The 72089-nt window shown below is 44.4% G+C and overlaps 1 protein-coding gene across 1 annotated transcript; it reads left to right on the forward strand.

The window, feature by feature from the left end:
• Positions 1 to 12125: 12125 nt before the first annotated feature.
• On the forward strand, positions 12126 to 25070 carry LOC137376708 (chitin synthase chs-1-like). Its single transcript, XM_068045683.1, is given in 4 exon segments — positions 12126 to 12267; positions 12270 to 12320; positions 24519 to 24803; positions 24952 to 25070. Coding segments are annotated over 4 exon segments (597 nt in total).
• The last annotated feature ends 47019 nt before the right edge of the window (positions 25071 to 72089 follow it).

Raw genomic sequence — 72089 nt, forward strand, 5'->3', positions numbered from 1 at the left:
CTGCTTCCCCCCATAACCCTTGACCCCTTTGTAGATCAAAAATCTGTCTAACAGCCTTGAATATATACAATGACTTCACTACTCGCAGGAGAAGAGAATTCCAAACACTAATGACCCTCTGAGAGAAGAAATTCCTTCTCATCTCAATCTTAAAAGGGAGACACCTTAATTTAAAATTGTGCCCCCCAGTTCCAGATTCCCCTCTGAAGGGAAACATCCTCTCAGCATCTTTTATTTTATCTTAGTTTGTTCAGTTTGTCTACCCACTGCTTTTTTTCATGTTTGTGCTGTGGCTGTTCAGTCTTCAGTCCATTAACACCCTATCTGTATGAATGCTTTGTCTTTCAACATACCATTAACATATCGTTTCCCTTTGCTCCATGACCTTCTGGTCGGTTATTCTCTATGACCTTGTCCTATCTACACCTTCTCCTTTGTTATCTCTTGTCCCACCCCCGCTTTACTTACTTAAAACCTTCCACATTTCTAATATCTACTCGTTCTGAAGAAGGGTCACTGACCTGAAATGTTAACTCTGCTTCTCTCTCTACAGATGCTGCCAGACCTGCTGAGTATTTCCAGCATTTCTTGTTTTTATTTCAGATTTCCAGCATCTGCAGCATTTTGCTTTTATCTCAGCATCTACCCTGTCAAGCCCCCTCAGATTCATATATGTTTCAATAAGATCACCGCTCAATCTTCTAAACTCCAATGAGTATAAGTCCAACCTGTTCAACCTATCCTCATAAAATAACCCCTTCATCCCAGGAATCAGCCTAGTGTACCTTCTCTGAACTGCTTGCAATACAAGTATGTCCCTCCTTAAATAAGGTGACCAAAACTGTACACGATATTCTCGATGTAGTCTCACCAATGCCCTGTACAGTTGTAGCAAGACTTCTCTACTTTTATATTCCATACCCCTTGCAATAAAGGTCAACATGCCATTTGCCTTCCTACTTACTTGCTGTACCTGCATGCTGAATTTTTGTGATTCACATACAAGGACACCCAGATCCCTCTGTAATGCAGCATTGTGCAATCTCTCTCCATTTAAATAATATTCTGCTTTTTAATTCTTCCTGCCAAAGTGGACAACCTCACATTTTCTCATGTTGTACTCCATCTGCCAAATGTTTGCCCACACACTTAACCTTCCTTCACTCTCCCTTTTTACAGACTTTGTATTCTCCTCACAAATCATCAGTTTAAAATGGAACAAATCATAAAATCATTTGCACAGCAATATCATTAAAAAACTGACCATTTCAAATTGAAATCTAGAGTGAATGAAGTATTACAGTGAGCACCAGTTTTAGCTATTTCGTTTTGAAAATACAGAATGCCGTATATTTTCTTCAAAATCAATTATCTCCCAGGTTTTCTTGTCACATTCATACATTGTATTTTATACTTTGTTTTAACTTGAGCAGTAAACCCTCATGAAACACATAAAACATGGTAATTAACGTTAACACATAATCGCTTAGTGCATTCATGTGACATCACCTGAATGGTGGTGTTAAACTTTGCTATGAAGCAGAACAGCAGAAAAGCTGCAATGTTGCTGCAACTTTTGTGATGGTGTTTTAGGTTTTGTTACAGAGGAAAATGTTTAAAATAACACAGGAAAACACAAGAGCACATTGGTAAAAGTTTGGCCAGGGGTTGAGACTTGCCTTTATCAGTCGAGGCATAGGATATAAGAGCAGGGAGGTTATGACTGAGCTGTATAAAATGCTAGTTAGGCCAAAGCTGGAGTACTGTGTACAGATCTGAGCACCACACTATAGGAAGGATGTGATTGCTTTGGAGGGGTGCAGTGGAGATTCACCAGAATGTTGCCTGGACTGGAGCATTTCAGCTATGAAGAGAAGCTGAAAAGGCTAGCATTGTTTTCTTTAGAGCAGAGAAGGCTGAAGGGAGACGAGATTGAGGTATGCAAAATTTTGAGGGGCATTGATGGGTTTGATAGGAAGAAACTTTTTCCCTTAGCAGAGGGGTCAATAACCAGGGGGCATAGATTTAAGGTAAGGGGCAGGAGGTTTAGAGGGGATTTGAAAAAAACATTTTCACCCAGAGGGTGGTTGGAATCTGGAACACACTGCCTGAAGGGATGGTAGAAGCAGAAACCCTCACAACATTTAAGAAGTATTTAGATGAGCACTTGAAATGCCATACCATACAAGGCTATGGGCCAAGTGCTGAAAAATGGGATTAGAATAGTTCGGTGCTTGATGGCCGGCACAGACACAATGAGTCGAAGGCCCTGTTTCTGTGCTGTATAACTCTATTACTCTCTATTACTCCATGAGACCTTGTTACAAAAGGGCTTGAATTCAGTTTCAGTGATAGACATTATAGATACTGCTATATACCTTGGGGAGACAGTGGTGCAGTGGTAATTTCACTGAACTTAGAATCCAGAGCTCCAGTCTAATGTCCTGGGGTCAGGAATTTAAATCCCATAATGACAGCTAGTGGAACTTTAAATACAAAAATATCTGGAATTGAAAGGTAGTCCTAGTAATGGTGCCATGAAACTGTCATTGATTTTTGTAAAGACACACCTGGTACACTAATGTCTTTTGAGGAAGTAAATCTGCTGCCCTAACTACATGTGACTCCAGACCAACAGCAATGTTGTTCTGATGAGGCGTCGCAAACCCGAAGCACTAACTCTATTTCTCTCTCCAGAGATACTGTCAGACCTGCTGAGTATTTCCGGCACTTTCTGTTCTCATTTCATAGCAATGTGGTTGATTCTTAACTGTTCTCTGAAATGGCCTAGAAGGCCATTCTGTTTTGAATGGCAATTAAGGATGAGTGACAAATGCTGGCCTTGCCAGCGATGCCCACATCCTATGAAAGAATAATAAAAAATGCTCAAATAGGAACATGTTTACTTGTTTACAACCATGTCCCTCATTTTAACTGACACATTTTCTATTTAGGTGATGTATATGTATTATCTTCTGGGTTGGAAACTATACAGGAAGCACTTTATCTCCAAACAACTGCATCCAGAGATCAGGAACAAACTTGATACATATTTAGAGGTGAGGAAAGTGTTTGATTAAGCTATAATTTTACATAAAATCTGAAAAGGTGACGCTCACTCTCATCTCCAGGCACATCAATGTTCTGTGTGAAGGCAAGGAGCTGGACAGGTCTGGAGGGCAGTCTGAGACTTAATCACTAGTATGATTTCTGTCTGATCTCCTGATCCCCAAAGGTAATAAGGAAAATCCCAGCATAATTGATCCAGCACCGCCCACCCCCCCAACTCTACTATTCAAACCTCCCTGTTCACAAGTGAAATTCCCTTTTTATTTGTCAACTAAGGATCTGTTGCAACAGCATAGAAAGAAAAAAGACTTTTAAAGACATTTATACCGTGCCTTTCACAACCACAGGACATCACAAAGCAATTTACAGTCAACAAAGTGATTTTCAAGTATAGTCACTGTTGTAAATGGAGGAAACACAGCAGCCAACTTGCACACAACAAGCTCTCAGAAACAGCAATGTTGTAATGACAAAGTAATTTGTTTTTTTGATGTTGATTGAAGGACAAAGATTGGCCGGGACACCAGGGATGAATTGCCCACTCTTCTTCAAAATGTTGCCATGGAATCTTTCACATCCACCTGAGAAGACAGACAGCACCTCAGTTTAATGACTCACCTGAAAGGCTTCTTCAGTTCTGTATTGAAGTGTTAACCTTGATTTTTCTGCTTAGCCCTAGCATGAGATTTCAACCTACAATCTTCTGAGTCATAAGCAATTATGCCACCAAATTAGCCATGGCTGACACATCTTACATGTCAGCATGTTCCATGAACTATTATTAAATCCATTTGTACTTAGCCCCAAGCTTTCAGTGACATTTCTGACTAAATATTTCCCATCCTATATTCTCTCGATTGAGACTGGTTAATCCTGTATTTGTTTTTTTCAAAACTACACTCACATTTCAAGTCAGCTGCTTATATCTCAGTATCTACAAATCCCAACAATTCAAGGAGCTGAATCTTGACCTCCCTCAATTACCTTATTTCAAAAGGTTATATATTTAATGCTGCGAGCAGTTCTTCATGGTTTGGTCTTTGATCAGACCTCAGCTCATCAATCATCATCTGTGGCAATTAAAATACTGTAATTTGTCTTAGCATCTGCAGGCTAAGAAGAGAAAGAAGCAGGGAGTACCTGTACCTGAGTGCTGTTTAGTTACCCTGGTTGTAAGTATGCATGATTCATGGGCTATTGATAGAATTGGGTTCAATGGTGATACTTTTCTTGTTGGAATAGAAAAGAAAGAACTTGCATTCATATTGTGCCTCTAAAGACCCTCAATCTGCCCTAAAGTGTAGTTACTCTTGTAATGTAGAAAATACAATAGCTACTTGGTGTACAGTAAAGTCCCACAAATAACAATGAGATAAATGACCGGATAATTTATTTTGATGGGATCTGCATAAATGATATCCAGGATCCTGGGCGACCTCCACTGCTCTTCTACACGTAGTATCATAAAATCATTTATAAACACCCGAGAGGGCAGATGTGACCTCGGTTTAATATTTCATCTGAAAGGTGCCACCTTCAATGGTGCAGCGCTCCCTCAGCACTGCACTGAACTGAGCTGATTATGTGCTGAAGTGTATGGAGTAGGGCTGAACTTTCTGACTCAGAGGTGTGAGTGTTACCAATGAGCCCAGGTTGACACCCAGAATGTAAATTTCAGTATAAGCACAGCCTTCAGGAAAGGGAGGAGAAAAAGAAAGAACATTTTAATTTATTAATGCTGTTCCCTTTTGTATTTTACAGTCAGAGAAAATGAACACGTACATTTTAGCACTGGGTGGAGACATTGAATTCCAACCATCTGCTGTAACTCTGCTGATTGATAGACTTAGAAGATAGGAGCTGCATATGGTCGAATACACCCAACTTGATTTGGGAGGTCAAAAAAATCAGCACAGGCTGTGCATTGAACTTTGGACTTTCCTGGTCTATAAGTCTTGACTATTCATTTGCACATCCATATATGAAGCCATGCATGTTTTTAAAATTTCTTTATAGCAGATGATCCACTGGTTAATTATTTAAAATAGAAACTGTCAAATGGAAGGATCTGGACCTACATATTAAACAATGCCTAACAGTGTAAACAGCATGCAATAGACAGAGCTAAGTGATCCCACAGCCAACGGATTAGCTCTAAGCTCTACAGTCCTGCCGCATCTAGTCATGAATGGTGTGGACAATTAAACAACGAGCTGGAGGAGGTGGCTCTGCAAATATCCCCATCCTCAATGATGGGGGAGCCCAGCACATCAGTGCAAAAGATAAGGCTGAAGCATTTGCAACAATCTTCAGGCAGAAGTGCTGAGTGGATGATCCATCTTGGTCTCCACCTGACGTCCCCAGCATCACAGATGCCAGTATTCAGCCAATTTGATTAACTCCACGTGATATCAAGAAATGACTGAAGGCACTAGATACTGCAAAGGCTATGGGCCCTGACAACTTTCCGGCAATAGTACTGAAGACCTGTGCTCCAGAACTTGCTGCGCCTCTAGCCAAGATGTTCCAGTACAGCTACAACACTGACATCTACCCGGCAATGTGCAAAATTGCCCAGGTATGCCCTGTACACAAAAAACAGGACAAATCCAACTTGGCCAATTACCACCCCATCAGTCTACCCTCGATCAACAATAAAGTGATGGAAGTTGTCATCGACAGTGCTATCGAGTGGCATTTGCTTTGCAATAACCTGCTCAGTGATACTCAGTTTGGGTTCCACCTGGGCCACTCAGCTCCTGACCTCTTTACAGCCTTGTTTCAAACATGGACAAAAGAGCTGAACTCAAGAGATGAGATGAAAGTGACTGCCCTTGACATCAAGACAGCATTTGCCCGAGTAGGGCATCAAGGAGCTCTCGCAAAAATGGGAGTCGGGGGAAAACTCTCAGCTGGTTGGAGTTATACCTAACACAGAGGAAGATGGTTGTGGTTGTTGGATGTTAATCATCTGAGCTCCAGGACATCACTGCAGGAGTTCCTCAGGGTAGTGGCCTTGGCCCAACCATCTTCAGCTGCTTCATCAATGATCTTCCATCAATCATAAGGGCAAAAGTGGGGATGTTCACTGATGATTGCACAATGTTCAGCACTATTCGCGACTCCTCAGATACTGAAGCAGTCCGTGCAGAAATGCGTCAAAACCTGGACAATATCCAGGCTTGGGCCGATAAGTGAGAAGCAGCATTTGCACCACACAAGTGCGAGGCAAACAAGTGCCAAGCAACAACTCAAACAAGAGAGAATCTCCCCTTGACATTCGATGAAATTACGATCATTGAATCCCCCACTATCAACATCCTGAGGGTTACCATTGACCAGAAACTGAACTGGAGTAGCCATATAAATACCTTCGCTACAAGAGCAGATCAGAGGCTGGGAATCCTGAAGTGCGTAACTCACCTCCTGACTTCCCAAAGCCTGTCCACCATCTACAAGGCATAAGTCAGGAGTGAAATGGAATATTCTCCACTTGCCTGGATGGGTGCAGCTCCAACAACACTCAAGAAGCTCGACACCATTCAGGACAAAGCAGCCCGCTTGATTGTTACCCCATCCACAACATGCAATCCCTCCACCGCTGACGCACAGTGGCAGCAGTGTGTACCATCTGCCTGATGCACTGCAGCAACGCACCAAGGCTCCTCAGACAGCACCTTCCAAACCTGCGATCTCTACCACCTCGAGGGACAAGGGCAGCAGATGCATAGGAACACCACCATATGCAAGTTTCCCTCCAAGCCACACAACATCCTGACTTGGAACTATAATCACCATTCCATCACTGTCACTGGGTCAAAATCCTTGAACTCCCTTTCTAACAGCACAGTGGGTGTACCTACCCCATTAAAAATAAGAAAATCCAAATATTGCTGAAATATTGTAGTTACCCTCAACAAATGTTCTTCATTCATCCTTTCAACACGTGCCATTACTCTCACTCATAAGTCTCTTCTTTCCCTCCTTATAGGCAGAGCACAATATTTGAAAGAGAGGCAGAGAACTGGAGATGCCCCTTCAGCCATCTCACAACTAACAAGTACAGAGGGAGAGGTGTTGAACATCTGTGGAGTCTTGGAATGCTTGGCTGTCAGAGAAATGGGGGCCTTATCCACACTGAGTGAAATATGATGGTGTGCATAATGATGACGTCAAGCACTCTTACCTTGACCTGCTCATTCATGTCTTTAATCTCCCACAGGCTTTCACGCATTCCACAGGAGTTGGTCCAGTTGGATGCCTTTGACGTTGATGACGACACCTCAGAGGAGATCACTCCCTCTGAAGGTGCACCATCACAAAACTCATGTAGACCATGCGCCAACTCAGATACTCACACTTTGTGGAACTCATAAGGCAGATAGTTGGGATTTCACCTGGTGACTCACACATCACAAGTGAGCATGAACAAATGTTGGAGACAGGGACAGCAGTGAAGTGTCTGCGTCAGAGGGAACAGGTTGCTTAAAGCTCTGCTCAGCTGAATGCAGATGCACACCTGCATAAAGATCTTTCTGTGGTTGCACACAATTGCACATTGATGGAGTGGAAGCTCTTGCAGTTCACGAACTCCCCGGATGATCTGGGAGTACCATAATTGCTACATGTGTGGAGTTGATGATGCCCTGTAGCTGTGGGAAGCCAGCCAGGGCTGCAAGTCTGAGCACTGTCTCACTCTAGCATCATCACAAGCGAAATTGACATTATTGCCGATCCTGACAAAGAAGCTATCAGCCTTATGTATTTGTGTGTTGCTGACTATGAGATCCTGCAAATGTCTCTGACAGAACCCTAGAAGGACCCAGAGGCAAAAAGGTTGAGGGAAGTAGTAACTTTGACACTACTGGTAAATCGTGGCCACCAGGTCCAGTTGGCAGTCGGTCATGTTCCAGCATGCTGTAAGTGTCTACCACCACCTGGTGTGACACTCTGAGCCTCCTGAGGAACTGGTGTTCAGACATTTTGGGGAAGCTTTTTCTCTGCCAGTAGACCCTGTGTACCAGGTATGGCCTCCTGCAAGCTGCAGCTCTGTGCTGACCCCCCTCGCTGCTGAGGAACTGAAGGTCCATGAGCAGCAGGCTGCTTCTAGTGCAGGTCCTGCTGCTCCTGTTGATGCTGATCTTGTTGCTCATCTAAAGTCCAAAGTAACACAGTCTAAGTGGCATCCATGCTGATATGACAGATCAAAGATCCAAAGTGCAGATCAGACCTCTGAATCTTCAAAGTGTAGATGACACCTCCAAAGTATGTAAAGTTACAGCCAGAGTTTGGAAAATTAACCAGTCAGAAGAAATACTGTGAACAAACCCTTTCACACAAGGAGGTTCAAAAAGCACTAAAATGAAAGAAAAGTACAGCAGATGCTGGAACACAAACAAGAAATGCTGAAAATACTCAACAGGTCTGGCAGCATCTGTAGAGAGAGAAAAGCTTCTCTCTCCAAAAATGCTGCCAGACCTGCTGAGCATTTCCAGCATCTCTTGTTATTGGTTAAAAAAGCAGCTGTGAGTGTTGAGTACCTATTGGCGTATTTCTCTGCAAAGCTTCAGCCCCCTCACTTACTGCTTTCTTCTCTTCTTGCTTTCACTGGCAATTTTCAGAAAGCCCAGAAAACCCGTGGCAAAAAAGTTAAACTGCAAAATCCATGTTAATATCGCTCTAATTGAGCAATTACTGTATTGATATTGACAACCCACCTCTCTGAATGGGATTGTGCACATGAAGTCTAATACGCTGCAGTTAAAGAAGAGGTTGGTGGGTTAAAGTCGGCTTCTCGATGCACTCGCATTTTCTGTATTGCAACCCCACCTGCACTCAAACCCACGCACTCATCCTCAATAAATTCCACACATCATGTCCAATTCTGGGAATCACACTTTACAAAGGCTAACGAAACCTTCGAGAGAGTACAGAGGAGATTTCCTAGAATGGATTTGTCAGGAATTAGGGAGTTCCGTTATGTGGAGAGGCTGGAGATGCTGGGATTGTTCTCGTTAAGGGAGCTTTAATTGAGGTCTTCAAAATTATGAGGGTTTTGATATAGATAGGGAGAAATAGTTCCCATGGCCAGGATAGTCAGTAATGCAGAGGACACAGATTTACGATAATTGCCAAAAAGTCCAGGGTGGAAATGAGGAGAATTTTGTTTATGAAGCAAATTGTTATGATTTAGAATGCACTACCTGAAAGGGTGGTGGAAGCAAATTCGATAGTAGCTTTCAAAAGGGAATCGGATATATACATGTAAAGGAAAAGTTGCAGGGCTATCGGAAAAGAGAGGAGACTGAGAATAATTGCATTGCTGTTACAAAGAGGCACGTTGGGCTGAATGGCCTGCTTTTGTGACATATGATTCTGTGATTCTCTGCTACTACAGAAGCTGGTGTGCTGTGTCCTGAGCATGTAACTATTGTATTCTTCATGTGTATATTGGAAGATAGTACTGCTGTCGCCACTTTCCTGAGCTGGATCAGTGAATTACATTCAGTGGTGACTAAGTCAACCTACCTTTTACTTAGCTTAAGGAAACAGCAACTTCTGAATGTATGTCAGACGTTACTGCCTAAAGTTGGATATGACTCAGAAAATTAAGGTATCGCTAATGCTACATGAATAGTAGTGAATACTGCATGCATTCAGATACATCGCCTTCAGTTCTGTCTTTTTCCTGTTTTTGCAGCTTCTGGTCTTTTCTGCGAGCTCACTCATAAGTTTGTATACTCTGTCCTTCCTGCCACACTCTGATTATCATTATCCTTATTGCTGCTTTGATCTATTACCTTGTCCCTTCCCTTATTATAGCTCATCTTTTCTCACGTGATCCCCCGTCCCAACTACTTCGTATAAAGCCCTCTTATAACCCGAGTTATATGACTTGCCAGAACACTGGTCCCAGCATGGTTCAGATGAAGACCATCCCTACGATACAACTCCCACTTTCCCCAGTACGGCTGCCAGCACCCCATGAATCAAAACCCCATTCTGCCCACACCAATCTTTGAGCCACGCATTCAACTCCCTAATCTAATTTACCTGCACCAATTTGCTTGTGGCTCAGGTATTAATCCAGAGATTATTATCTTTGATTTCCTGATTTTTAATTTAGTCCCTAGCTGCTTATACTCCCTTAGCCACACTTGGTACTACCTATGTCATTGGTATGTACGTTGACCATAACAACTGGATCTACCCTTCCTACTACAAGTTCCTCTCCAGCCCTGAGCAGATATCCCGAAACCTGGCACCAGGGAAGGCTTCACAGCCTTCTGGATTCTCGCTCTTGGTTACAGAGAACTCTGTCTATTCCCCTGACTATACTGTCTACTATTCCCATTACGCTCCTATATACTCCCCCCTCTTGAATGGCTTCCTGTACCATGTGCCATGGTCAGTTTTCTCATCCACCCTGCAACCCTCACTCTCATACATACAAGCTGAACGAACCTCAAACCTGTTGGACAATTGCAAGGAGGCAGTGGCGTAGTGGTATTGTCACTGGACTAGTAACCCAGAGACCCAGGGTATTGCTCTGGGGACATGGGTTTGAATCCCACCACAGCAGAAGGTGGAATTTGAATTCAATTAATAAATCTGGAATTAAAAGCTGGTCTAATGATGGCCATGAAACCATTGTCGATTGTTGTAAAAACCCATCTGGTTCACTAATGTCCTTTAGGGAAGGAAATCTGCTGTCCTTACCTGGTCTGGCCTACATGTGACTCCAGACCCACAACAATGTGGTTGACTCTTACATGCTGTAGCAAGGGCAATTAGGGATGGGCAATAAATGCTGGCCTGGCCTGCGATGCCCACATCCCATGAATGAATAATTTTTAAAAAAGGACTGAGGCTCCTCCACTTCTGCCTTCTTGATCCCCATACCTGCCTCACTTGCAGTCAAACTCCCTCTGTCCCTAACCATTGACCAAAGCAGAAGATCCTATCCTAAGTGGTGTGACTGCCTTCTGGAACAAAGTGTCCAGGTAGCTTTCACCCTCCCTGATTCATTGTAGTGTCTGTAGCTTGGCCTGCAGCTCATTAACTCTGAACTGAAGCTCCTCGAACAGTAGACACTGCAGGCGTGGTTGCCATGGATTGCACTGGCATCCACCAACTCCCACATACCTCAGCCACAACACAACCCCTGCCCTGCCATCTTTATTATATTTTAATTAACTAATTAATTATTTTCTTTTTTTTTAATTAATGCGTCTCCTCACCACAACTTACTGTACTAACTTAAACCTTGGTAATACAATAAACCTCACTGCTTGAAACAAAATAGAATAAAATAAAGCAGTAGACTCACCAGCTTCTTACTTCCCTTCTGCTTGTATCTCTTAATTAATGATAAGGTTAATAATTAAACGTTTCTTTTATTTTTATTTTATGTTTTCTAATTTCAGTTATTAACACATGCACCCTAACAGCAGTGTATGAACCAAGCTATTTACAGACACTCTCTAATAACAATTACTCACTGACAAATCACCTTATAACTTTCCTGTGATGTCACTGTTTGATTTTTTTTTCAAATTCAGATGATTAGTAGTTCCTATTTAAAATAATGGAAAATTTTCTTGGGGGTGAATGGTCAGTCATGGGTACATCGGAACAGGCATAGGCCATTCAGCCCCTCAAGTCTGCTCCACCATTCAAATAGATCAGAGCTAATCTGTATCTTAATTCCATCTACCTACATTGGTCTACTCAACAGAACAATAAGGAACATGAACCATTCCCCTAGTTTTATCTTTGGAGTCTCACTAGAGAATTACTGTTACAAAGTATGCTTTGTTTATTTACAGTTTGGTGGCCTATATCTTCACCACCAAGAATAGGTTCTGAATAAAATTATCACAATAATATTCAACTTCTAATACTTTCACTCTTATTTAACTACAGCAGTGCTCACTGTAATTGTGTTTTACAATCACTGGCAATTACTTGCCCCTATAAAATGGATGGCACCATAAATGTAAAATCAGACCGGATGTAGAACACTAGCTCTTTTCTTTTTATACGTTTTAGGTCCTATGGTCTGGTACCAGAGGTTTGAATATGCTGTTGGTCATTGGTTACAGAAGTCAGCTGAACACATGTTCGGGTGCGTACTGTGTAGTCCAGGATGCTTCAGTTTGTTCAGAGCAGCAGCTCTAATGGATGATAATGTTTTGAAAGGTATACAATGAAGCCCATTAGTGCACTGGACCACTTTCAGTATGATCAAGGTAAGATAAATGTTCCCATCTATAGTCTGTTTTTGATAAACAGCTCATAGCAGTATTTTTTAATCTCCTACGTCTCTTGCCTCAGAGGCACATGTGCTTCTACCCAGCTTATTCTAGAGTCTCCCGTCAAACTGGCTGAGTCACCATGAAACTCTTAAATTGTTGTTAATTAAAGAAAATGTCAACCAAGAGTGCTGGGAGCACCGTCTTCCTCCCACAAGAGTGTCATATTACTTCTTTTAAGGCTTTTAAAAAGTTTAATGAGTTTTGAGCGCATGGGCGAAAAGTTATGCAACCTTGATTTGCTCCTTGCTGTCACTGCCCTTGGTATTGTTACGCTCGTGTGGTGTGACATGGGTTGTTCCAACTGTTCAACTCCCTACCTGACCAGAGCAAGTGTATTTGTATTAAGAGTTTAACCCCTTGGTGTTTTCAAATAAACAGACAGCGACAGGTTTTCTTGTAGGTTTGAAAAAAAAGAAAGTCAATTGTTTATTGATCAATACGCCTTATCCTGAAATTGTCGCAAACTCAATCACTCATGCATTCGCTCACGCATGCACGCACACACACACAAACACACACAGACAGAAACACACACACACAAACAGAGAGACACACACAGACAGAAACACACACACACACAAACACACACAGACAGAAACACACACACACAAACAGAGAGACACACACAGACAGAAACACACACACACAAACAGAGAGACACACACAGACAGAAACACACACACACACAAACACATACAGACAGAGACACACACGCACACAAGAAGAAACATGGGAGGGAAAGAGGTAGGTTGGTTTTTGGCGGGCATGGGGGTTATGATAAAACTGTTCAATTCTCTTGAAACTTAAGTTCCAGATAGTTGCAGGCCTGAGATGATTGTAGATTTCTCTCTTGACTGAAGGGTCTATTGAAGATGGTGGGTCTCTTCCCACTCTCTCTGCTGTAGATGTTGGATTATTTCAGCAGGGAAGGTGCTTTCTGGCTTTCTGGAATGCCAACTGTTACAAGTAACAGCTCCTTCTGTGTCAGTTTCTCTTGCTCTGTCTCTCTGGCTGTCTTTGTTTCAAGATAAAACTGTGGCACCTCTCACCTCCTGTAAGGAGACATTTTGGTTTCGTATCCATGGTGACCACACAATGGCCCAGGACGGGGCTACTTCACACCTACTTTATTTAGAAGAAGACATTTATTTCTGGAATGTTTTTAGGGTAGGTGTAATATGGGTTTCATTAATGCCTTTTGGCTTTGAAGATTTGTCCGTTGTCTTTGTCAGACTATTTGAATACATAAAAGGCTAATCCCCTTTCCTTCAGTTGCCATTTTGGACCATTGTTCACTTTTTAAAATAAAGGTTTCTTTTTCTTAAAAGACAAAGGTTCAGGGTTAGTCTGTGAATGTTCTATCATCACACATCTGATGTGTGTGACACCTCCCTTAAAATGGAAAAAATTAAATTCCTTGGATTTCATTTTTATGTTTTTGGGGTTTGGAAAAGTGGGAAAAGGAAACAATTAGATAGTTTAGGATCACACCACTTTACACATTCATTCCATTCACTTCTTAGGCTTCCAGCATGTGTTTGTTCATCATCCTTCCTATGCATGAGGTACCATCAAAAAATTACATTTCTTTTGGTTACAGTGTTGCCAAATGTGGTTGTAGTTTCTCTCACACCAGTTTGTACTACTTTAGGGATATTAATCTTCAGGACCAGGCGATTGTTAATGAGGCTTGTAATATGCAAATTTCTGTTACACTTGTAGCAAGATTTTCTGTATAAGCTTTAACCTCTTGAGTACTGCTTCCACAATTGATAGCATTAACCATTCTGCTCGTGTGGGCTGCACACCAAAGAGCTGCCGTAATCTCAAGCACGGTGGCTCAATTAAACAGTGGGGGCGACCTGACCCCCGAATCTCGTGGAGGGGGTGGGCTTTCCATCTCCAGCTTTGGCATCAGCTACCTGTGCACAGGCACTGATGCCATTTTTAAAGAGTAGCCAGCCAGCCGGCCGGCATACTTAAATATTTAAAGACAGACACCACCTCCCCCCACCAAAGTTAAATAAATAAAGTTCCAACTCCCCTTTCCCACCCCCAATAACAATTACATTACCAATTTGCCCTTTCCCCCACAAACCACTTACCTTTAACATTTGACCTCCCTCCCCACACCCAGCAAACTGCACAAAGTTTAAAGTACAACGTTTCCCACCATCCCATAAACGCATGACGTTTATTTGACCCTGTTCCCATCACCCTGCACACTGACCAATTTACCTCCTCCCCCCTCCCCACCAGTGTTGTGCCTCGCTTCCCTGGATGGGAATCTGAAGATGCGGGATTGCCAGCTGTCGTGCCAAACATCACGGCGGGCCCACAAGATCTGAAGTATGGATATGTAAATATATTAATGTAATTAATTCGAATATGTTTATTGTGGTCCCGTCGCCCAGCGGCAGAGGGGCCGACACAGAGCCTCGCCGCCGCTGGGAAGATCAGGTCGGCCCTGCCGGTATCGAGGTCCATGGCGGGCATCATCCGGAGCTATCTTCAGGTCCCCCTCACCACCCCCATCACGGATCATGATGTTGAGGGCTTCTTATAATCCAGCCCATTGTTTTTTAGCCTCTGCAAGATATCTGGGATTTCTTCCTGCCCCTTGTTCTGGCTGAGTTCTGACTCTAAATTGTTGGGTTTGAGTAGTTTTGGATTTGGAAACTGATTGTGTGATTCTTCAATGGGTAGATCCATGCTGACCTCATTTTTCGTTCTCTTGTGATTTCACAAGTGTGGTTCACTTCAGGGTATGTTACCTTCCCTTTTTCTTTTACTTCAGAGATAAGTGTTTCCCTAATCTTCCCCATGTCTTCTGGAGACGACTGCTCGCAGATGATTGTCCAGCTTCCACTGCGTGCCCCTTTGGCACTTCAACTAGGTTAGGCATCTTCCTCAAGCTTGGCTTTCCTGTTTGGAAACTTTCCTCGTCCCTATTTAAATCTTTAAAAAAGCTTTCAGCTAACCATATCTGGACCCTCTGGTACAATACTGTGCTTCCTGCTAAGTCATTGCCCAGCAAAAGGTCTTCCCCCTGCATGGGCAAGCTCAGAATGATTCCGACTGTCAATACCTCAGTGACCAACTTACTCTGTAGGTAAATTATAACTAAGGGAACTTTCAAGCATTTGCCAGTAAGCCCTTTTCAAAATACCCTGGTGTTTGTTCTACTTTTCAGTGGCATTTCTGTCCGTTTGGTTGCCAGTGGGGTCTGAAAACAACCAGTATCCCTGAAGAGGATTATCTCCTTGTGTGGTGCCTGGGACACAAAAGGAGTAATTTTTCCTTTGTGCAAAAAGTTGTGATATGTGCTCTGCTCTTGTGTTATATTAGAACCCAGACTTATCACTTTCAAAGCCACAGATACAGGTTTGACTGCAGCACCTCCTGCTGTTTTTTTGCCATACCAAAAATTGGCCTGGACATGCCCAAATTTGCCACAATGGAAACATGTCAGGCAGACCCTTACTACTTTATCCCCAGGTTCCTTCTTTTAAAAGTTGGAAACTAGTCGCGTTATTTTTCCCTGCTCTCCTTTTTTCTCAGGGCCATTTCTGCTTCCTCTGCATCCTTGCCATCTCTTCCTAGCTTATGTGTGTTAAAAGAACCAAATTAATTCAGAATTAGGAATTTATGTATTAATTCATAGTCCTTGGGCATTTTTGCAGTTTCCCTTACTCTTGTGACTCTTTGTTCTTCGCTGTGGGTTCTCATGCTACTTGGGATGCTATTTTTAAACTCTTTCAGCAACATCACTTCTCTGAAATTTTCATATGAGGATTCTAGCTTGAGAGACCGGGCTGAATGTCATTCACGCGCCTCACTTTGCGCAGGTGGCGGCATCATTTTTAAAGGGCTTCAAGCCCTGAGATGCAATTGTAATATTTAAAGAGGAATTTGTTATGAAAATGTTATTACAACCTGGGGCCCTTTCAAGTCCCCTCAAATGTCTGTTTTCGGGCCGCTAACCCCGAATAAACTCGATTGCCATCGCGACAACCACCCGCTCCCCCGTCCCAGCCTCATAACATTTGCCCTTCAACCCCTTCCCACCATACCGACAGCCAAGAGAAAGTGTTTTCCCTGCTCCCCCATCCCTCCCGCCCTGAAATCTACACTCCTCCGCACCTCCCCATCAGTTTCTCGCCTCAGAAGGCACGTGAGTTGCGGCCAGTGCTGTAATATTGCCATGCGACAGTCATCCAGTCCAGGTAAGTTCATTAACATTTATTTTAATGCATTTTAATATTGAAATGAAGGCCCCACTGCTTGGTGACTGGAGGGGGGGGGCCGGGCACACCAAGGCCTCGTTACCGCCAGTAATATGCGGCAGGGCCACTCATGCAAATATTTAATGGGGCCCCATGCCACGGCCCCTGACATTGAGGAGCTTGTAAAATTCAGCCCACCGTATCCAACAATCAAAAGCCATATGTTTGATTCTTTCAAATTCAATGCAAGTCTGTATGGGTCTTTTCTGGGTATGTCAGAATTTCTGTCTATATGCTTCTGGTACCAGCTCATATGCATTTAGAATTGTAGTTTCAGTTTGTTCCTTATCAGAGGAACTTTCTTCTGATAACAGGGAAAAAGCTTCACAGGCCCGACCCATAAACTCGCCTTGTAAGAGAGAGTCCAAAATTCTCTTGGTTCTTTTAGCCAGGTAACTATTTTTTCAAATGAGATAAAATATGACTCAACCTCGTCCTCATTAAATTTTGACACCAGTCTTGAGTGTCTCAGCATGTCAAAATTTTGCTCTGACTTTGGGATAATGTTTGAGTGACTAGCAGCATTTTCATTTTGGGTTTGTAGTCTCTGTAACTCAAACCTTCTTTCCACTTCCTCTCTTTGCATCTCCCTTTCTTCTTTTTCCTTTTGAAACTCTTTCCTCTTTTACCTTTTGAAGCTGAAACTCCATTTCTACCTTTTCCCTTTTGAAATTGCAGCTCTTTCCTTTTCAGCTGTATCTGAATTCTAGCGAGAATTATTTTTTCAGACGTTGATTCTAGGCTTTCTTCTAGTTCAGGGTTAAGTTTTAAATTGTTGGCTAGACTTTTCACCAGTTCAGGTTTCTTTGCCTTTTGTCCGAAAGTGATTTCTACCTCTGTAGTTAAGCTTTTTAAATCTTCAACAATTAATTTGTTTAACTTATCATGGGATCTCTCTCCCTGCTCTACAAACTCCTTAGCATTAAATGTGGCCATCACTTTTGTTTCTAACACCAGAGAGAAAAAAAACAGAAGAATAAAAGAAAAGCAGTTAGTTTATTTTCCCAAAACTTTACAGGTTAAATTTCCTCCCGTTTTCCAAATCTCTCATTTGTCTGATGGTTCCGATCGTGGTTTCGAGCCCCCAGTTTGTTGCGACCATTTGGTGTGACATGGCTGGTTCCCACTGTTCAACTCCCACCTCACATCAGCAAGTGTATTTGTATTAAGGGCTCAGACCCTTTGTGTTTTATTTTTCAAATAAACAGACAGTGACAGGTTTTCTTGTAGGTTTTAAGAAACAGAAAGTCAATTGTTTATTGATCAATCCGCCTAATCCCGAAATTATCACTACTTCATTCACTCATGCATTAACTTGCACACAGACACCCAAGAAGAAACAGATAGAGAAGGGGAAGAGGTAGGGGGGTATTGTCGGGGAGAAAGGTTATGATAAACCTGTTGAATTGTGTAGGGGATGATGGGAAGAGGTAAAGTGTAAAGTTTATGAACTTTGGGGGGAGGGGAGGTCAGGTGCACAAGGTAAGCATTTTGGGGGGCAGAGGGTAGGTAATTAATTCTATGATTATTGGGGGTAGGAGAGGGGCAAGAAACATTTATTTAATTTTTAAAATCAATTTTGCATCAATATATCTTTTAATTTTTAAATTGAAATGTCGGGCTCAAAGCCCTTTAAAAATGTTGTTCGTGCCTGCACAGAGGTTGCTGATGCCACTGCTTGGGATGGACAGCCCAGCCCCTCCATGTCATCGGGGTGGGCGGTCCGCCCCAGCCGTTTAAATGAGTCATTGCACTTAATATTGTGACTGTTCTGCAATGTGCGGCCTACACAGTCAAGCCGCCATTGTCTTCGTAGCCACCGATTACGGCGGCGCGAATATACATTTCGGCCCTTTGTTTTAAGGTAAAACTGTGTTACCTCTCACCTCCTGTTAGGAAACATTCTGGTTTCTCACCTTTGGTGATCACACAATGGCCCAGGATGTGGCTTTTTCACAGCTCCTTTGTTTCAGAAGAAGACAATCAAGTCTGGAATGTTTTTAGGATAGATGTAAGATGGGTTCCATTAATGCCTTTTGGCTTTGAAGATTTGTCCATTGTCTTTGTCAGACTGTTTGAATACACAAAACGGTAATCCCCTTTCTTCATTGGCCATTTTGGATCATTGTTCACTTTTTAAAATAAAGGTTAATTTTTAAAAGACGAAGTTCATTTTTCATAACTCCTCAGGGTTAGTCCATGAATGTTGTATCATCGCACTTCTGATGTGCTTGACAGTATCTTATGATTGTTTTGGTCTTTCAGGGCGTTGTCTGTAACATTCCAGACATTGCAACCCTCCACATCTTGGCCTGGAGTTCCCCATAGGGTGCACTGATACTTCCAGCACAATTTGCCTAAAATCGGCAAAACCAGTGCCATTAGCAAGATATTTCAAGCACAAATTATGTCCAGCACAAATAGAGATTCTGGATTCTTTTGCACTGTTTTAAAAAACATCACACCAGGTATGCCCATAAAGCTGGCCCCACCACAAATCGAATCACTATAGAGAGTTTCCGTTAATTGCACATAGTTGTGGGCCTTCTGAGAAACATCTAAAGTTAATATTATTTTAACTACAACGAAGGCACAAATAAGTACTGTCATGTAGGCCCCCATCTTCCAAGAATGAGGCATACTAATTTTGTCATATGAACATTGATTTTAAACTGTTACTGGAGTGAAAGAAGGACTTGTTAAAAAAAAATCACCAGATGCTTGGCTGGAAAAACATTTTTTGCATACGAACTGACAGTGCTTGGAGGGACAAAGGGGCTATTCCCTGCTCCAATTTAACCCACAATGGACTTTGAGCACCAGGTATTGTGTGTGAAAGAAGAGACATTCCAGAGTCAGCTAAGACAAGAGAATCCAAAAACAGACATGGTCAGACCAGCTAGTCACATGACTAACCTGCTTGGCAACCTGTTTTTTTTCTGAATTGTACAAAGAGTTTGAACTGAAAGACTGTTTGCTCCTCGAGTGAGAAGACCTCTCCTGTCTTCTCCCATCTTTTTCTCACGAGCCTCTGGACCCACTGAGGACACATGAACTTCAAGAGAGAAAAGTTTCCCACATTGAACAAGGTTTAAGAAGAATACTGGGCTCCAACGAAAAGCAAGACCGACCTACAATCAAGGACTTTACAGTGAGTTGGAAGAACAGTAACCAAAACGATCTTCAGCTGTTAGCTCAAACTTTTCCACTTTATTTCTTCTGCTCTTTTCTGTCTCTGTCTGCATGTATGTCTGTACAGCATATGCATGCTAGCATGGGTGTGTCCCTTATCCATAAGCATCTGGCGGATTGGAGCTTTAAGTTTAATAAAGTTCAACCTTATTTGTTTAAACCTAAGAAAACCTGTTTGGCTGGTTTCTTTGCCTTATAATTGGAAGTTAGTGAACAAGAATTCACCAAGCGGGAGCTAAAAACACAGTGTGTTTAAAATTAAACCCTGTTACGGTAAGACCAGCTGAAGGCTGAGAGGGAACCCGAGACCCTTTTTCACTAGGTCGTAACAGTACCCTTTGAAAGCATTTAAGCTTTTTTAAAATTTACAATGAAACTGACTGCTGTACATTAATATTGGTAAATAGTTCTGTATAGTTTTTAAAAATGATTTTTAGTTATTTAATCTCAGGTTACTCACAGGTGGTGGACTGGGCACTGATTAAAAATGCTTATTTTTTGTGATAAATCCATTTTCAGCTGTATTAATCAAACTGCACCAAGTTATCGCTCATAAATGTATCAAGGGATGTTTTTAATGGACAAAAAATAAAAATTATGTTCTCAAGTGCTGCCAGATTGCGTTGATTCATGACAGATTTAACTTGCAGTGGTTATCAAATAATTTGAACAGTAACTTGAGCAAAATAGCGCTTCTGAAAACTAGCGCAATTTGTGCCTGGGCCACCGATTGCGCCCAAAGCAGAAACTCGTGGCCTCAGTAACCTTCCACATATGGGCTGGGCTTTTGCTGTAATAATAATGCTTGGTTATCAGTGCCCACCGTTATTATACAGTAAATCTGATAACAACCTCTGGCATCCACACATCTCCCTAAACTTTAGCTTCAACAAACCCTTCCTAGATGTAAGAATGCATTGTTTTTATCATCAATCCTGACAGTACATATGTTACTAAGTATTTTACTAAGTTACTAAGGAATGCCTACCTTGAAGAAGTTCTGCTCTTCTCTCCGACGGGATTTTCGTTTGTCTCTTTTACCTTGTTCCTTCATTGCTTTCTATTTCCCTCCTGGTGTTTGATAAGGTATCTACCAAAACTCATTTTCACAGCCACATCTCCTTCCTCAGTGACTGTCTCCAGCTCCGACTTATTCCACGTGGATTCCAACTGCAGTTTCACCCATCATGCTTTGAAACCACCCAGGATCACAGGTATCTCCGAGAAATACAACGTTCCTCGGACTGCTACTCTCGCCGCATCCTGAGATCCACACAGTGCTATGCGTCGCCACATCACACACTGGAACTCTCTCTCCAGCAGCACCATCTCACCTTATCTCAAAGCTGTTCTACTCCGCAGTTTCATTTCATCTTTCGTCTCATCCGACGCATTAACAAAAAACTTTTTTTCTTCCTTTCAGGTGTTAAGGAACGCAAGCTCCAGCAGCTGATGGGGACTAATGCCCCTCCAGATCCTCCCTCCGCTTCACTTCCCTCTGACCCCACCCCTTCTGATCTGACCCCTTGCCGTGTATTCACTATACCCTCTGACCTCACCCTCTCTGATGCTGAGCGTTCTGTACTCAGCAAAGGTCTCAGTTTTATCCCCTTACGCCCCCACCTCAATGAATTTCGCGCTCGGCATGACGTTGAGCTCTTCTTCCGTCGCCTCCGAGCTCACTTTCTTTGACCAGGAGTCCTCCCCCCGACCAGCAGACCCATTCACCCGCCTCCAGCATTCTCCCTCTACCTGGACCCCTCACCCTGGCCTCTTACCCGCTCTTGATCTCTTCATTGAAAACTGTCGGCGAGGCATTGGTCGTCTCAATTTCTCTGCCCCCCTCACTCACTCTAACCTGTCCCCCTCTGAACTTGAGGCACTCCGTTCTCTCAGGTCTAACCTCGACATGGTCATCAAACCTGCAGACAAGGGTGGTGCTGTTGTCGTATAGCGTACCGACCTCTACCTTGCAGAAGCTCAACGCCAACTCACGGACACTTCTTCCTACCTCCCTCTGGACCATGACCCCACCACCGAACATCAAGCCACTGTCCAAAGGACTGTCACTGACCTCATCTCCTCTGGAGATCTTCCCTCTATAGCTTCCAACCTCATAGTCCCACAACCCCGGACAGCCCGCTTCTACCTCCTTCCCAAAATCCACAAACGGGACTGTCCCGGCAGACCCATTGTGTCAGCCTGCTCCTGCCCAACTGAACTTATTTCTTCCTATCTAGACGCTATCTTTTCTCCGCTGGTCCAGTCTCTTCCCACCTACATCCGTGACTCTTCTGACGCCCTACGTCATTTTGACAATTTCCAGTTTCCCGGTCCCAACCGCCTCCTCTTCACTATGGACGTCCAATCTCTCTACACCTCCATCCCCCACCAGGATGGTTTGAGTGCTCTCCGCTTCTTCCTGGAACAGAGGCCCAACCAGTCCCCACCCACCACCACCCTCGTCCACCTCGCTGAACTTGTTCTCACATTGAACAACTTCTCCTTACTTCCACGCACTTCCTTCAAGTAAAAGGTGTCGCTATGGGTACCCGCATGGGTCCTAGTTATGCCTGTCTTTTTGTTGGATATGTCGAGCATTCTTTGTTCCAGTCCTATTCAGGCCCCCTCCCCCAACTCTTTTTCCGGTACATTGATGACTGTATCGGTGCCGTTAGCTGCTCCCACCCCGAACTGGAAAACTTTATCAACTTTGCTTCCAATTTCCACCCTTTTCCCACCTTTACATGGTCCATCTCTGACACTTCCCTTCCCTTTCTTGATTTCTCTGTCTCCATCTCTGGGGATAGGTTGTCTACTAATATCCATTATAAGCCCACCGACTCCCACAGCTACCTCGACTACACTTCTTCACACCCTACCTCCTGTAAGGACTCCATTCCATTCTCCCAGTTTCTCCTTCTCCAATGCATCTGCTCTGATGATGCTACCTTCCATGACGGTGCTTCTGATATGACCTCCTTTTTCCTCAACCGAGGATTTCCCCCCACTGTGGTTGACAGGGCCCTCAACCGTGTCCGACCCATTCTCCGCACCTCTGCCCTCACCCCTTCCCCTCCCTCCCAGAACCGTGACAGGGTTCCCCTTGTCCTCACTTTTCACCCCACCAGCCTCCATATCCAAAGGATCATCCTCCGCCATTTCTGCCACCTCCAGCGTGATGCCACTACCAGTCTCTTCTTCCCCTCCCTTCCCCTGTCAGCATTCCGAAGGGAACTCCTCCATTACCCCGACTATCTCGTCCCCATCCCAGGGCACCTTCCCCTGCAATCGCAGGAGGTGTAATACCTGCCCATTTACCTCCTCTCTCCTCACTATCCCAGGCCCCAAACACTCCTTTCAGGTGAAGCAGCGATTTACTTGTACTTCTTTCAATGCAGTATACTGTATTCGCTGCTCACAGTGTGGTCTCCTCTACATTGGGGAGACCAAGCGCAGACTGGGTGACCGCTTTGCGAAACATCTCCGCTCAGTCCGCAAGCAGGACCCTGAGCTTCCGGTTGCTTGCCATTTCAACACTCCCCCCTGCTCTCATGCTCACATCTCTGTCCTGGGATTGCTGCAGCATTGCAGTGAACATCAACGCAAGCTCGAGGAACAGCATCTCATTTACCGATTAGGCACACTACAGCCTGCCGGACTGAACATTGAGTTCAGTCATTTCAGAGCATGACAGCCCCCCATTTTACTTTCATTTTTAGTTATTTTTTCTTCCTTTTTTTTTACAATCCTTTTTTTTGCATTTATTTCATTTTATCTTAGTTTGTTCAGTCTGCTTACCCACTGTTTTTTTTTCAGGTTTGCACTTGCTGCTGTTCAATATTCAGTGTATTTACACCTAATCTGTACTAATGCTTTGTCTTTCAACACACCATTAACATATTGTTTGCCTTTGTTCCGTGACCTTTTGGTCAGCTATGTGGCCTGGTCCAATCTAGACCTCCTTTGTTGTCTCTTGCCTCACCCCCACCTCACTTGCTTATAACCTGTGACTTTTCTAATATTTGTCAGTTCCGAAGAAGGGTCACTGACCCGAAACGTTAACTCTGCTTCTCTTTCCACAGATGCTGCCAGACCTGCTGAGTGGTTCCAGCATTTCTTGTTTTTATTTCAGATTTCCAGCATCTGCAGTATTTTGCTTTTACTAAGTATTGCCCTTGGCTCACTGGTAACACTCTCACCTCTGAGGCAAAAGGTCATGTTTCAAGTCCCCTCCACATAATCCAGGCTGACACTTCAGTGCAGCCCTGAGGGACTGTTGCACTGCTGGAGGTGCCGTCTTCCGAGTGCAATGTTAAGCCAAGGCCTCGTCTGCTCTCTCACAGCATTATTTTAACATGTGCAGGGCAGTTTTCCCAGTGCCTTGGCCAATCGTTATCCCTCAACCAATACCAAAAACAAGCGATCCAGTCATAATCGCATTGTTCTTGTGGAATCTTGCTGTGCACAAATTGGCTGTCACTTTCCCACATTACAACAGTGACTACAATTTAAAAGTACTTTCTTGGCTGTTAAGAACCTTGAGATGTCCTGAGATTGTGAAATGCACTGTATAAATGACAATTCTTTCTTTCTTATCAGCTCTAGTTCATTTTTTAATGTTATTATCATGTGACTTGAATATACCTTACAGGTGAAGACAGGTGGCTTTGCCTCTTGCTGCTGCAGCAAGGTTGGCGTATTGAATACTGTGCAGGATCAGACTCATACACCAATGCCCCTCAGGAATTCAAGGAGTTCTTCAATCAACGCCGACGCTGGGATCCATCAAAAATAGCAAATACCATTGATCTGCTCGGAATCGGATTGCAGACATCAAAAAGAAACCCATGTATTTCAAGACCATTTCTCCTCTACCAAATCATATATATGATAGCAACTCTTGTCGGGCCATCCACAATTTGTTTGATGGTAGCAGGTCAGTGTTATCCATTTAATTTGTAGCGTACGCAATTTTGTTGAAGTAGATTTTTTTTAGCATGTTGGCACCAATATGCTCTGGAATAAACCATTATGCTTGAATGTGGAAGAGTCTTAATGACCTATTGTATTGGCCAAACCCCCAGCTGAAGCTTGGCTTGTGATCTGTCGCTCTCCACCACCCCACCCTCCCCACCCCCATCCAGCCGCCCTGCAACTGATGTCTTCCCTGCGACTTGCCAACCTGCCCCCACCTGAAGCCTGACCCGTGATCATGATTTCCGGCGTCTCTCCCTGAGGGTGCCTGACTGCAGCCTCCTGCCGCTATTTTTCCCGCCTCGCAGTAGTCTATCAATTAGGCTGGCTGGGAAACAGAAGGAAAATATGATATTGAGGTCTTGCTGTTAAATACAGCCACTTTCCTGTGTCTTTTCCCTCATCTGTTTTGATCAGCAGTGAGGGACAGTAGGATATGACCATGAGTGAGGCAAGTAAAGGGACTGAGAAGACAGTAGTGGAGGAGCCTCAGATTTTGCAATTGTCAAACAGGTTTGAGATGCTCTCAACCTGAGTGGATGAAAGCAGGGTCTACAAGGTAGATGAGCAGACTGGCCATGACACGGTGGAACAGGAAGACATTCAAATGGGGGGAGCAAAAAGGAATGTAGTGATAGTAGGGGATAGTATAATGAGGGGGATTGACACTGTACTGTGCAGCCAAGAACGTGAGTTGAGAAGGCTATGTTGCCTGCCCAGTGTCAGGGTTCGGGACATCTGCTCAGGGCTGGACAGGAACTTGGAGTGGGAGGTGGAGGATCCAGTTGTCGTGGTCCGTGTAGATACCGACGACATAGGCAGGACTAGGAAAGAGGTTCTGCTGAGACAGTATGAGGAGCAAGGCACCAAATTGAAGAGCATAACCTCAAGGGTAATAATCTCTGGATTATTACTTGAGCCACGTGTCAGTTGGCAAAGGACACATATATTAGCAAAACGAATACATGGCTCAAAGACTGGTGTTGGAGAAGTGGGTTTTGATTCCTGGGGCACTGGCACCAGTACTGGAGAAAGTGGGGCCTGCACTATTGGGACAGTCTGCACTGAACCGTGCTGAGACCAGTGTTCTAACAAAGTAGGGAAGTAGAGAGGGCTTTAAACTAAACAAGGGAGGGTGAGGAATTAGGATTGGGTAGATGTAGCAAATCAGGGAGTAGAGTCAGAATAATATTATGGGAAATGAATGTCAGAGAATGGCAGGAAGGGACAGAGAGAAAAATCGAAGAACACAGCAACAGTCAATACTCGATGTTACAAAGATAACAAAGACAAAATTAAAGACTCTTTCTGAAAGCACGTAGCATTCATAACAAAGTAGATGAAATGATAGCGCACATTGAAGTAACTAAATATGATCTGATAGCCAATACAGAGACGTGGCTGCAGGATGACAAGGATTGAGGGGTGTATGACATTCAAGAAGAATAGGAAGCTAGGTAAATGTGGAGGGGCAGCACTGTTAATCAAGGATGGCATTGGTGCCATAGTTAGAGATGACCTTGGTTCAGATCTGGATGTAGAAATGGATTGGGTGGCGATGAGGAATAGTAGGGGAAAGAAGTCGCTAGTGGGAGTGGTCTACAGGCCCCCTAACAGTAACCACAATGTAAGACAAATAATACAAGAGTGCTTGTGATCAAGGAATGTCAATAATCATGGGTGATTTTAATCTACATATAAACTGGAAAAATCAATTTAGCAGTCGCAGCCTGCACGAGAAGTTTGTAGAATGCTTTCAAGATAGTTTCTTAGAGCAGTACATTGTGGAACCAACTAGAGAGTAGGTTATATTAGACTTGGTATTGTGTAATGTGGCAGGATTAATTAATGACCTCAGAGTAAAGGCACCTTTAAGTAGCAGTGACCACAATAATATTGAATTTTGCATCCAGTTTGAAAGAGAGAAGTGAGTCTCGGACTAGTATTTTAAACTTAAATAAGGGAAACTTGTGCATATGAAAGCTGAGCTAGCTAAAGTGAACTGGGTTACTAGACTTAAATTAAAACTAAAATTAAAACGTGGGATTAGAGAGACCGTGAGTATGAAATTGGCCAATGGACAAAAAGCCGAGAGTAGTGTTGAATTGTGAACAGAAAGTGCTGGAAGTACTCAGTCTGCCTGGCAGCATCTGATGAAGGGTTGCAGACTTGAAAGGTTAATTCTGTTTCTCTCTCCACAGATGCTCCCAGACCTGCTGAGTATTTCCGGCACTTTCTGTTCTCATTTCAGAGTTCCAGCATCTGCAGTATTTTGTTCTTATATGCGAGTAATGTTGAATGGTTGCTTTTCAGATGGCAGGGGCATATACACTGATATTTCTCAGGGGTTGGTATTCAGACCACTGGTCTTTTTGATATACATTATTGATTTGGATATACAGGGCATAATTGCAAGGTGTGCAGATAACACAAAACTTAGAAATATAGCAAACAATGAGGAGGATAGTAATAGACTTCAGGAGGACATTGACTGGTGAAATGGGCAGACACATGACAGAAGAAATTAACACAAAGAAAAGTGAAGTGATGCATTTTGGTAGGAAGAATAAGGAGAGGCAAGGTAACTTAAATTATACAATTTTAAAGGGAGTGCAGGAACAAACCTGGGGGTGAATGTACACAAATATTTAAAGGTGGCAGGACAAAGTCAATACTCTCCATTACTTTCAGGTATGTGACCTTTCATCAGAACTGATCTGCCTACTCTGCATACTTCAGCGCATACCCCTAATGCCCACATTAATGCCCTCACCAAGATGGCATCGGGCACAGGCCATGCCAGAAGTGTGCACATGCAGCACACCATCATTTTGAGTGTTAGAAAAGTACAGCAGATCCTTGAGTTTATTCTTGGAGGAATACAATTCAAGAGCAAAAAAGTTGTGCTAAGCCTTTATTAAACACAGGCTAGGCCCCAGCTATTGTGTTGTCTTCAATTCTGGATACCGCAATTTAGGAAGGATGTCAAAGCCTTGGAGAGAATGCAGAAGAGATTTAGTGGAATGATACCAGTGATGAAGGTCCTCAGTTTACGTGGAGCGGTTGGAGAAGCTGGGGTTGTTTTTTTTTGGAGCAGAGGAGGTTAAGAGGAGATTTGGTATTGGGATTTGAAATCAGAATTGGCTTTGGTAAAATAAGTAAAGAGAAATTGTTTCCAGTGGCAGAAAAGTCAATAACCAGAGGACACAGATTTACAGTGATTGGCAAAAGAACTGGAGCCAAAATAACGAAACATTTTTTTTGCACATTGAGTTGTTATCTGGAATGCACTGCCTGAAAGAGTGGTGGATATAGATTCAATAGTAACATTCAAAGGGGAATTGGATAACTACTTGAAGGTAAACAATTTACAGTTTATGAAGAATGAGCAGGGGAGTGGGACTAATTAGATAGCTCAACCAAAGAGCTGACACAGACACAATGAGCCGAATGGCCTCCTTCTGTGCTGTATCAATCTGTGATTCCATGATTTATTTGTTGTTCTTCCTCCTGTGTACTGAAGGCCCTTCAGCCCTACCAAGAGGGTTCCAAATCACCCATATTTATGGAAAAGGACGAGGATAGAACAGGAGTAGAGTTCTCAATTGGGGCAAGGCCAATTTAACTAAGTTGAAGGTGATTTCGTGAAAATGGACTGGAAACAGCTACTTGAAGGTAAATCAGTGTCAGATCAGTAGGAGGCATTCAAAGGAGAGATTCAATGAGTTCAGAGTAAACACTTTCCTACAAAGAAAAAGGGTGGGATAGCCAAATTTAGAGCTTCGTGGATGTCAAGGAGCTCACGAGGTAAGATAAGGCAGAAAAAGAAAGCTTATGTCCGACACCAAGAACTCAATACTACAGAAAGCTGAGAGGAGTATAGAAAGTGGAGGGGTGAAATCAAAAAGGAAATTAGGAAAGCTAAGAGAGGGCACAAAAGAATATTAGCAACTAAAGATGTTTTATCATACATTAAGTTTAAGAGGATAACTAAGGAGAGAGTAGGCCCCATAAAAGACCAAAAAAGTAACCTATGTGTAGGGGCGGAAGATGTTGGTATAGTTCTTAATGAATGCTTTGAGTCTGTCTTCACAAAAGGGGATGATGCAGATATTGTCCTCAAGGCAGAAGGCTGTGAAGTATTGGATGTGATAAACATAGGGAGGGAGGAAGTATTAATGGGATTAGCATCCTTGAAAGTTGATAAATCACCAGGGCCTGATGACATGTACCCCAGGCTGTTAAAAGAAGCAAGGGAGGAAACAATGGAAGGTCTGTCCATTTTCCAGTCCTCACCAGATACTGATCTGGTGCCAGAGGATTGGAGAGCTGCTAACGTTGTACCTCTGTTTAAAAAGGGAGCAAGGGATAGACTGAATAATTACAGGCCAGTCAGTCTAATCTCAGTAGTGGGAAAATTATTGGAATCTGTTCTGAGAGACAGGATAAATTTGCCTGAATAAACTTCAGAAACTCTTCTTCCTCTTTGCCCTTTATGCTGTTATTATTACAGCTTATATTAGGATAATTAAAGTCCCCTATTATCACTACTCCATAGTTCTTATAGCTCTTTGTAATTTCCCAGCAAATTTGCTCCTCTATATCTTTCCTACTAGTTGGTGATCTATAGAATATATCCAGTCATGTAATGACACCTCCTTTCTTAAGTCTAACCAAATAGATTCTGTCCTTTACCCCTCTAGGAGATCCTCTCTCTCCAGCACTGTAATATCCATGCTTATTTCCAGAGTTTTCTTTTGATGTCAGGCATGTGGTATTTGCAGCTTTTTTCTTTTTATTTCTCCAGTTATGAATTGTAAAAAAAATAATTTTTACCATAATTTCTCGAGGCCACGGGCAATTATTTATCTCAATAGCAGCGTCTTATGGAAGAAACAAAGTACTGCTAGAATTATGTAGAATATACTGCACAGAAGCAGGTCATTCGGTCTAACCGGTCCATGCTGGTGTTTGTGTTCCATTCAAGCCTCCCATCTTACTCATCTAACTCTATCAGCATAACCCTCTATTCCCTTCTACCTCATATACTTAACTAGCCTCCCCTTAAAGGCATCTATACTATTTCTCCTCAACCATTTCCTGTGGTATCAAGTTTCCCATTCTCTTCTTTCTGGATAACTATTTGATTTTTTGGTGACTATCTTATATTGATGGTCTCTAGTTTTGCTCATCCCCACAAGTGGAAACACTCGATCAAAACTTTTCATAATTTTAAAAACCTCCATTTAGTCACCCCTCAGCTGCCTTTTTTCAAGAGAAAGGAGACACAGCCTGTTCATCCTCTCCTGGTGGGTATAATCTCACATCATCCTTGTAAATCTTGTTTGCAGTCTCTCCAGTGCCTCTATATCCTTTTTATAATATGGGAACCAGAACCGTACACAGTGCTTCAAGTATGGTCTAACTGTAAGCCTGTCACCCATTTATCCCAAATATTGTAGAATCTTGCCTTACTCTTGATATCAATGGCACATAACAAGGGCACAAAACAAGTATTGATTCTCACAAACTACTTTATTTACTTATTGTCCAAACTACAGATATATTCACACTACCAGTAGTTGGTAATCCTGCCTGCAAGAATTCGTCCCCGGGTGGTCAGTTAGCTGAACGAGTTCTCTTCACATCTTCAGTGATTGACCAGGTGACTCTTCCTGACTGTAGTAACTATGTCCTTGTGAGCTGTGGCTTTATAAACCCCTTTCTGACCCTGGGCCCTTGACGCATAAGGTAATGTCTCGAATTGCGTCATCTGATTGAGTTTCAGTGCCTTATATGAATCCCACCATGGCTATGCAAGACCACCTGCATGTGATTATATCCTGGTCTCAGCAGGGTGGGGGGGGTGGGTGGTCTTAGGTGCATACCAGTAATGGATGTGATATCTGCATCTTGCAAACACAGGAAGAAAACCAGTCACACATATTCCGAGAGGCCATTGTCTACGAGAGCTGTTGTAGAAGAGTGTCTGATGTTGCGATAGTCTGGGGTTAGCACCTTTATGGCATGTCGTGCCTCATCTGTCTCTCTGTGTGTATGTGTGTGTGTGTGTGTGTCTGTCCTTGTTCCATTAAAACTGCCTTTATTTTTACGAAGTCCAACATGAGCCCCAGCGATGATGTCTTCAGTCAGAATTCTTCTTGATTCATCCCAAATTCTTCTCCCTTCATCCCGATGTCCTCCGCACTCAATGTTCCTACCATCCTTTGTGAAATTCTGCACAGGAAATCAGTTTACATCTGTAGCAAACACATTTTGCAATTTGATAGCGGTTAAAATACAAACTGAAATCCAGCAAGAACTGTTACAAGCAGATAGCTGAATAAAAACATGATGTAAAAAAATAGAAGCAAAATACTGCGGATGCTGGAAATCTGAAACAAAAACAAGAAATGCTGGATTCACTCAGCAGGTCTGGCAGCATCTGTGGAAAGAGAAGCAGAGTTAACGTTTCGGGTCAGTGACCCTTCTTCGGAACTGACAAATATTAGAAAAGTCACAGATTATAAACAAGTGAGGTGGGGGTTGGGCAAGAGATAACAAAGGAGAAGGTGCAGATTGGACCAGGCCACATAGCTGACCAAAAGGTCACGGAGCAAAGGCAAACAATATGTTAATGGTGTGTTGAAAGACAAAGCATTAGTACAGATTAGGTGTGAATATACTGAATATTGAACATCAGCAAGTGCAAACCTGAAGAAAAACAACCTGAAAAAAACAGTGGGTAAGCAAACTGAACAAACTAAGATGAAATGAAATAAATGCAAAAAAAGATTGTAAAAAATGTAAAAAGGAATGCAAAAAAAAGGGAAGAAAAAATAACTAAAAATGACTAAAAATGAAAGTAAAGTGGGGGGCTGTCATGCTCTGAAATTATTGAACTCAATGTTCAGTCCAGCAGGCTGTAGTGTGCCTAATCGGTAGATGAGATGCTGTTCCTCGAGCTTGCGTTGATGTTCACTGGAACACGGCAGCAATCCCAGGACAGAGATGTGAGCATGAGAGCAGGGGGGAGTGTTGAAATGGCAAGCAACCGGAAGCTCAGGGTCCTGCTTGCGGACTGAGCGGAGATGTTCCGCAAAGCGGTCACCCAGTCTGCGCTTGGTCTCCCCAATGTAGAGGAGACCACACTGTGAGCAGCGAATACAGTATACTACATTGAAAGAAGTACAAGTAAATCGCTGCTTCACCTGAAAGGAGTGTTTGGGGCCTGGGATAGTGAGGAGAGAGGAGGTAAATGGGCAGGTATTACACCTCCTGCGATTGCAAGGGAAGGTGCCCTGGGACGGGGACGAGGTGGTGGGGGTAATGGAGGAGTGGACCAGGGTGTCGCGGAGGGAACGATCCCTTCGGAATGCTGACAGGGGAAGGGAGGGGAAGATGCGACTGGTAGTGGCATCACGCTGGAGGTGGCGAAAATGGCGGAGGATGATCCTTTGGATATGGAGGCTGGTGGGATGAAAAGTGAGGACAAGGGGAACCCTATCACGGTTCTGGGAGGGAGGGGAAGGGGTGAGGGTAGAGGTGCGGGGAATGGGTCGGACACGGTTGAGGGCCCTGTCAACCACAGTGGGGGGAAATCCTCGGTTGAGGAAAAAGGAGGTCATATCAGAAGCACCGTCATGGAAGGTAGCATCATCAGAGCAGATGCGTCGGAGACGGAGAAACTGGGAGAATGGAATGGAGTCCTTACAGGAGGTAGGGTGTGAAGAAGTGTAGTCGAGGTAGCTGTGGGAGTCAGTGGGCTTATAATGGATATTGGTAGACAACCTATCCCCAGAGATGGAGACAGAGAAGTCGAGGAAGGGAAGGGAAGTGTCAGAGATGGACCATGTAAAGGTGAGAGAAGGGTGGAAATTGGAAGCAAAGTTGATAAAGTTTTCTAGTTCGGGGCGGGAGCAGGAAACGGCACCGATACAGTCATCAATGTACCGGAAAAAGAGTTGGGGGAGGGGGCCTGAGTAGGACTGGAACAAAGAATGCTCGACATATCCCACAAAAAGACAGGCATAACTAGGATCCATGCGGGTACCCATAGCGACACCTTTTACTTGAAGGAAATGCATGGAGTTGAAGGAGAAGTTGTTCAATGTGAAAACAAGTTCAGCCAGGCGGAGGAGGGTGTTGGTGGATGGGGACTGGTTGGGCCTCTGTTCCAGGAAGAAGCGGAGAGCCCTCAAACTGTAGGGATGGAGGTGTAGAGCGATTGGACGTCCATAGTGAAGAGGAGGCGGTTGGGACCGGGAAACTGGAAATTGTCAAAATGACGTAGGGCGTCAGAAGAGTCACGGATGTAGGTGGGAAGAGACTGGACCAGCGGAGAAAAGATAGAGTCTAGATAGGAAGAAATGAGTTCAGTTGGGCAGGAGCAGGCTGACACAATGGGTCTGCCGGGACAGTCCCGTTTGTGGATTTTGGGAAGGAGGTAGAAGCGGGCTGTCCGGGGTTGCGGGACTATGAGGTTGGAAGCTGTAGAGGGAAGATCTCCAGAGGAGATGACGTCAGTGACAGTCCTTTGGACGGTGGCTTGATGTTCGGTGGTGGGGTCATGGTCCAGAGGGAGGTAGGAAGAGGTGTCTGTGAGTTGGCGTTGAGCTTCTGCAAGGTAGAGGTCGGTATGCCATACAACAACAGCACCACCCTTGTCTGCAGGTTTGATGACCATGTCGGGGTTAGACCTGAGAGAACGGAGTGCCTCAAGTTCAGAGGGGGACAGGTTAGAGTGAGTGAGGGGGGCAGAGAAATTGAGACGACCAATGTCTCGCCGACAGTTTTCAATGAAGAGATCAAGAGCGGGTAAGAGGCCAGGGTGAGGGGTCCAGGTAGAGGGAGAATGCTGGAGGCGGGTGAATGGGTCTGCTGGTCGGGGGGTAAAAAAATAGATTCCCCTTGCATAACCAAGGTTCAATACAAGTTTAACATAACTTCTCTACTTTTCACCACTAACCTGTGAGAAATAAACCCAAGTGCCTTGTTTGCTTTTGTTCTGGCCTTAGTAACCTGCATTTCTACTTTTAGTGATGTGTGTATTTGCATTCCCAGATGCCTTTCCTCCTCTACCCACTTTAGATTCTTACTTTCTAAGTAATATGCAACCTCCTTATTTTTCTTACCAAAATGTAATACCTCATATTTATCTATTCTGAAATTCATCTGCCAATTATATGTCCATTCTTCAAGTGTATTAGTATCATTTATTTTGTTGTAGTCCTCCTCAATATTGACTATCCCTTCCTTCCAATTTGGAATTGTCTGCAAATTTAGAAAATGTGCTTTTGATTCCAAGGTCTAAATTGTTGATATAAATTGTGAACAACAGTGTTTGTCATAATGATCCTTATGGGACCTCACTTCCCACTTTCTGTCATTCTGAATAGCCACCCTTTATGCCTACTCTTTGCTTTCTGTCTTTCAGCCAACTAGCTATCCATTCTACTCTAGTCCCTTGACTCTGCATACTCTGACCTTTGTTAGTCTATTGTGCATAAATAGTCTATTCATAGTCACAAAAAAGACTATTATATCACTTGTTTAAGTAATATTGTAGCCCTGATGCATTATATACCCAATTTATTACACTCCTGCTACCATATTTGCTATTCTGTTTTCTCCAGGTTTCTCTTCTATTGCTAATTTCTGCAACAGATGATGATTCAATCCATTTTACCAACAAACCCTTCAGTCAGCTTTTACTGGGTTGCACGCTGTTAATTCCCAACATTCTGACCATTGCAAAGTGCCTGTGGAAACTTTCATTCCGTTCTGAATCTATGGTCTCCACATACAACCTGATAACAGTAAGTCATTCTGAGTATTTATTTTTTAGTGTACAGTCTGTGGAAAAAATGGTACACTTAGAAAGTAGATAAATTCTAAAGAATCACCTGAATTTACAACATTTGGTGATTTTGGTTAATGGAACATGGCTCCATAACCCTCATACAAAAGGATGCTGGAAGCCTGACGCTTAAACAGAAGATGCTGGAAATGCTCAGCAGGCCAGGCAGCAACTTTGTTCTCACCACAGATGCTGCCTGACTTGCTGAGTATTTCCAGTATTTTCTGCTAATATGGCTCTATAATTTTCCATTGTTCTGAGTATGCCAGAAATTTAATAGTTTTATTAAATATTTTGCACCCTCAGTAGCTTTAAGTTTTGAGTTCTGAAATAAAGATGTTCCTGTTTTGAATTTAAATTGAACAGTTTTTCTTTCCCTGCCCCACACACTTCAGTTGGTCAATTGAGGCATCACTATATTGCAGCTGTGGACACAGTGAAAAATATTAGGAAGAGGACAAGTAATGTTAAAAAGACAAGCCTTAAGGCGTTGTGCCTTAATGCACGGAGCATTCGCAATAGAGTGGATGAATTAATCGCACAAATAGATATAAATGGGTATGATATAGTCGGGATTACGGAGTCGTGGCTGCAAGGCGACCAGGGATGGGAAATGAACATCCAGGGATATTCAGTATTTAGGAAGGACAGACAAAAAGCAAAAGGTTGTGGAGTTGCATTGCTGATTAAAGAGGAAATTAATGCAATAGTGAGGAAAGATATTAGCTCTGACGATGTGGAATCTGTATGGGTAGAGCTGAGAAATGCTAAGGGGCAAAAGACGTTAGTGGGGGTTGTATATAGATCCCCAAACTGTAGTGGCGATGTTGGGAATGGCATTAAACAGGAAATTAGAGATGCATGCGATAAAGGAACAGCTGTAATTATAGGTGACTTTCATTTGCATATAGATTGGGCAAATCAAATTAGTCACAATACCGTAGAGGATTTTCTAGACCAATATGTTGAGGGACCAACTAGAGAACAGGCGATCCTTGCACTGGGTATTGTGTAATGAGAGAGGAATAATTGACAATCTAGTGGTGCGAGACCACTTGGGGACGAGCAACTTTAATATGATAGAATTCTTCATCAAGATGGAGAGTGACGTAGTTGATTCTGAGACAAGGGTCCTGAATCTTAGGAAAGAAAACTACGAAGGTATGAGGCACAAGTTGGCCATGATGGATTGAGAAATGTTATTTAAAGGGATGACGGGGATAGACAATGCAAACATTTAAAGAGCGCATGGATGAACTGCAAAAATTGTTTATCCCTGTCTGGTGCAAAAGTAAAACGGGAAAGGTAGCCAAACCATGGCATACAAGTGAAATTAGAGATAGCATTACATCCAAGGAAGAAGCATATAAATTTTCCAGGAAAAACAACAGACCTGAGGATTGGGAGCAGTTTAGAAATCAGCAAAGGAGGACCAAGGGATTGATTAAGAAGGGGAAAATTGAGTACGAGAGCAAGCTTGCGGGGAACACAAAAACTGACTGTAAAAGTTTCTATAGGTATGTGAAGAGAAAAAGATTGGTGAAGACAAATGCCGGTCCCTTACAGTCAGAAACAGGGGAATTTATTTTGGGGAATAAAGAAATGGCTGACCAACTAAATGCTTACTTTGGTTCTGTCTTCACAAAGGAGGACACAATATCATACCAGAAATGTTGGGAACACAGGGTTTAGTGAGAGAGAGGAACTGAAGGAAATCAGTATTCATAGAGAAATGGTGTTGGGGAAATTGATGGGATTGAAGGCCGATAAATCACCAGGGCCTGATGGTATGCATCCCAGAGTGCTTAGGAAAGTGGCCCGAGAAATAGTGGATGCATTGGTGATCACCTTCCAGGATTCTATAGACTCTGGAACAGTTCCTACAGATTGGAGAGTAGCTAATGTAACCCCACTATTTAAAAACGGAGGTAGAGAGAAAGCAGAGAATTATAGACCAGTCAGCCTGACATCAGTAATTGGGAAAATTCTGGAGTCCATTATCAAAGATTTTATAGCAGAGCAATTGGAGAACAGAGTCAGCATGGATTTACGAAATGGAAATCATGCTTGACAAATCAACTAGAATTCTTCGAGGATGTAACTAGTAGAGTTGATGAGGGGGAGCCAGTGGATGTGAGGTATTTGGACTTTCAGAAGGCTTTCGACAAAGTCCCACATAAGAGATTAGCATGTAAAATTAAAGCGCATGGGATTGGGGGTAGTGTTTTGCGATGGATAGAAATTGGTTGGGGGACAGGAAACGAAGAGTAGGGACAAATGGGTCTTTTTCTGAATGGCAGGCAGTGACTAGTGGGGTACCGCAGGGATTGGTGCTTGGACCCCAGCTATTCACAATATACATTAATGATTTAGATGAGGGAACTAAATGTAATATCTCCAAATTTGCAGATGACACAAAACTGGGTGGGAGGGTGAGTTGGGAAGAGGACGTAGAGAGGCTTCAGGGTGATTTGGACAAGTTGAGTGAGTGGGCTAATGCACGGCAGATGCAGTATAACGTGGATAAATGTGAGGTTATCCACTTTGGTAGCAAAAACACGAAGGCAGATTATTATCTGGCTATAAACTGAGAGGGGAATATGCAGCGAGACCTGGGTGTTCTCGTACACCAGTCGCTGAAGGTCAGCATGCAGGTGCAACAGGCAGTAAAAAAAGGCAAATGGTATGTTGACCTTCATAGCGAGAGGATTCGAGTACAGGAGCAGGGATGTCTTGCTGCAATTATACAGGGCCTTGGTGAAGCCACACCTGGAATATTGTGTGCAGTTTTGGTCTCCTTATCTGAGGAAGGATGTTCTTGCTATAGAGGGAGTGCAGCGAAGGTTTACCAGACTGATTCCTGGGATGGCGGGACTGATGTATGAGGAGAGATTGAGTCGGTTAGGATTATATTCGCTGGAGTTCAGGAGAGTGAGGGGGGGATCTCATAGAAACCTATAAAATTCTAACAGGACTTGACAGGATAGATGCAGGAAGGATGTTCCCGATGGTGGGAGAGTCCAGAACCAGGGGTCATAGTCTAAGGATACGGAGTAAACCTTTCTGGACTGAGATGAGGAGAAGTTTCTTCACCCAGAGAGTGGTGAGCCTGTAGAATTCACTACCACAGAAAGCAGTTGAGGCCAAAACGTTGAATGTTTTCAAAAAGGAGTTAGATATAGTTCTTGGGTCTAAAGGGATCAAAGGGTATGGGGCAAAAACCAGAACAGGCTACTGAGTTGGATGATCAGCCATGATTATAATGAATGGCAGAGCAGGCTCGAAGGGCCAAATGGCCTACTCCTGCTCCTATTTTTTATGTTTTTCTGTATCAAGTGCATTACTGCAACAAAAGAACTGAACACTGGCTGCAGTGCTTTGTTACAAACAATAGAAAGTTTGTTCTTCAGGAGCCACATGAAAGGAGGGTCCTCTGAGTGCATTAAGTTTTTCATATGTTCATCTTAGGCCATCAGAGCAAGCAGAACTGTAGACCTGCTTCTGCCTCTTTGGCTGTGTCAGCATCGCAGACTAACATCTGTATTCCACCAACAGGGGCAGTGCGAAGAGGCAGGTCCCCAAGTCTTCCTCAGCCAGAACAGGAATTGAATCCGCACTGTAGGAGAGATGGTGGCGTAGTGGTAATGTCACTGAACTAGTAATCCAGAGGCCCAAGCTAATTCCATGGGGACATGGATTCAAATCCTCAAATCCCACCATGGCAGCTGGTGGAATTTCAATTCAATTAATGAAAAAAATCTGGAATTGAAAGCTAGTATCAGTAATGGTGCCATGAAACCATCATTGATTTGTCGTAAAAACTCATCTGGTTCACTAATGCCCTTGAGGGAAGGAAATCTACTGTCCTTACATGGTCTGGCCTGCATGTGACTGTAAACCCACAGCAATGTTGTTGACTCTTAACTGCCCTCTGAAATGGCCTAGCAAGCCACTCAGTTGTCAAGGGCAATTGGGGATGGGCAAGAAATGCTGGCCTTAGCAGCGATGCCCTCATCCCATGAAAGAATTAAAAAAAAACTCTTGACATTATTCTGAACCACACACTAGCCATCTAGCCAAATGAGCTGCACACGGCAGGATCATTAACAAAGCTTTAGCAACTTGGGAATTGCCAGATGAAAAATGAGCATGCTCAATCCAATTCACCTTGTATCATCTTAATAGTTGCCTGATACGATAATAACGGATTGGAGACTAATCATGATTATCAAACTCCATCAATTAGTCTACAACAGAAGTAAAAATGAAACCAGGAAAACCTCACTGGTGGAGAGCTTTGCAAAACACGGACAGACTTTAATGTGGCAGTTTAAAGCAGGAATGGTGGCATGGGGGACAGAGAATCGTGTTGGAACACTCTGCCCAGAAATCTGGCATTGTGATGTCGGTTCGCGATTTTTCAGTGGCGGAAAAGCAGCAAGGTAGCATTGCCACCCCAACGAGATTGGAGGCTATTTTAAATTTCTGAGCAGTTGTTTATAATGTGTTTACATGTAATTATCCCCAATTTAATGGTTAGCTCTCGATTTAGCTCAGTGCCTTTGCGTTCATGCCCGTTAAAAGCTGCAGCACAGAGGTGAGAGGCTTCAGTGCCATGACAGGGAGGCTGCCATGAGCATTTCTGCATAGGGGAAGAGGGGGGCTCTGCAAGGGAGTGTTAGGATCTTCGAGGCTCTGCAAGGGGGTTTTGGGCATCAGGGTCTCTGCAAGGGGTTTGGGGGGCTGCATTGAGTAACCAAACTGCTGGATGAGAGGGTTGGATATCAGCAAGGGTCAGCACTGAGGGCCATCAGGAACTCTGCCTGATGCGTGGAGCTCCAACAACACTCGAAGCTCAACACCATCCAGGAGAAAGCGGCCCACTTGATCAGCACCCCATTTACCTTCAACATTCACTCCCACCACCACTGTCACACAGTAGCAGCAGTTTGTACCATCTACAAGATGCACTGCAGCAACTTGCCAAGCCTCCTTTGACACTACCACCTGGAAGAACAAGGGCAGCAGACACATGGGAACACCACCACTTGCAAGTTCCCCTTCAAGCCACACACCATCCTGACTTGGAACTATATCACCGTTCCTTCATTGTTGCTGGTTCAGAAACCTGGAACTACCTTCCTACTAGCACTGTTTGTGTACTTATACCACATGCACTACAGCGGTTCAAGAAGGTGGCTCACCACCACCTTCTCCAGGGCAATTAGTGATGGGCAACAAATGCTGGCCTTACATCCCATGAAAGAATTTTGAAGAAGCCCCTCGGAGGCATGCGGAACCCTACGTGGAGATGCCGGGTCGGTCATTTAAACATGGTAAGAACTAAATAATTCATAATTTAACCCAGCATTCTGGCTTTAACATCAGCGGAAAGGTTTCCCGAGCTGTGTGAAACTTGCTAGAGTCAACAAGTCAAGCGGACAGTGAAGTTTGACGGTTCTGTGAAATTAAATCTGATGAGGAACAAGAGGCGGTTCTGTCAGTGGTACCAGGAGCAGTGGGAACAAAACCAATAGCAACAGTTGCTGCCTTTTCCTCAGCCAGATGCTGCTCCACAGGACAGAGGGGATGGCCACAGAGCTCCAGCTTGAAGTAGGCGCTAACCCAAAACGGGATATGCAGGAAGAGGATGCAACATGAAGGAGAAATTGTCTTTCTTTTCCCTTTCTGATTGTCTTTTTGCAGAGCTAGAGGCAGACTTCTCCTTCCCCTACTCTGACAGCTGAGATGCCCTTGGCGGACATCCTCCGGGATTTGGGACACATGGGAATCAAGCCAAAGACTGCCCCACCTGCACCTTTTGCAGGGGCAGGGTTGGCCATTTGGAAAGGAGCCAGCATGTGGTGGGGTGGAGGAATTGATGGTAAAGGATGAGTAGAATCCCCACTTCCGGGGTGCCCTTTCGCTGTTGGCTCTCAAGGTCCACCTGCACTTCCCTGCTAGCCAAGATCTGCAGACAACTTTGCTGCACTTCAGTGAGACATTGAGCAGTCAAGGTGAGGCTTTCCTTCAATAATAAATAAAAATAAAGTGCTGGAAATGCTCAGCAGGTCAGGCAGCATCTGTGGAGAGAGAAACAAAGTTAACGTTTCAGGTTTGTGACCTTTCATCAGAACTGGCAAAGGTAAGGAAAGTAATAGGTTTTGAGCAAGTGAAGGGGGTGGTGGGGTTGGAAGTGGGGAAGAAAACAAAAGGGAAGGTGTGTGATGGGGTGGAGGGAAAGACAGATCAACAAAATAACAAAGATGTCATGGGACAGAGGCAAAGAGTGTGTTAATGGTTCTGGTGAAAGACAAAGCATTAGTTCAAAGAGTGTTAATGGCAGAATAATGAGCAGCTCTGTCCAAAAGTACATATGAATAACAACACATGGTTTAAAAATAAAATAATTTTAAAAAGGAAATAAAAAATAAAAAGGCCAGTCATGCTCTGAAATTGTTGAACTCTGCTGTCGTGTGCCTAAGCGAAACATGAGGTGCTGTTCCTCGAGTTTGCGTTGATGTTCACTGGAACACTGCAGCAGGCCAAGGACAGAAATGTCAGCATGAGAGCAAGGGGGTGTGTTGAAATTGCAAATAACCAGAAGTTCGGGGTCATGTTTTCGGACTGAGCAGAGGTGTTCTGCAAAGCGGTCACCCATTCGAAGTTTGGTCTCTCCAAAGTAGAGTCAATCGCATTGTGAGAAGTGAATACAGTATACTAAATTGAAGGAAGTGCAAGCAAATTGCTGCTTCACCTGGAAGGTGTATTTGGTGCCTTGGATGGTGTGGAGAGTGGAGTTAAAAGGGCAGGTATTACAACTCCTGCGATTGCATGGGAAGATGCCATGGGAAGGGGAAGAGATGTCGGGGTGATGGAGGAGTTGACCATGGTGTCGTGGAGGAAACAATCCCTACGGCCAATGCTAAGAGGAGAGGGGGAACGGAAGATGAGTTTGGTGGTGGAAATGGCGGAGGATGTTGCTTTGGATGTGGAGGCTGGTGGGTGGAAAGTGAGGACAAGGAGAACCCTGCCGTAGATCTGGGAGGGAGGGGAAGAGGTGAGGGCAGAAGCGTGGGAAATGGGTCGGGCATGGTTGAAGGCCCTGTCAACCACAGTGGAAGGAATCCTCTGTTGAGGAAAAAGGAAGACATTGTCAGAAACACTGTTGTGGAAGGTTGCATCAGAAAAGATGGAGAAAACGGGAGAATAGGATGGCGTCCTTACAGGAAGCAGGGTGTGAGGAAGTGTAGTGAAGGTAACCTTGGGAGTTGGTGGGCTTATGATGAATATTAGTGGACAGCCTATCCCCAGAGATGGAGACAAATGTCAAGGAAGGGAAGTGTCAGAGAAAGACCATGTAAAGGTGAAAGGAGGGTAGAAATTGGAAGCAAAGTTGAGGAAATTTTCCAGTTCGGGGCAAGAGCAGGAAGCGGCACTGATGCAGTCATCAATGCACCAGAGAAATATGTGAGGGAGGGGGCCTGAGTGGGACTGGAACAAGGAATGTTCGACCTATCCCACAAAAGGACAGGCATAACTAGGACCCATGCTGGTACGCATAGCAACACTTTTTTTATTTGAAGGAAGTGAGTGGAGTTGAAGGAGAAGTTGTTCAATGTGAGAACAAATTCAGCCAGTCGGAGGAGGGTGGTGAGAGGCTTTCCTTCATCCTGGTTAAAATGGCAGACTGAGTGTGCAGGTATTCCTGCTGTGCCTGATTCTTCATGGAGGTGGACATCATTGCAAAGGCCTGAGAAGCATGGCATTCATGTTTGAGATGGACTCCTCCAATCTCTCTCCAGTCATGCCCAATGCCTCTGGAAATGCTGAGAGAACCTGCAAAAGTGCAGGTGGTGCAGTCTTTGGTGTGGATCCCATGGGCCCCAAATTTTTGTTTTTGCTCTAGAATTGTCCTCTTTGTGATAGGCCCCCATGTTTTGGCATCCGCTTCTAGCTGAGCAGAAATTGGAGGGTCCTGAGCCCTCCAATGGGGACACTCTAATGCAGTCCCTGTTGTGGGGTGACCTTGAGAGGAGCACCTTAAGAGCTGTAAGTGAAAATCATCAAGAGAAGTGATGTCGCATCACACATGACCAGGGAGTTGTGGTTATGACCTGGCAGACTGAGATTTGTTTAGATGTAGCTAAGCCCACATTTGCTTTGGATATTACTTGTAATCCTGTGAGTCTTACAATAGATCACACACCAAAGGAACAAGTAATATTACAGTCCCTGTATCCAACACCTGCTCCTGCTCACATGTGATGTGTGCCTCATGACTTAACCACCTAGCCATATCCCTTAGAGGCCAACCAAGGTGTATCTGCACTGGTGGAGGGTGTGCATGAGTCATGTGATGGTGCATTCTCAGAGTGCATGACCTCCTCCGAGGACTGCTGCCTCCTCCCACTCCAGCACCTGTGTAACGCATGAAGGACCAGCGTGGAAAATAAAATGAAATGAAAGACATGAATTAGAACTGACGAGGAAAGGGTACAAAGTAATTATTGTGCAAATAAACAAATGCATTGGTAGCTCAAATAGAAATACATATGTATGATCTGATAGCCATTACAGAGACATGGCTGCAAGATGACAAAGGCTGGGACCTGAATATTCAACAGTACATGTCATTTCGGAAGCACAGGAAACTAGAAAAAGATGGAGGGATAGCTCTGTTAATTACGGATGATATTAGTACAATTGAGAGAGGTGAACTTCGTTCTAAAAAGCAAGATGAAAAATCAATTTGGGTAGAGATCAAAAATAGTAAAGGTAGGAAGTCACTTGTGGGAGTAGTTTATTGGCCCCCTAACAGTAACCACACTGTAGGACGGGGTATACAGGAAGAAATAATGGGGGCTTGTGAGAAAGGTATGGCGATAATCATGGGTGATTTTAATCTACAGATAGATTGGGAAAATCAGATTGGCAAAGGTAGCCTGGAAGATGAGTTCATGGAGTGCTTTTGGGACAGTTTCTTAGAGCAGCATATTCTAGAGCCAACCAAAAAGTAGGCTACTCTAGATCTGGTACTGTGTAATGAGATAGGATTAGTAATAACCTCATAGTAAAGGCACCCCTAGGTAACAGTGATCACAACATGATTGAATTTCACATTCAGATTGAGGATGAGAATAGTGGATCTAAGACTAATGTTTTTAACTTAAATAAGGGTAATTATGAGGTTTTGAAGGCAGAGCTGGCTAAAGTAAACTGGGAAATTAGGTTAAGGGATAGGGCAGTTGAAATGCAGTGGCAGACATTTAAGGAGATATTTCATAACACTTAGCAAAGATACATTCCAGTGAGAAACAAAGACTCTAGGGGAAGGACGCACCATCCATGGCTAACTAAGGAAGTTAACAACAGCATCAAATTGAAAGAAAAAGCATACACTTCAGAGAAGAGTAGTGGCAGCTCAGAAGATTAGACCGACTATAAAAACAGCTGTTGTGAAAGTGCTTTTATTTTTTTGGGGCGGGGGACTCGTGTTTTGGAGTTGTGTGGATTGAGGTGATTCAATAGATACTGGAATTTATTTTGGGGGGGGTCATTGTAGGGACTTAAGCTTTCTGTTTGAGGGAGCATTTGCTGGGTGTCGCATGTCTTTGGCTGGGTGGACAACGAGTGTCTTCTGACTATGGGAGTTGTTTACAAGAGAAGTGACGTGTCAAGATTTATGGTGGTCAAGAGTGGGTTTCATTTTTGAATACTATTTTGAGTCAGTTGGAGGTCAGTCTGCTAAAAGAGATCAGTTCATCTTATCTTCGCCTCTGAGAAACCCTGAGAATCAAGTGTAAGAATTAGAGAAACAGAAGCAGCATTTCTGCCAAGAAACTTCTGGAAGACTTCCTCACTACCTACTGAATGAACTACTTCTGAAAATATCCCAGTGACCTGTATTTGTATATTCTGATGCCAGACTGTATGCTATGTGGAATATAATATATCTATCTTTTTTCTTCAAGAATTACCAAATACTTTGGCCAAAGCATCTTATTCTTCCTTTAATTGGTGTTTGTGCGTGTTGGATATTTGGAAGGGAATATATATACTGTCATATTTCAAGCTTTGCATCTTTTTGACAGTCTTATTTCATAAATTTAATATTTTTGTTGTTTACTAAAGAAACATAGTTGATGTATTTAGTTCTGAAATAAAAAGAGTATATAATTCTTCCTCTTCTTCCTCCTTGTCTCGACAATGGGTAAGCACCTCGAGGTGGTCAGTGGTTTGTGGAGCAGTGCCTGGAGTGGCTATAAAGGCCAATTCTAGAGTGACAGACTCTTCCACAGGCACTGCAGATAAAATTGGTTGTCGAGGCTGTTACACAGTTGGCTCTCTCCTTGCACTTCTGTCTTTTTTTCCTGCCAACTGCTAAGTCTCTTCGACTCGTCACTCTTTAGTCCCGCTTTTACGGCTGTCCGCCATATAATTGGCCATATCCGTTACTGGGGTAAACATTTAAATAGTGTTGTGACCTGTGGAGAAGTGGAACTCGAGGACGACAGTGCACTCCTCCTGCCTCGGTAGTAGCACAGCAAAGAATGATTAAAAGCATAATGAGAGAAAGCTAGCTAGAAATATGAAAACAGATAGTAAGAGTTTCTACAGGTATTTAAAAAGGGAAAAGAGCAAGTAAATTGAATGTTGCTTCTCTCTAGAGAGAGCGGCTGGGGAGTTAATAATGGAAAATAAGGAAATAGCAGAGGAATTGAACAGATTTTTCCATCTATCTTCACTGTAGAGGATACAAATGACATCCCAGGAATTGGGAATCAAGAGTTGAAAGGGAGGGAGGAACTTAAAACAATTATCACCAGGGAAAGGGTACTGAGAAAAGTTATTAGAACTAAAAGCTGACAAGTCCCCAGGTCCTGATAGACTTCATCCCCAAGTCTTGAAAGAAGTGACTGGTGAGATAGTGGATGCATTGGTTTTAATTTTCCATAATTCTCTAGATTCTGGAAAGGTCCCATCAGATTGGAAAATAGTGAGTGTGACTCTACTATTCAAGAAAGGAGAAAGACAGAAATCAAGAAACTACAGGCCAGTTAGCTCAACATTGGTCATAGCGAAAATGTTGGAATCTGTTACTAAGGAGGTTATAGCAGATCATTTGGAAAATCTCAATGCAATCCAGCAGCGTTAATATGGTTTTGCGAAAGGGAAACAGTGCTTGACTAACTTATTAGAGTTCTTTAAGGAAGTAACAAGCAACATGGATAAAGGGGAACCTGTGGATGTGGCCTCCTTGGATTTCCAGAAGGCATTTGACAAGGTGCCACAGCAAAGGTTACTAAACAAAATAAGAACCCATGGTACGGGGGGTGCGGTGTAACATATTGGTATGGAAAGAGGATTGGTTAGGTAACAGGAAACAGTAGGCACAAATCGGTCATTTTCAGGTTGGCAAGCTGTAACTAGTGGAGTCTCACAGGGATCAGTACTGGTGTCTCAATTATTTACAATTTAAAGCAATGATTTGGATGAAAGGACAGAATGTATGATTGCTAAATTTGTTGAAGACACAAACATAGGAGAGTAAGTTGTGAAGAGGACATGAGTCTGCAAAGGAATATAGATTGGTTAAGTGAGTGGGCAAAGTTTTGGAAGATGGAGTATAATGTGGAAAAGTGTGAACATCTCCACTTGTTCAAAAATAATAGAAAAGCAGAACTCTGAAATGCAGAGGGATCTGGGTGTCCTCGTACACAAAGTTAGTATGCTGGTACAGCAAGTGATTAAGAAGGCAAATACAATGATATTTATTGCAAGGGGAATGGAATATAAAAGTAGAGATGTTTTGTTACAGTTTTACAGGGCATTGGTGAGACCACATCTCGAGTACTGAGTACAGTTTTGGTCTCTTGCTTAAAGGATATAATTGCATTGGAAGCAGTTCACAGAAGGTTCATTTGACTGATTCCTGGGATGTGAGCGTTATCTTATGAGGAATGATTGGACAGGTTGGGTCTGTATTCATTGGAGTTTAGAAGAATGCGAAGTGATCTTAATGAAACATATAAGATCCTGAAGGGACTTGACAGGGTGGATATTGTGGGAGAGACTAAAACTAGGGGGCACAGTTTCAAAATAAGGGCACAGATGAGGAGAAATATTTCTCTGAGGGTCGTGAGTCTGTGGATCTCTCTTCCCCGGAGAACAGTGGAGGTGAGGTCATTTGAACATTATTAAGGTAGAGGGAGATAAATTCTTGACAAACAAGTGAGTTAAAGGGTATCGGGGGTAAGCAGTGAAGTGGAGTTGAGTCCACAAACTGATCAGCCATGATCTTACAGAATGGCGGAGCAGGCTTGAGGGCCGAGTAGCTTATTCCTGCTCCTAGTTTGTATGTTCGTAAATGATCATATTTCAGTTAGTGCTGACAGCAGATCGACATCAGTGAGTCTTCTGTGCCTTGTGGCAGTGAGATTTCTAATTCTGTCACTGTATATCTGAGACTCACATCTCTCCATCACCAATGACCATGAACTCTGTCAACCTACTGATCTCCATATACCCTTCCTTTAGCAGTAAGGCTATCACTGGAGGGCCACCCAGGTTCTCTGTCTCTCCCTAGAGTTCTGCACTCTTCTCCTGCAAGGAGAGAAAGCAGAGAGTTAGGAGGTGTGAGAAATGGATATGGTGGAGAGGATGGAATGACAACATTTGTGGAGGGTGACTGTGAAGGATGGTTGTGACTTGGCATTAAGATGAGGGTAAGTGTGAATGGTTGTTCAGATGGGGAAATGAGGAGGTTATTAAGAACCTCTTGCAGCACTGAATCCAGGTTTGAGGGACCAATTGCTGATTTTCAAGGCTACTTCCAGGCGTTCCTGTTTGGTTTGAGAGGCTGGCCTCCTCTTCCTGTCCACAGGACACAACAGTTCTCTGCCTGGACCAGGACCTCCTGGAAGAACTGAGGAGGGAGGGTGGTGTTAGAGGGAGATGGGCACAGCAGCAGCCTTCCTACATTGTGCTTCCATTCTTTTGCTTTCGGCAGCCTCTGGAACTGATGTAGAGTGTAATCATTCTCACCTCTGCTGGGATCCCTTTGAATAGAAATTCTTTCTTTGGTAGAGTCTGAGTCATCATCATGCCTACATTCTGTGATTGGTGAGGAAATTCGGAAGCAGGATGCTAATAATGTCGCTGAGTTAAAGACTGATAACACAAGTGGGTTCGCAAGCCACTGCTCCCTGCCCACCTGCCCCCATCCCCACACTACAAGTGTTTCAATTTTGTGAAAATTCTGCCTGATGTCTCAGATCAATGAGTTTTCACCAGGGAAAATGTTAGAGGTTTTTAGAAATTACAGAGACACAGGAAAAAAATGTTTTGTTAAAGCTCCAGATGAGGCAAAGGATGAAATGGAACTTCTGAAGTATAGTCACAGATCATCTGTTCTAGTGACATTGGTCAAACCAGATCACCAGGAACAACTTTCCAGATCTTCTTCAAATATAGTTCCATGGGATCTGAGAGGTCACTCAGGGCCTCAGCTGGGTATCTCATCTAAAAAGACACCATTTTCAACAGTGCTGCACTCCCTCAGTATTGCACAAGTGTTAACCTGAAATTATGTGCTCAAATTTTCAGAGTGGGACTCGAATCAATAAGCTTTTCATTCCGAGGCAAGATTGCTACTTCTAAGACCAGGTTAACACCAAGAAGCTGCAATACGTGTTTTATTTTTAACCTCCTAAAATCCAATTGAGTTATTTAGAACCTCTAATGATTATTAAAGAATTCTTCATCAGAGGTTAACCAGCTTCTTGCTTTTCTTTCAGGTCTGCATTCTGGAAGCATTCACATCCCTCGGTACAGCATCCCTGGTTGTCATCTGCCTGCCCCACTATGACATATTGACATTTGTGTTCATTTCAACAGTATTAGTTTAATTCCATCCATTCTACAAGTGGTCTCTCAGAACACCAGCCTGCGGCTCAGTGCAGTTACATATTCTTTCTAGTTGGTTAATGTTTGGATCTAAACGAACATGATAATGTATACTTGGGACTCACCAATTTTTCTCTGTTTTAGCATCTGAGTTTGTGGGAAAATTTTATTTCAAATTGGAAATATCCAATATTTAAACTTCTAAGGTTGTGCATGATAAATCCAGGAATATGGTGAGCCTCTGGACAAGTGTAAGGAGAATTGTTATTACTGCTTCTGTTATGGGAGCTGGGATTGCGATTAAGGGATTGGAGTGGGAAACTGTCAGTGTTGCATCGCACGAAATCAGAATAATTCTGGGTCTTTTTACAGTGCAGGCTGGTGCATCAGTACTTTGTTCCTTTTTTGGGGTGTTTGCATGTAAGATCCATGCTCTGAGGGAAGTTTCAACCTTCCTCTAATTTTGGATATTCCGATGGTACTCGCTTTTTTTTCTGTGGGTTTTTAGGATTCGCTGCAATGACTTTTTACAAACCGACAAGAAGTTCAGTTTCTTCAGTTCAATTTCTGTGCTCATTGCACAAATGGTGTGACTAATACACTTCGCGTAGAGATTCTTTATTCAGAAATCATTTGCAGCCTGCAGGGAGGTACATCACATCAGGCCAGTGTTTTGTTAGTAGGGGTGGTTGGGCCATCCTGGTGGATTGGGTTCATGCTTACAATGATCTACCTGTGGACTTCGAACATCAACAGAATACAACGGACATCAGAGATCTTTGTTCGGAGGATATATGAAGCTACCTTTCTCGAACAATCCATGCTGCTTCACAAAATAATTCACATTAGTCTACATCAAACAGAGGAAACTGATCCAAGGTTTAAACATAATGGAATGTTTGTGTTTAATTAGCAGGAGATTCTGAGATTGCGGTAAATGCTTTTGTCTCTTTCTTGCGGGGGGAAGCGTTCTTTTAGTTTCTGCTTTTTATTCGAAACATTCATCAAGATATGTAGGGAAGAAAAACTATTTTAGTCACTGAACTGAAGTGTATATTTCAGTTAAACATTTGAATTAAAAATAGTTTTTCGAGGTGAAGTAAATCAACCATATTGAGATTTGAAGAATATTTATCTAGAGCTGGTGAAGTAATTGAGGAATTTTATCCAAATGCAGATGATTCCACTTAAAACCTTTAAATAGTCAAGTTCCATTACCTGGAGTCACAGATTCAATAATGTTTCTTTTCACCTTGTCCTCTACATCTTAGCTAGGGCCAAGAATCTGGTTTATTAGGCAAGAGTTTATTATATTGAAGTTTGATTTTTACCTCCCCGTCCATTCTCATCACAAACAAGTGTGAGAAGCTCATGGATTTTATTCATTACCCGGATGCTGCTTCTCCCTTTTCAATTGTCCATCAAGTCAAACTGCCCTCCAAGTACTAGCCCTGAAACCCTTTCTCTCTTTTTTTGGTTTCTTTCCCATTTCCCTCCATGTTATTGTTTTTGTACCTGGCTCCAATTTTGTACCATCGCCATTGACCCATTCTCTCCCTAACCATTGTCTTGGGCTGAAGCAGATTGTTGACAACCTTGGCGCCTTAATTGATTTCAATCTGAAATTCTGAATCCAAATCCTCTCCAGCACCAATACTGCCCACTTGCAGCTCCGTAACATTGCACGCCACTGCCCCTATTTCAGCACACCTGTGGCTGAAACCTTTAGTCATGTCTTAATCACTTCCAGATTTATTGCTTCAATCCTGTCCTAACCAGCTTCCTATCCTCCACCCTCCATAAACTTCAGCTCATTCAAAAGTATCCCATCTTGCAGAAAGTCCTGCAGCATATCACCACTGTCCTAGCCGACCTATATTGAATACTGGTCGTACAACACCTCAAATTTGGAATTTTCATTCTTGTTTTTAAATCACTCTATAGCTTCAGCCTTCCCTATCTCTACAACCTTCTCCAGTCCGACAACCTCTTCCTGCTGGACTTCCCATGACCCTGGCCTCTACTGCAACCCTTAGTTTGTTTCCTCATTACTGGCAACCCATGGCTCTGCCACCTAAATCCTAATCTCTGGAATTTCTTCCCTATTCCCCTGCCTCACAGTATTCTCCTTCTCCTTTAAGATCCTCCTTAAAACTTATCCTTGTGCCCAACTAATCCTTCTTTCTTTGGCTGAGTAAAGTGATCTCAGCCATCAGGGGAACTGAATTTCATGTTATGTTGTTGGAAACTTAAAATAAACTTGCCTGCTAGTTGGTGAGGTTTTAATCCTGTTTTTTCTTGCATAGAACAGACTAAAGCAATGAATGGTAAGAGGACACCTAGAGAAGCATAGTGGCAGTGAGTGCCCTGTTGTTGCAGCTTCACAGTTTGTCACCAATTCTGTTTGTGAATGATATTAATAACAATAGAGAAGTTATTTGGCAGCAGTACCTTGGTTTATAGGTGGTACTCAAGGCTGCTGACAGCCAGCACTGTTGTTTAATTTTATATCACTTTATGTGCCAGTGGTTTGTAGGAGTGGCATTTCAGTTAGATTCGCATAACTATCATGCGACCTTATAGTTTTGTAAGTATTTCAGTATCTGAATTAGAAAAATAATTAAAATCAAGCTTAATTACTCCAAGATACCAAGTATTTGTTCCATTGGAAACATTTTTTCTGTATTTATCATGCTGCAGATTTAATCTATTTGACACTAGGCGGCACAGTGGCGCAGTGGTTAGCACCGCAGCCTCACAGCTCCAGGGACCCGGGTTCGATTCTGGGTACTGCCTGTGTGGAGTTTGCAAGTTCTCCCTGTGTCTGCGTGGGTTTTCTCCGGGTGCTCCGGTTTCCTCCCACAAGCCAAAAGACTTGCAGGTTGGTAGGTAAATTGACCATTATAAATTGTCACTAGTATAGATAGGTGGTAGGGAAATATAGGGACAGGTGGGGATGTTTGGTAGGAATATGGGATTAGTGTAGGATTAGTATAAAAATGGGTGGTTGATGGTCGGCACAGACTCGGTGGGCCGAAGGGCCTGTTTCAGTGCTGTATCTCTAATCTAATCTAAATCTAATCTAAACCTAATGCTGTGTGTCAGCTGTGGCTCAATTGGTAGCACTCTCACCTCTGTTCTGGATTCAAATCCCACTCCAGGGCTCATGCATTAATCAAGGCTAACACTGAGGCAGTACTGCACTGTCAGTGATGCTGTTTTTCAGATGAAGTGTTAAACGGAGGTCCCACCTGCATACTCGGGCAGATACAAAAGATCCCGTAGTGCACTACTTTGAAGAAGAGCAGGAATATCCATGGAGTCCAGGCTGATATTTATCCATCAATCAGCATGACAGAAACAGATTATGTGGTCATAATCACATTGCTCTTTGTGTGAATTTACTGTGCGCAAGTTTCCTACGTTACAAAAGTGGATAAACGTGAAAAGTACTCCTTCGGCTGTAATGTGCTTTAAGATGCTTGGTGATCGTGAAAAGCACTATATAAATGCAAATCTTTTTATTCATACACTGTATTCAAGATTAACAATCATTGCTTTTTAATCTTTCCGTGCAGATCAGATGATTGACATATTTTAACAATATTTATTTGCTAACAGGTTGGACAGGTTCAAGGAAAAACATTGGAAGACTTCAGATAAAAGTGATGACAGCTTTGATTTTTGAAATTGACATTATGTTTGATGATGCATTCAGGAATGTTACAGATAAAGAGGAAGGAATCAAGAAGAGGTTTCTTAATGAATATGTTGAGTCATTTAAAGCAATAAATGAAACTTACACGTACGGAAAAGATTTTTCTCTCTGTAGTTGAGTTTTGGATAATTGAGGGCTCACAGAAACGTGAGCCGAAATTTTAAGGGACCATTGGAGAGGGAATGGAGGCTGGGGTGACATAGAATGAGGACGGACGATGTCAGACCTCTTGACGTCCCTTCTAAATTTTACTGTCAGCAGCTGACGTGGAGGGCATCCCCAAGACAGTCGGCCTCCTGTCTTGGCTTGGCTCTTGCATGTCCCTTGAGAGCGAACTTGATGGGGAGGCTTTCAGGACCCCCTCAATCAGGGGCCAAAGGGTTGTCACCGGAACAAGTGCCCTGCTGGTCTCCATGGGGAGGCTAACAATGTCCCTCTTTCTGCTCGCAGGAGGAACAACCACAACACTAGGGGAAAGAGCGAAGACTGGAAGTAAAAGCCCAGATATCCGAGAACTGACCCCGGCAGAGGAGGAGGCCCTGGAACTAATGGGCTGCCAGGGCAGCCGATCCATAGCAGACGGAGAGACTAGACTGTCCACCCAAGAGAGTGAGGAGGCATTGTGTTCATGTGCCCACCACCGTCCTTCTCAAGAACCACATCACGCATTGTTAGAACAGGCAGATTCGTCCAGCAGAACCACTAAATGTTTGTGTCTTCTCATACAGCACCTCAGAGGGAAGATCGTCTGCTGGCACCACTTGAATCCCGTTGTCCTCTGAGGACAAGGAGAAAGTACATTCTCTGAGGATTCTATCAAACTGTTCCCCTGCACCCTCCACCAGCGCAGATACTCTCACCTTGGTAGGTATATTCTTAGGCTTAGATTCAGTGTCAGAGGTAGGTGAGAGCAGAACACATGCTTCACAGCAGCTGTCAGAGGCCGTGACAGGTGAGGCCACTGACAGTCAGAGGACTGTGGGAGGCCTGGCCAGTGCTGAGCCCCAGGCTGAGTCTCTGGTGTCAGCAGCATAGAACATGCTGGAGTTTCAGAGAGAGGTAAGGAACATCTGACGGAGCTGCTAGAGGCAGTGTACAGTCATGTGTGGATGATGGAGTCCATCCACGCCATGCGTGCTGACATGTCTCAAGCATGTGAGTACATGTCTTCCTCCATTGATAGGTTGTTGACCCTCCCAGCGATATGCGTAGACCTGCACACACTCACCTTGGCAATAAGCTTAATGCAGCAGTGGCAAGGCGAGGGTGAGGTGCCTGGGGTCTTCTCCAGGTCCTCATATTTCCGTGGTCAGCAGGTAAAAGTGAGCCTCGAAAGGGAGGAGAGGCTGACCTCCACAGCTGGAGGCTCGCCTCAGGGAACTGAGAGTGTGGGCAGTGGCTTCTCAGCCCGTCCGCCAATGACCCAGCTCCAGTGGCCTCGACGACTGAGGAGACCTCCACACCTGTGCAGGAGCCCCTCAGCCAGCTGGGGCCCTGCAGGCCTCAGGCAGCCAGAGGGCACCTGCCAAAGGCATCGCAGGTCATGGGGCAGCACATTCACCTTATCTGCCAACGCAGGGGGAGCACCTCATGGAAGAGCATAAAGAAGAGCACCTAGATGAGCTTAGTCTTGTATTGGGTATTGTTAATGTTTAAATAACGAGGGGTCATTTTAATTGCTGAGAATCTCCCATGCTTTCCCTGCTGCCCTGTCAGATGCCATCTTCACCCTTGCACCCTCAATTAGCTGCCAATGCAGGGGCAGGCGATGTATGGTCACCCTCTCAGCTCTGTGCATGCGCCTGGTGAGCATGTGTGCAAGGTGTGGGAGTGTTAGGAAAGAGGCGACACATGGAATACAGTGAGCTGAATCTTTATTGAGCTCCCTTGCTCAGTGGCAGAAACCAGAAATGTATGAGATTGTCCCGAGCCTCCCTTCAATGGCCTTCGACTCCGGTACAAGGGCTTCGGCAGCCTGTGTTGCCTGCTCGACATCCTCCTCCACATCGGATGAGGAGTGGCGATCAGTTATGTCCTTCTGATACAAGGCCTTCTCTCTTTGCAGTGCAGTATCTACAATACTGCAGACCCTCAATGGGCCATACTACAGGGATCAATCGAGGCTCCAGAATCTCATCTTCAGGAGCCCAATGGCCTGTTCGATGGTCGCTCAGGTGAACCCGTGGTAGGTGTACCTCGCCTCTGCTGCACTGGATTCACCTGCAGAATGCACTTTCGGTGGTCGCAGATCAGTTTTACATTGATGGACTAGAAGCCATTCCTGTTGAAGGCTCTGTGGGAGCCTTGATCGCCACATGCGTGTAATCTTTCACACCTTGCACCTGGGGGATATCCAGCAAGGGCTCAGAGGCCGATGGCCCTTTCAACCTGACTGTTAGGGTCAGTCTGATACTGCACATAGTAGTCAGCCTTCTTGAACAAGGCATTGATCACCTCTTTGGTAAAGCGGTAGACTGCTGCTTGGGCGACCCCACACCTGTCCCCAGTGGATCCAATGCAAAGATCCGGAGGCATAAAAGTTGAGTGCTATTGTGATCTTCAGACTCACAGGCATTGGCTATCCACCAAAGCCCATGGGTCGCAGCTCATTCTACAGCATAGTGCATAAGTTGGTGTTGGCCTCCCTGGAGAGCTGCAGTCTTCTCACTGCCGCTCAGACATTTGGAATTCAGTACACTCTCTGTCATGGATAGACCATTCTTGGCACAGCCGGCTGCTGTCGCTCCCATTGTTGATCGTCACCAGCTTGCCCAGCCTTTGCTTGGCCCTGCTTTCCTCAATCTCTGCTGCTGAGTGCGGGGGTCTACAATAACTGGGTTCATGAGACCCATTCCAGCTGGTCGTTCCCCATCCTGTTCACTGTCCCTGGAGAGAGGACCTTGCCATTTCTCTCTGAACACAGCCTAATATCCTTCAGCACCCACCCCTGCCATGAGGCCTGCACCCCGCTCCCCCCTTGCCTTGAGGGCTGTCATGCTGTCAGACAATGGTTTCCAGTCTCTGTTCCCCTTCTTGCATTCATCCAACACTCCCCATGTCTGCTTTCCCTGGATAAGGCCTCATCTCTGTACCACCACCTTTAACTGGGTGGGGTTCACAAGGTACATGAACCCCGAGCGCTATTGATTAAATTCAAAACCCTAAATAAAATCGGTGTGAGGTCCATGCACATGCATATTGAGTATGTGCTCTACAATTCCAATTGCAGTCCCTCCATATCATAGAAGCAACCCTGCCTTGGGTCTTTCCCACCAGTGACAAAATCCGAAACCGATGTCACGACATCAGGTTTCCGGGTCACCGTGTCCCCTCCTGATTTTCCAGCACCCCACGCCTCTAATTCCATTCCTGCTGGCTAGGTAAAATTTTGCCCACAGTTTCTGGCTGAGGTGGAGGTAGGAGAAGTGCTCCCGAAAGATCGTTGGTTGGCTCCCGCCTTCTATTGAGTGCCCTCCTCCTCCTCCCACTGTGCACTGCTTCACCTCTCTGTTGCCTGAGCTCCATTTCCAACCAATCCCTCTAACCTCCTTGTCAAGATCTAACACCACTCCCTTGAAAATCCAAAAAATTTTCAAAACCCCTTCAATAACACAGAACATAGTACCTCCACCAGCGCGGTTAGCCCATTCAATAACACTAGCGGGTGTGGGGGAGGGGTCTCTCGTGCAGCTGAACACGTGTTTAGCTGGGAGTGATTAAGAGAAGTCATTAACTGGACCTGCACAATCCAAAATGGCAGTTTGTGCGCCAACGCAGTATTGGACGTTTTTCATATCACTATCCGCCCACTCTGCCTGCTTCTGACACATATCAATGCTAGCTGCCTGTCAGTCAGAGTGTGCTGTGCAGACCATGCCAAAAGTGGCTGAAGGCGTTGTGGCCAACATTTTATGAGTTCAAGGATGGCAGTACGGAGATAAATTTAACAGCCCCTATGACTGGAGTTCCTCCAAACTTGTCCCTCACAGGGGCTCAGTTGCATTGGAATTAGTATACTGACTAACTCAGTGGTAGTTGTCGGGCCCACCTCAGGCACAGGCTAGGATTGAAGCCTTGACCCATAGCGGGGGCAAGTACTTTATTTTTATTTTCAAAAAATATTTCAAAGCATATCCTTGCAACAGAAGCCACTGAGGGCACAACCCAAAAGTTTCTAATGCAAGTGCTGGGATCACTGGCCTGCAGATTTTCAGGGCCTAATTGTTTATTCAAAACAAACCAAAACAGTTTACATCTCACCTGTGACCATCTTTTACCGTGTCGGACAAGCTCTTTGTCTTTCAGGTGGACATAGAGGCCACTTCCACAAGGCAATATGTAAGAGTCTTCCTCCATAAGGAGTTGAGATCACTTTCTTTCCTGAATCATAGTTTTCATTTTTGTGAGAAGAATCTCTTAAAGTTTAGTTTAGTTTAGAGATACAGCACTGAAACAGGCCCTTCGACCCACCGAGTCTGTGCCGACCATCAACCACCCATCTATACTAATCCTACACTAATTCCATATTCCTACCACATCCCCACCTATCCCTATATTCCCCTACCACCTACCTATACTAGGGGCAATTTATAATGGCCAATTTACCTATCAACTTGCAAGTCTTTGGTTTTCATCTGAAATGTTCTAAAACACAAAGAACTTGTTACTGACAAGGATGTAATGAACAAAGAGCTACCTGAACTAGGAAATGACCATTGCCTCTGTGTTGAGTTGTGGAGGGTAATTCAGGTAATACATAACAGTAATTCCATTTCCCTCTATTTTTTTAACTTTCCAGCTGTAATGTTAGCTGGATCATACAAACATTCGAATGTCTTCCCCTTTTCTGTGGAAAAGTGAAGATGCAATATCTGATTGAACATAATAGGAGCAGGAGTAGACCATATGGCCCATCAAACCTGCTCCGTCATTCAAAACAATCCTGGCTGATCTTCGTATTCAATTCCACCTTCCCGCCTGCTCGCCATATCCCTTGATTCCTTGAGACACCAAAAATCTGCCTATCCCAGCCTTAAATGTATTCAATGATGGAGCATCCACAATGCTCTGGGTAGAGGATTCCAAAGATTCACAACTCTTTGGGTTGAAGTAATTTCTCCACATCTCATTCCTAAATGATCAGCCCCTTATCCTGAGACTATGCCCGTGTTTTAGATTCCCGAACAGCAGAAATAATGTGTCTACCCTGTGCAGCCCCTATAGAATTTTATACGTTTCAATTAGATCACTCTCATTCTTCTAAACTCCAGAGAATACTGGCTTGATTTACTTAGTCTCTCATCAGAGGACATCCCCCTCATCCAAGGGACCGATCTAGTGAACCTTCACTGCATTGCCTCCTATGCAAGTATATCCTTTAAAAGTATTCCAAACGTAGTCTCTTCATAACCCTGTGCAATTGTAGCAATTCTTCCTTATTCTTGTACTCCAATCCTCTTGCAATAAAGCCAAAATGCCATTTGTCTTCCTAATTGCTTGCTGTACCTGCAGGTTATCTTTCTGCATTCTTTGTACAGACACACCCACGTCTCTTTGAACATAGACACTTACAAGTTTCATACCTTTCAAAAAATATTCTGCTTTTCTAATCTTACGACCAATGTGCATAACTTCACACTTCCCTACATTATACTCCATCTGCCATCTTGTTGCCCACTCACTTAACCTGTCCATATCTCTTTGCAGCCTGTGTCCTCCCCACTGCTTATCTTTCCACCTACCTTTGTATCATCAGAAAACTTAGGTGCATTACTCTTTTGTCTCTTCATCTGAGTCACTAATATAGATTGTAAATAGCTGAGGCCCCAGCACTGATCCTTGCAGCATTTCACTATTCACTGCCTGCTAACTTGAAAATCCCCTGTTTATGTCCACTCATTGCTTCCTGTCTGTTAACCATCTATCCATGTTAATATTACCCCTAACTCCATGAGCCCTTATCTTGCCGATTAACCTTTTGTGTGGCACCTTATCAAATGCCTTTTGAAAATCTAGATGTACTACATCTACTGGTTCCCCTTTATGAACCGTACTAGTTACATCCTCAAAAACAACTCTAATAAATCTGTCAAACAGGATTTCCTTTCAGGAAAACCATGTTGACTTGTCCTAATCTTTTTTTTTATATTTAGAGATACAGCACTGAAACAAGCCCTTCGGCCCACCGAGTCTGTGCCGACCATCAACCACCCATTTATACTAATCCCATATTCCTACCACATCCCCATCTGTCCCTATATTCCCCTACCACCTACCTATACTAGGGGCAATTTATAATGACCAACTTACCTATCAACCTGCAAGTCTTTTGGCTGTGGGAGGAAACTGGAGCACCTGGCGAAAACCCACGCAGACACAGGGAGAACTTGCAAACTCCGCACAGGCAGTACCCGGGTCACTGGAGCTGTGAGGCTGCGGTGCTAACCACTGTGCCGCCCTGTGCTTTTCTAAGTACATTGTTAAGACTTCCTTAATAATAGATTCCAGCATCTTCCCAATAACTGATAGGCTAACTGACCTGTAGATCCCAGTTTTCTCTCTCTCCTTTCTTAAAAAATGGTGTAACTATTGCCAACTTCCAATCTGATGGGACTCTTTCCAAATTCAAGGGTTTTTATAAAATCATAGTTAGCACATCCACTATATCTGCAGAGATATCTTCTAGAACCCTAGGGTGTAGGCCATCAGGCTCTGGAGATAGTAAGATTTTAGTCCCCAAGTTTCTCCAATACTTTTTCTCTGCTGATATGAATTTCCTCAATTTCCAGTTTTCTAAACAATAAGTGGGAGTTTGGGTGTGGTAAATAAGATATATTAGGTACAGAAATGTACTTCACCTGCAGGGGGGCAGTGTGCCAAACTTCCTTAGCCTGGCATATTTGTGTGGTCCAGACATGCGCCTAGTAAGAGCCCAATTCCTAGCATAGCCTTGCTAAAAGGAACAGGGATCTGCATCCAGAAAACTTTGTTCTTTGGACAGATGTAGTTTTAAGGGTGGCAGCACTGGGAGAGATCTTGGACATAACTATTAATGTAGCAGCATTCAGCTACAGGCAAGTTTTTGAAACTTCCCACATTTTCATCATCCTCTCTGTCACCAGATCCCTCTCCCTCACTGTAAAGAGCTCTTTTATGTTGTCTGTTGCAATTATTATACAGTACAGAGCTAACTATTTACAGAACCTTACTCTGGGTGTTACAGTTGCAGAGTGACTCTGGCTCTGAGTCAAATGATTGCACCCTGGTACTTAGCTCATTAGTATACTAACATCTTAAAGGGACATCACTCTTAAAGGCAACCATATAACATTCCCCTTCTTTCCTGAGATAAGTCTTGTATGTGAAAAATATGAAAACACGTCACATTGGATATCAAAATTATTTACGCATGGATAGAGATTATGAACTTTACACGTGCAGAAACTTAATAGTTTTTTTAATTCATTCATGGGATGTAAACATTGCTGGCAAGGACAGCATTTATTGCCCTTGAGAAGGTGGTGGTGAGCCACTTTCTTGAACTGCTGCAGTCCATGTGGGGTACGTACACCCATACTGCTGTTAGGAAGGGAGTTCCAGGATTTTGGCTGAGCAACAGTGAAGGAATGGCGATATAGTTCCAAGTCAGGATGGTATGTGGCTTGGAGGGGAACTTGTAGGTGGTGGTGTTCCCATGCATCTGCTACCCTGTCCACATATCGTTTTGGTGGTTTGACAACTCTTCCAGATCTGATTATATAACGTTCTGGGGATGTCATCCTTGTCAGTTTTGGGTTTGCAGGCATGTTGTCACTGTTGGTTGTTGTCTTGTTGTTTCGTCACACCCTCATCGCCGGAGTGCATTCTTTTGAGTCTGTTGTGCGCAATTGGGATATTGCACACGTCTCTTAGTTGGCTGTGGTTCCTTCTCAACATTGTTCCGCTAGGTGTTGTTAATCTCATAGGACCTAGGCTCACTGCATACTTTGGATACCTCTGCGGGTAGCCACGTTCTCATTGTGGGGTGTATGACCATGACTTTTTGTCCTACATGTAGCTGAGTTAGTTCTGCCCCTCATGTCGGTCATGCACAATCTTCATTTCTCCCTATTTTTCGAGCAGTGTCTCCTGCATCTTGAAGAATTTAGATAGATGATGGCTTGGCAGAGTTGTCCTCACTTATCTGCCAAAAATGATCTCTGCTGGTGATGGTAAGCTCATATCCATAGGTGTAGCTCTGAGGTGGAGCTTGGCAACACGAAAATCTTGTTTTGTTGTCCGACACTCTAGGCTAAGTGATTTGACTGTGCGAACCTGTCCCTCAGCAAGACCATTAGATTGAGGGTAATGTGGTGAGGACGTCACATGGGTGCACATATCCCTGAAAGGTTTGTCTATATCCTGTGGCCCATTGTCAGAAATAATTTCTTCAGATGCTCCAAATAGACTGAATATAGCACTCAATGTGTCTGCAACGACCACACTTTAAGTGTCTTTTACCTGTCTGACAATTGGAAATTTGGAGAAAGTCAGTGACTAAGATAAAGTCTTCTCCATTAACAGAAAATATGCCAGTGGTGATTTTGGACCAAGGGACTGACAGAATCTCGAGATGTAGAGGCTCTTTGCATTGTTGTGACTGGCAGCTTTGACATGCCTCACTCATCCTCACCAACCTTGCGATGTCATTATTGATCCCTGGCCAATAAACTGTGTCTTGTGCCAGTCGTCTTATTCGCTCTATGCCCATGTGACCTTGGTGATGTTGTGACAAGATGTCCTGCTGGAGAGCTTTGGGCACAATCACTTATTTTCCCTTGAAGGTGACACCTCCAGAGATGCCGAGTTCATCTCGATCAGGCCAAAAGCATCTGAGGGTTTCTGGCACCTCTTTCACTGTGTCAGGCCAGCCTTCTATGATGTCTCTCCACAGGGCCTTCAGTTGTGGGTCACTGGCTGTTTCTGATTGCAGTTGGTCACATTTGTGCTGATCAAAATGCAATAAATCAATTTTGAGCACATCTTCCACCTCGATGGCCAATGATGGCTCCATTTGATGTTCCGTTTCTTCAGAGAAAAGTTATGCAGCATAAAACAAATTGCAATCAGACAGGGTATTCTTCATGGGCTGTATTGAAAGAAGCCACCGAACCTGCCCAGACATTGGAGGACACCAATGGTTGAAGTTGACCAACAGATCTGATTGTAGTGCAGTTTTCCACCAAGTGAGGTTCCTGAGGAGAGTAATGAACTAAGAGTGCAGGGGATTATCCTTGTTCCCAAGCATCCTGCCTCTCGCTTGCTGTACCAGGGTGAAGAGATTCAGGATAGAGGACTGCCACACTGTCACAGTGCCATGGCAGCTGCCAGGAAAGTGGGAACAGGCCTGCAAGTTGCACACACCAGCTGACATTAATTGATGACCATTGTTATTTATGAAAGTAGTGGGGTTGTCTGAAGGAGCCCACAGGCTGATGTGGGTTCAGTGAATGAGTCCCTCAGCACTTTACCTGTGAGTAGCTGAGGATCTCTAAGTAACAGTGGAAATGGCCACCTCTGGGGACTGTACTATCCATGGTCCGTGGCCTGGATGAGGAACTGGCAGCAGCAAGATGGGCAGAGATAAAAATGGCATTGGGGATCTTGCCAAAGTCATTTGACTCTGATTTGCATCTATTTGTTAGGTTCCTATGTGAGGGAGCACCAGCTGCCTAAATTAAGGTCCAGGTGAAAAATGGAGTGGATGGATAAATGGTGGTAAGCTGGCAGTTCTGTTTGCCATGTGATTTCCATCTCCATACCACTCCATTTTTAGATATGAATAATGCACTATTAAGATGAAAATTGTCCCCGTTTGTGGTTGCTTATCATAATGTTTATATTGTTATGAATGCTGCATTTTGTAGCATGATTATGTTTTAAAAACTGAGATCTTTAAAAGTTTAAGATGGACTCAGAAGTCAGGTGACCTCACATCAACTCTTCTTAAAGACAAGACAGAACTCTTGGTTACCAGGGCAACAGAGAACACAGATCAAAGACTTTTGTTGAAAAGCAGAGACTCTTGGGGCATAACACCTGAAGAACAATGGGTTTCACCCTCCCAGACTTTGATTGTAAACATGGAGTCAGTGAGAAAGCAGCTGCCATGCACATTTGCAAACACCTGGAAACAATAGAAGGCCCAGGTGGTGCTGCTGAAACCAGACTTGTGGACTTTGCATACTGGAAATGGGCAATGAGCGATTGACTTTTAGTTCTGGATAAAATGGAACAGATTTTCTGAAGGCAGACAGGCTGTAAGAAAGGAAACCAGTGGCTGCAGCCTCAAGGGAGATGGGGAAGAGAGAGAGAGAGAGAGAGCACCTGCTCTCAGGAAAAACTGGTGCAGTGGAAGACTGCAAAGACTTGAACCTGTTTTGAAAGTTGAAATTTGTGGAGAAGATAACGATCAGCAGGAATCGCCTTATTCACGAAATCCAGGTCGAAAGTGTTTGGAGAAGTGAGCAAAAAGGAGGACATTCACTTTGAGAAAGATCTGCAAGCTCCAACCCATTGCAACTGGGAACAGTTTGGGACTTTTCACCAAAGAGGACTGTGTAATGTATTAGTGTGGTGTGAGATTCAAGTGTTTTAATAAGTAAAGAAAATGCCTTTCATTGTAATATTGGGTATCAGCTACATACAAAACACTTTCATTAATGGGGATTTCTTTTAGTTTAGTTGTTATAATAAAAGTCTTAAAAGATGAAATCTTGTGTAATTCTTTAAAAATTGGTCTGAGGATTCATATTTTTTTTTAACATTAATGGTCTCACTGAGGTTGTAACAATTGGAAGAAATACATTTTATTTGGTGGTAGCCTCAAAGGTAATTTAGGCCCAACAGTTTTACTGGCTAGGTTCCCCAGATTCTCCCACTCCATCTAGAGGATTTATAAAATGTTTTTACTGATATCCCTCTGAGTCGTATTAAGTTTATTAAAATAGTACTTCACAAAGTGTAATTTTAACCCATGGTAACATGAACTGTTTCAAAAATCAAGGACTGAATTTTGATCTAACGGTGCAGGTCTCAGCAGCACCACTGGAAGCGGGTGCTGTTTCCGTATGAGTGAAATGCTGCCGGCTAACTGCCATCACACGGCAGCCGGCCAATTAAGGAAAGGGAGGCGCGGGGCCTGTGCAATCAATCACCATAGGCAGGAAATGCGACACTGATTGCACCAACATCAAACAACCAGAGGCTGGCACAATATTTGAAGGGCTGCCAGCCCTGCATTCTCTGCCACTTGGTTTAAAGGAGTGCCTTCCTAAGTGCCCTGAAGAACCCTGCTGCTGCCTGATAGGCAAGGAACTGAACACAGGCCTACAGCAACCATGGCTGAAAGAAGATACCGGGTGGCCACACGGGTCAGCAATGCCTTCTTGCAGGTTCTCCTCCAGGCTGCAGGTTATCGTCCCCATAGACAGGAGGAGGAGACCTGCCCGCTGGACCAAGCAAGCCTGGATAGAGATCGTGGTGGAGGTCAGCAGCTGTGTGGTCACCCCCAGGACATGGATCCAGTGCAGGAAGTGGGCCAATGACCTCATCCGGGCTGCTAAGATGAGAACTCCAAACAATTTAGACCCTTTGATGTTGCAGAGTGAGAGAGAGCATTTGGTGGAAAGGGAGTGACCACCCAGTCATGTGCATTGGGGAAGGGAAGCAGGACATGCTGACTGAGGCTTGGCTGCATCTTAGTGAGAGGCATATGTCAGTCATTGTTCAAACCCACATAGTCCCTCGAGAGGGGCCACGTGCAGGAAGCAAACGTGTGCCCCCGCCACCCCCCCCCCCCCCCCCCCATCGTGAACTGTTGGACTATCACAGTCATGGATCTTGGGCTTGTCTCACTGGGAGACTAACTTTAATTATCGTGTCTGCAGGAGAACAACCCACAATTGAAGAGCATGCTATGACCGGTGAAGTGCCTTATCTCCATGTCTTAAGCCCAATGGAGGAGGAAGCCATGGAACTGGCAGGACACCAAGGTGGATGCTCCATAGCTGATGGCGAGAACAGGAATGCCTACCCAGAGACTGACTGAGCATTTCCTGGGGCACAAATGTGCATCTGCTACAAATGGGCTATGCTGCTCTTGTATTCACCAATGCACAAATGGAGCTCTACAGTAGGGGTGGTTGGAATATTGTGAAGGGCAAACCCCCTTAGCCCTTCAATGTCCGTTTTCTCATGCAGGTCAAGATGAACAAGAGTGAAGAGCTGGACAGACTAGAGAGCCGCCGGCCGGAGAGACTGGAGGACAGCCAGCCACCTCTGAGGAGGAGGGGCCTCAGATGGAGCATCATTAGATCATTCCCCTGCAGTAGATTTGGGCACATAACCTGGTGAGCACATCACTGATGCACCCGGGCAGCTGACGGAGGCTGTGACTACCCAGTCCACTGGCAGTCTGAGGACTATGGGAGGTCAGGCCCATGCTGAGCCCCAGGCATGCCTCTGGTGTCGCCGGCAAAATGGGAACAGTTGCATCTGCAGCGACAGGTCAGGCAACATCTGGCAGAGATGCCAGAGGCTCTGCGTATCCAAGCATGGACGTTGGAGGCGTCCATCCAAGCATTGGGTGCTGCCATGTCTGACAAATGCATGTCTGGCTTCTTCCATTGAGATTGGCAACTCTCAGACAGCCAGATCCAGCAGACCAATCAGTGGCTGCCAGAGCTGTGTGCAGAACTGCACACCAACGCTTTGTCCATGAACTCCATGCAGTGGTACAAAGTTGAGAGGGGGACGAGGCACCTGGAGAATCCACCTGGTTCACGTTCTCTCAGGTCAGCAGGGAGGTATGAGTGTTGTTTATAAAGGGGGGGGGGGGAGGCAGGAGGAGCTGACACATCTGAAGGCTCCTCTCAGGGTGCTCCTGGCATGGACAATAGCTCCAAAGCCCCTCTATCAGTGATGCCAGTGCCTCCATCAACCCCATCAACAGAGGTGGTCCCTGCACTGTGCAGCAGGCCCTCAGTGTGCCTAGGCCCTTCATCTGGCACTGCCTGGGTAACATCCTCCTCTGCATTCTCATTATCTTTGGATGAGACATCGTGCTGCACGATACCCTCACTGGTCAAAGCCTCCCCCCTCTGTGGAACTAGGTTGTGCAGTGCACAGCAAACCACCAAGATACATGAAAGCCTTGCTGGGGCATACTGAAGGGCTCCACTGGATCGATCTAGGCACTTTAATCTCACCTTATATAGGTGAATGGCTTGCTCGTTTGGGTTGACCCATGACAAGTGTTGTACCTCTCCTCTGCATCCATGCATGGGTTCCTCACCAACGACAGAAGCCATGTCCAAGGTGTGCAGCCTTTGTCTGCAAGGATCCATCCCTGTAGGCACGTGGGAGGGTGGAAAGGTTCTGGTGCCTGGGACTACCAAAGTATGTCGTTGTCATGGCTGCTTCCCGGGAATTGTGCATGCACCTGCAGGATCCATTTGCAGTGATCCTGTTGATGAAGGCTGCTGGCTAGGCAGTGGGCGCTGATGGCAACATGCCTGCAGTCGATGACATCCTGCACCTGGGAGAATCTAGCAATGGCCCCAAATCTTATAGCATGTATGTTCTATGTTCTATAGGGACTTTCAAAAGGCTTTTGGATAGGTATATGGATAAAGGAGAATGATGGGGTATAGATTAAATTGTCCTTGACAGAGGACAAAGGATCGGCACAACATTGTGGGCCGAAGGGCCTGTTCTGTGCTGTATGTTCTATGTTCTATGTTCTATGTTCTATCTCTGCCTGGCTATTTGGATCGGCATGGAACAGCACATAGTCTCTGGCCCTCCTGAACCTCCTTGTGACCTTCTTGATGCTCTGATGTGCTGTCGACTGCAAGATTCCACACATATGTCCAGTGGATCCCTGGAATGATCCGGTGGCAGAGAAATTCAATGCCCCCGTGACCTTCAGTGCCACTGGCATCAGGTGTCCATGTCCCAAGGCCCTCAGCTCATCCTGCATCGTGGCACACAGACCAGTGACAGCCTCCTTGGAGCGGCGGAATCTTTGGAGACTCTGTCACTTGGACATCTGCAGGTAGTTGAGCCTTGGCTGGTAGATGCTTTTTGGACAGTAGCCTCTTCAGCAGCGAGGCTGTTGGTGTGCCCCTCAGCGTCTTTCTCCAGCTTGTCATTCCCAAGGCTGGCCCTCCTTTGGGCCCCCAGGCTGCTAGCATGTCCCTGCCAGTGCCTGCGCCTCCCTTCTTCGATGCTGCTTCTCCTTCTTAATGGGAGCCTCAAAGCCAGGGTGAATGAGGCCTATGACAGGTTGCCTCTCCCTGAGTAAAAGGCCTTCATGCCAAACAGCACACTCCCCCACCCTTCCCTCACTTGTGATGTCTGATATGGTGGCACAGCCACAATGCCACCCTGGTGTGGTTCCCACAGAGCTGGTCCTGATGCCCTCCCTCCTCCACCCTCCCTGCCAAGCAACACTGCCTCACCCGATGGCTTCCCAGTGAAGCCAGCACTGAGCTCCCCTCTTCTCGTTGCCTCCTTTTACCAGGTAAGTCTCTGAAGTCCCATGGTTCCCGTGCACCATTTGCAAAATCGGACCCAGTGAATAAAATTGCTGTCAATTGTGCTCTTTAGTAATTTAATTGCTTTCTCGCTGTTTGGTTGTACAAAATCTGCCCTCCACATCAGCTGTTGACAGTAAAATTCAGAAGGGACGTCAAGAAGTCTGACATCGTCCGTCCTCATTTTATGTCACCCCAGCCTCCATTCCCTCTGCAATGGTCACTTAAAATTCCGGCCCAAGTTTCTGTGAGCCCTCAATTATCCAAAGCTCAACTACAGAGAGAAAATCTTTTCCACACCTGTAAGTTTAATTTACTGCTTTAAGTGACTCAACATATTCATTAAGAAACCTCTTCTTGATTCCTTCCTCTTTATCTGGAACACTCCTGAATGCATCATCAAACATAATGTCAATTTCAAAAATCAAAGCTATCATCACTTTTATCTGAAGTCTTCCAATGTTTTTCCTTGAACCTGTCCAACCTGTTAGCAAATAAATATTGTTAAAATATGTCAATCATCTGATCTGCACGGAAAGATTAAAAAACAATTATTCTTAATCTTGAATACAGTGTATGAATAAAAAGAAAGACTTGCATTTATATAGTGCTTTTCACGCCCAAACATCTTAAAGCGCTTAAATAAAAGCAAAATATTGCAGATGCTGGAAATCTGAAATAAAAACAAGAAATTCTGGAAATAGTCAGCAGGTCTGGCAACATCCGTTATTGAATTCAATGTTCAGTCCGGCAGGCTACAGCGTGCCTAATCGGTAAATGAGATGCTGTTACTCGAGCTTGGATTGATGTTCGCTGGAACGCTGCAGAAATCCCAGGACAGAGATGTGAGCATGAGAGCAGGGCGGGGGAGGGGTTGGGGTTGGTGTTGAATTGGCAAGCAACCGGAAGCTCGGGGTTATGCTTACGGACTGAGCGGAGGTGTTCTGCAAAGTGGTCACCCAATCTGTGTTTGGTATCCCCAATGTACAGGAGACCACATTGTGAGGAGCGAATACAGTACACTACATTGAAAGAAGTACAAGTAAATCACTGCTTCACCTGAAAGGAGTGTTTGGGGCCTTGGATAGTGAGGAGAGAGGAGGTAAATGGGCAGGTATTACACCTCCTGCGATTGCAGGGGAAGGTGCCGTGGGAACAGGACGAGGTGGTGGGGGTAATGGAGGGTGGTGCTGTTGTTGTCTGGCGTACCGCCCTCTACTTTGCAGAGGCTCAACTCCAACTCTCAGACACTTCTTCCTACTTCCCCCGAAACATGGTCCAATCACCGAACATCAAGATACTGTCCACAGAACTGTCACTGATCTCATCTCCTCTGGAGATCTTCCCTCTGCAGCTTCCAACCTCATAGTCCCGCAAACCCGGACAGCCCGCTTCTACCTCCTTCCCAAAATCCACAAACAGGAATGTCTTGGCAGATCCATTGTTTCAGCCTGTTCCTGCCCCACTGAACTTATTTCCTCCTATCTTGACTATCTTTTCTCCCCTGGTCCAGTCTCTTCCCACCGACATCCGTGACTCTTCTGACGCCCTACGTCATTTTGACAATTTCCAGATACCTGGCCCTAACCACCTCCTCTTCACTTTGGATCTCCAATCTCTCTACACCTCCATCACCTACCAGGGCGGTTTGAGGGTTCTCCGCTTCTTCCTTGAACAGAGGCCCAACCAGTCCCCATCCACCACCACCCTCCTCCGCCTGGCTGAACCTGTTCTCACATTGAACAACTTCTCCTTCAACTCCACTCACTTCCTTCAAGTAAAAGATGTTTTATGGGTACCCGCATGGCTCCTAGTTATGCCTGTCTTTTTGTGGGATATGTTGAACATTTTTTGTTCCAGTCCTACTCAGGACCCCTCCCCAAACTCTTCTTCCAGTACATTGATGACTATCAGGGCCGTTTCCTGCTCCTACCCCAAACTGGAAAACCTTATCAACTTTGCTTCTAATTTCCACCCTTCTCTCACTTTTACATGGTCCATCTCCAACACTTCCCTTCCTCGACTTCTCTGTCTCCATCTCCAGGGATAGGATGTCGACTAATATTCATTATAAGCCCACCAACTCCCACAGCTACCTCGACTACACTTCTTCACACCCTACCTCCTGTAAGGACTCCATTCCATTCTTCCAGTTTCTCCGTCTCCGACACATCTGCTCTGATGATGTTACCTTCCACGACAGTGCTTCTGATACTGCACAGTGGTGCAGTGGTTAGCACCGCAGCCTCACTGCTCCAGTGACCCGGGTTCAATTCTGGGTACTGCCTGTGTGGAGTTTGCAAGTTCTCCCTGTGTCTGTGTGGGTTTCCTCTGGGTGCTCCGGTTTCCTCCCACATGCCAAAGACTTGCAGGTTGATAGGTAAATTGGCCATTAGCAATTGCTCCTAGTATAGGTAGGTGGTAGGGAAAATATAGGGACAGGTGGGGATGTGGTAGGAATATGGAATTAGTGTAGGATTAGTATAAATGGGTGGTTGATGGTCGGCACAGACTCGGTGGGCCGAAGGGCCTGTTTCAGTGCTGTATCTCTAAAACTAAAGTAAACATGTCTTCCTTTTTCCTCAACCGAGGATTCCCACCCACTGTGGTTGACAGGGCCCTCAACAGTGTCCGGCCCATTTCCCGCACCTCTACCCTCACCCTTCCCCTCCCTCCCAGAATCGTGACAGGGTTCCCCTTGTCCTCACTTTCCACCCCACCAGCCTCCATATCCAAAGGCTCATCCTCCACCACTTCCGCCACATCCAGCGTGATGCCACTACCAAATGCATCTTCCCCTCCCTTTCCCTGTCAGCATTCTGAAGGGATCGTTCCCTCCTCCATTACCCCCACCACCTCATCCCCTTCCCACGGCATCTTCCCCTGTAATCGGAAGGAGGTGTAATACCTGCCCATTTACATCCTCGCTCCTCACTATCCAAGGCCCCAAACACTCCTTTCAGGTGAAGCAATGATTTACTTGTACTTCTTTCAATGTAGTATACTGTATTCACTGCTCACAATGTGGTCTCCTGTACATTGGGGAAACCAAATGCAAATTGGGTGACCGCTTTGCGGAACATCTCTGCTCAGTCCAAAAGCATGACCCCAAGCTGCCGGATGCTGGCCATTTCAACACTTCCCCCTGCTCTCATGCTCACATCTCTGTCCTGGGATTTCTGCAGTGTTCCAGCGAACATCAACGCAAACTTGAAGAACAGCATCTCATTTACCGATTAGGCACACTGCAGCCTGCCGGACTGAACATTGAATTCAATAACAGACACTGTCAGACCTGCTGGGTAGTTCCAGCATTTCTTGTTTTTATCTTAAAGCACTTTACAGCTGAAGAAGTACTTTTGAAGTTTATCCACCTTTGTAACGTATTAAACTGATGCACAAATTCAAACAAACAGCAATGTGATTATGACCACATGAACAGTTTCTGTCATGCTGATGGATGGATAAATATTGGCCTGGACTCCATGGATATTCCTGCTCTTCTTCAAAGTAGTGCACTATGAGATCTTTTGAATCTGCCTGAGTATGCATGTGGGACCTCAGTTTAACACTTCATCTAAAAAACAGCATCACTAACAGGGCAGTACTGCCTCAGTACTTAGCCTTGATTAATGCACGGGCCCTGGAGTGGGATTTGAATCCAGAACAGAGGTGAGAGTGCGACCAACTGAGCCACAGTTGACACACAGCATTATGTTTACCAGTGCCAAATAGATTAAAACTGCAGCACGATAAAGAGAACAAAGAACAGTACAGCACAGTGCAGGCCCTTCGGCCCACAATGTTGTGCTGAACCTTTAACCTACTCTAGGATCAAACTACCTACATACCCTTCATACTACTATCATCCATGTACCTATCCAAGAGTTGCTTAAATGTCCCTAATGTATCTGCTTCTACTACCACCGCTGGCAGTGCATTCCACGCACCCACCACTCTCTGTGTAAAGAACCTACCTCTGACATCTCCCCGAAACCTTCCTCCAATCACCTTAAAATTATGCCCCTTGGTGATAGCCCTTTCCACCCTGGGAAAAAGTCTCTGGCTATCCACTCGATCTATGCATCTCATCATCTTGTACCCCTCTATCAAGTCACCTCTCATCCTTCTTCGCTCCAATGAGAAAAGTCCTAGCTCCCTCAACCTTTCTTCGTAAGACATGCCCTCCAGTCCAGGCAGCATCCTGGTAAATCTCCTCTGCAGCCTCTCTAAAGCTTCCACATCCTTCCTATAATGAGGCGACCAGAACTGAACACAATATTCCAAGTGTGGTCTAACCAGGGCTTTATAGAGCACCAGCATAACCTCGCGGCTCTTAAACTCAATCCCCCTGTTAATGAAAGGCAACACACCATACGCTTTCTTAACAACCCTATCAACTTGGGTGGCAACTTTGAGCGATCTATGGACATGGACCCCAAGATCCCTCTGTTCCTCCACACTACCAAGAATCCTGTCTTTAAGCCTGTATTCTGCATTCAAATTTGACCTTCCAAAATGAATCACTTCACACTTTTCCAGGTTGAACTCCATCTGCCACTTCTCAGCCCAGCTCTGCATCCTGTCAATGTCCCGTTGCAACCTACAACAGCCTTCCACACTATCCACAACTCCAGCAACCTTTGTGTCATCGGCAAACTTGCTAAACCAGCCTTCCACTTCCTCATCCAAGTCATTTATAAAAATCACAAAGAGCAGAGGTCCCAGAACAGATCCCTGCGGAACACCACTGGTCACCGAGCTCCTGGCTGAATACTTTCCATCTACTACCACCCTCTGTCTTCTATGGGCCAGCCAATTCTGTATCCAGACAGCCAACTTTCCCTGTATCCCATGCCTCCTTACTTTCTGAATGAGCCTACCATGGGGAACCTTATCAAACGCCTTGCTAAAATCCATATACACCACATCCACTGCTCTTCCTTGATCAACGTGTTTTGTCACATCTTCAAAGAATTCAATAAGGCTTGTGAGGCATGACCTGCCCCTCACAAAGCCATGCTGACTGTCTCTAATCAAACTATGCTTTTCCAAATAATCATAAATCCTGTCTCTCAGAACCCTCTCCAATAATTTGCCCACTACCAACGTAAGACTGACTGGTCTATAATTCCCAGGGTTATCCCTATTCCCTTTCTTGAACAAGGGAATAACATTTGCCACCCT

This window comes from Heterodontus francisci, chromosome 13 (assembly GCF_036365525.1).
Source record: "Heterodontus francisci isolate sHetFra1 chromosome 13, sHetFra1.hap1, whole genome shotgun sequence".
Classification (NCBI taxonomy): domain Eukaryota; kingdom Metazoa; phylum Chordata; class Chondrichthyes; order Heterodontiformes; family Heterodontidae; genus Heterodontus; species Heterodontus francisci.